Here is a 72,089-nt window from a genome sequence, read left to right as displayed (position 1 = left end):
AAGATTGTGTAGGAAAAAATAAGATAACTAAACAGAAAAACTCTACAATTTTCTAACTTTGGGGGGCTATGAACGCAAACTGGGAAAAAATCTTTCTTTGGGCTTTACAAGTGGTAAAAAAAGCTCTTCTCTGAGTTATGGGGAAGAAAAAGTTTCCTATGGAAGCTTTCGACCTGGGGACAGCTGAAATGCAAAGTCCAAGCAGCAGGAGAAAGTAATTTTTCCCTGAGGCAAAAATGGGGGTGTAAGAAGTCAAAGTTTAAAGTTGGGAAGTTTTGGGAAAAGTTGGCCTTTCTTTCTCCTGGGGGGGAAAATCTTTTTCTTAAACTATAAAGCTTTTCTTGGAAAATTTGGGGGAAAAAATCTCTCTAAAAAGCCTTAATCTTTCTGAAAAGCTCTCTTAAACTTAAAAACTAAAGCCTTTAACTTTCTCAAAAAGGCAAAAATTAGAATTACCTGAAGATATTAGTATGGGGACCACCTGTGATTAGCTCTAAGGGAAAACAACAAACCTCTTAAGACAGCAAAACCTCTCCAAGTTCTCTTTTAAGCTTTAAAAATCCTCCCTGCAATGCAGGAGGCAGGGACAGGTTCCTAAAAACCTCTTCTAAGCTCTGTCTCTTCAAGCTAGTAAAAGACAGCGGGTCAGAGTATCCTGAGGAAAACACTTGGGAGAGTGTGGGTAAAGAGCTACAGAGAGCCCAAAAGAGCAAGAAACTTTACCTGAGAAAAGCAAAAAAGCCAAGCTTTTCAGTTACAGCTGAGCTGAGGCATCAAAGGTATTGTTTGAGCATTTCAGAATGAAAAAAAGGTGCTCTTAATCATCCTAATGCAAAGATCCCCTGAAGCAATGCAAACTGTTAGCATTGTATCCTCACTTCTGACCAAAAATCCAGAGGCGACTGGCCAGCATCTCTGAGTTGGGGTGCATTTCGGGGATACTAGGGTTCCTGCAGTTGTAAACTTCCTGGAGCACAGAGCTGAGGCAGGAAGGTGCAGGACCCAGGGAAGATTGCTAATGAACAACCAAAGCTAAAGCCAGTGGGAACAGCACAGTTGTCCACTTTCCTACAAGTCCCGGGTTGATAGATCCACAGCTGCAAAAAGACATCTGAGAAAAAGCTTTCTTATCAGAGTAAGGACCTTTCTGGGAAAACAGTAAAGCTGAACTGTGTCTGAAGCAGTTGTGCTGCTGAGTCAGAACGCTGTCTGGGGAAAAAGCCCAGCCAGGGCAGAACAGAACTATCCAGGAGTAAAGCTTTCTTTTCTGTCAGAAAAAGTACCTCTTTGAGAAAAGCTTTGTTTCAACTGACACCCAATGAGGTGAGGGAGTGTAGCCCTGAGGGGTGATTGCCTCTGGCATAAGCTCTGTCCTTGATCACCCAGACAAGCAAATGCAACCCACTGGGGGACTGGGACAGGTGAAGGTTAGATTTTCAGTCTGTACGCAAAACACACAGACCCCAAAAACAAACGGACAAAAAAACCCTACCTTCAGTAGCAGGGAAAGCCACCACTGTAGTGTTGGAAACTGTTTCTGGGGTAGCAGGATAAGCTGAGACCAAACTGGGAACTGTCTGGGAGAAAGACTCTGAAGAAACAGAAGGGCAGATTCCTCCACAGAAAATGCATGACCTGTGAAAAGCTGCTAGAATCTGAGGCAGATTTTGGGGGGGGGGGTGGGGGGGAGAGAAAAAAAGCCCCTACCTCCAAAGGCAGCTAGCAGAGGAACAGAGCTGCAGACAGATACCTGAAGCTCTGCTTCTGGGGAAGGAAGGAACAAGCAAAATGAAACAGATCAGTGGGAGAAAATCTCTATGAAAGAGCTATGGAAAGTCTGTTGTACATGATTTTGTTTTTCACTGACTGGCTAAAACAAACACAAGCCCCGAGGTAAGTTGCTATCAGAAATGCCAGCCTCAATGCCGTCTAAGGAGGCAGGTGTGGTTCTGATTTGGGGCCAGTGTCAAATGAAGGAATTTGACACTGTTCTGTTGAAGCCAGCTGAGGAGAGAATAGACATCTCCCAATGTGCGATAGCTGAAAACGTAAAATGCTTGTTCAAATCTCCCATTGCAAAAGCAAAAAACTTTGTTCAAACCTCCCGGGGAAGAATTTGTAAGCAAGTCTGGTAAAAGAACCAGTTGACCTCAGACCCGAAAAGAACTATGGGAAATGACTGCTTTATAGATGGGAAACAAACTTCAGAAAATCTAGCAGTCTTAAAAAAGAGTTGCTTCACCTGAAAGTTCCTTATAAAAAATCAATGCTAAATATTACAGCTGCTAATAACATCAGGAGTTAAAGCTAATGAAGTAAAAATACTAAATACAGTTCGGAGCTGTGCCACTTGTGGCTTTACTAGCTCCTTTAGAAAAATACTTTATATCACCTAATAGCTGTGCAGTCTTTGGCGAAGAGCTTTACAGCAGCTAAATATGGTAATTTCGCCCTCAGCGTGAAGTGAAGTTTTTTGGTAGAACAAACCAAAAATACTGCTGAAATAGAAACGTTTGTCTGAATTGAAGCACTTAGGGGAGCTATTATGAATTTGGGTGAAGGGACAGCCTCTAGTTAAAAACTGTCTACCGCTGACTGCATCTCTGCCGGTTCCAGAACGGCTGAGAGAACTGGCAACTTTGGAGTGTGGCTTCATCCCGAGAATGTTACAGTTCCCTAGCAACAACTATCACAATTCTATAACAGCACTCACTAAATCCCAGTGTTTTATAGCAAAGCTGACTATAAACTTTAAACTTTAGAAATGATGTACGTACTTCCTGTCTAGTTAAGAGAATCTTTCTAATAGAGATAGTAATAATAATTAAGAGTAAGAAAAAGATGAAAATAAGATATGTGAGTTTGTAAAAATTCTCTTGTTAGATCTGTGTTAAGAAATCTTTAGGTGTTTGCTAAGTTAAATATATGCTAATGGTAGCCCTATATAAGTTTGTATAATAGATCTATAGAGTTCCTTTAAGAATATATATAAACTTGCAAGAAGTATCTAAGGTAGTCTTAAGACATGTAGTAATAAGCTTGTAAGAAGTAAAGATACTAGTTGTAAATGTAAGTTTAAATAAGAAATAAGATAAGAAGTATATAAGAAGTAATAAGAAATATATTTGCTAAAGTACTTCTATAGTTCCCTTAAAGAGCATAAATAAGTAGATGCTAATGTTATATGTGAATTTGTAAAAAAAAAGTGTAAATATTAAATATGAATCTATTCCTAATGTATATGGTGAAAGAACCTGAGACACAGAAGGTTAGTGCCCTAGTAGACGGCAAAGTAGGCAGTCTGAATGGTTTCAAAAGCTCCAGAAGCCGCTAAGAAGCTAAGAATGGCGGATGCCAGAACCAGCACAAGGCATCCGCAGCTGTGATCCGTGGAAAATCGACGCAACACAGAAAAACCTGAGCTAACATCAAAAATGATGTGGTTTAGAATACTACTGTACCTAAAAAGGTCGGTCTGTGAGAACAAAAGTTGCAGAGACGCTTGTTTGAACTAAAATTGTTAACTATAAAAAGTTTTTTTTGTAAAACGTCTCTTCATATTTGGAAGTGAAAGCCTGATACCAGAATTTACTTTTTTGAACTTTTTGAACTTAAAAGAATGAGATAAAATTACAAAAAGAATTTGGTTATGGATTTCTCATATTTGGAAGGCTAGTACCAGAATTTATCATTTGAATTTTGGGACTTAAGAAATGAAATGAACAATAGAGATTTCATTGCAATGGGACAATTTTGAGTTTACTTATAGTAATGACCAAGGAACTCTTTTCTGGAATTGGGTTAAAAATGGAACTGTTTAAATGAAGAAATTTACTGTTTCTACCTTGACTCAAGATGCAGTTTTGTGTATGCATATATGCTGGTGATTCATATATTTTGTGTTAAAAATGCAATTGTTTTGTGGAACTGTTTATGTAAAAATGAAATTTCTTACAGAACTGATTTTGTGTTACAAATGCAACTGTTTAAATGGAAAAGTTTGGATTTTCTAACTAGGCTTGAGATTTTGCTTAAATTATAGAGAAAAAAGGGAGAGTTAATATTCCTTAGTCTAATTTCTAAATTAGTCTAAGTTGTTTGAGGGATTAGTGTCATGTTTTTGTTAGTAAGAAATGCAAATGGGGTATATTAAGAGACTACTTTTAAAGTGTAAAGAGTTTTATTAAACTGCTTTTGGATGTTTTGCTAAGTTTTCAAGGTGTTAATGGTTAGATTGAGCAGATTGTTTTTCAATATGGGTTTGTAGGAATTGTATGAGTTTGGGTTCTTCTAAGTAGGTTTAGATTTTGCTTAAAAAATTATAAAGAAAAGGAGGAGTTATGAGGTTGAATTATGCTTGCAGAAATTATGTTTACCTTATTGATATTGATGCACCCTGGTTTTGTGGAGTTAAGGAAATATTTAAGTTTGATGTGAATACATCGAAGCTTTTCCTATGTTCTGTAAGCAAGAAAATTCAAATGAGTTAAAGTTGTAAGATGGAGAAAATTGTTAACTATATATAGCACCGTATATGCTAATTCAAATGGTTCTGTTAAGAGTTTGCTTTGAGTTGTAAGATTGAGAGAATTGTGACTATGTATAACAATATTTATGTAAACCTGTTAATGGTAATGATGAAGCTAAGGGATTCTTTAAGTTTGTAGTCACCTTAAGAGTTTTTGGTTTAGAAAGGGCTTGAGGGAGCTAAGACTGCTATAGTCACCTTGGACCTAATTCAAAAGAGAAATGCCATCTTTATCATCTTTTACTCCCATATTGGGAGGTGTAACAGCTATGGAGATTGCTGTAAGCCATTAATAGTTATTTTTTATATATTAAGAAAGGGGGAACTGTGGGAGCCCATTCTCCGGTTCCTCATGACTTTACCCAGCAGGTCCGCATAGAGGATGATTAGGACCACGGGCAGGTGTCTGAGATGGTCTGCACTTGGCTGTGTTGGGGGAGGAGGTCTTTTGCTCCCCCACTTGGTGTCTCTATAAAACCCTGGGGCAGAGACAGTCGGGGGCCGTTGGAAAAGGTTCCAGGCCCTCTCGAGGCTATCCTTTCCTTTCTATCTATTTATCTCCACAAGATTCTCCGCAATAAATCCTTCTATCTAATATTTCCTGCTGCTTGCACTCAAGAAAACTCTGGGGAACTGTGGGGGTGGTGGGTAAATGCCCCACAAAGGAGGAAGCTTGGTGGAGGGGCATGTTTGAGGGGGGGGGGCAATCAGGATTATGATACTTGGCAACTTCCTCCTCTAGAGTTAAATCATCATCAAAATTTTTGAGGGAAGGGTATATTTACTGTGAGGGAAAGTGCAGGAGGGTGGTTGTTCTCAGTGGGTGACAGGGCAGCCCCAAAAATTTTAGACGTGGGGGGTTCAGGAATATTAATACTGACAGAGGGTGGATAGGAGGACACTTTTAGGGCTTTTTCTCCATTCCTTAATTAACATCAGGGGAATGATTATAAGTTTTTAAGACATTATTAAGTAAATTCCAATAGGAAAAGGTTTGAATGGGGACCTTTCCAGGACCAAAGGTCTGGTAAAAATCATTTAAACAGTCACCAACCCATCTCCAGTGCTTTTCATCTGTGGTCCCTTCTTGGGGAAACCAAGGACAGACATCTCCAATATAGTAAAGAAGATTTTTTAAGTCTTTCTTTTTGACCCTAGTTCCTCATGTGTTGAGAGACATTTTCAGTCCCAAATAAACAAATCCCATTCACTAAATGCTTGTCCCATGGTAAACTAACCTTTTGTTGTCATGTTGCAATTCCTCCGGATCTGTCTCATGGCCAGGCATTTCCGTGGCGATCACTGACTGGACCTTCTCTCGTGGAGCCGTCTTCCACAGTGAACCAACTCTTAGGCAGGCCTGCCCTGGTGTGTGATGACATTCACCAAACCTCCATGCCCTCAAGCCTCACACTGAGTGCCAGCTGGAACTTCAAAAGAGACCCTAGAAGGGGAAATGGCAAATGAAAGGGACAAGAGAACCAAAGTATTAACAACAAGACAGTATTCTGATCAAGGTGCACAATTTTATTTTTCTCAGGCAGATTTTATAGTTAGCAGACCAGGAAGCTTTCTTAGGGAAAAGATCAGGGGACTGTTGGGTTGCTAAGTAACCCAACCACAAAACATTGTTACTAATGGTCAATGTAGAAGAAAGATAAGGAAATGTTATTTTCTAATAACTCAGAACTTGTCCAGGCATGACAAATGTTTCTGGTAAGTGGATCAATGCAGGACAACAGAAACTTAACTCGGGCAGGCACTATGGCATGGCTCTTGCAATTGTCCCCGGTAATGTACCATCAGTCCTTCTTTGTAAAGGAGACCCCTGAAGTTCACTGCCTTAATTATCACCCCCTGAGCTAGGTATTTTCAAGTTTGTTTCCCCCTGAAGTGTACACAGTACACTGTTGCTACTTTTCTGATCTAAAGGAGAAGCCATGCTGCACACACAAATATTTTTGTTGTTACTGTAATGGACAGCCCACTATGTGACTCAAACTGGTAATTTTAGAACACTGCGGTGTTGCAGGCCTATGATCTGAGAATTTAGGGTAATTAGTCAGGAGAATAACAAGGGTAGTGCCCTATGGGGCTACAGACAGGGTTCAAATCCACCTCTACCAATATAGGAGCCCTTGACCCAACACTCCTTTCTGAAAAGGCTGAAAATGCAGCTGTTGTAGACTTCTGATACCTTCATGGCACACCAGGACTCAATGTAGGTTGTGACCCTGTAATGGACCCTTGAGCAGCATGTTAGAGGTCTTTCTGGGACACCAGTAAAGGAATTCCTTTCTTATCTACAATTGAGACTTTGGTCTTGACAAGTGGCCCTCTGGAAGGGTATCCTAATACTTCCACCTGACAACTCAAATTCAGTTGGAAGAAAACAGATCAGTTGCTGACCCCATCCCATGATGGCAGTCAGGCTTAAACCTTCAGAGGGAGTTCTGATAAAACTGGAGGTAAAAATCAACTAGACAGTTAAGGGTAAAAAGAAAACAAAAGCCAAAGATGCCAAAAGTGTTTTGGGAGCTCTGATCTCTGCTGATGAGTGATTCTATGCTGCAGGCCACAGGAATATATCATAAGAACTCAGCTGGTTATGGCAAAGTCACTACCTGGAGGAATCAGGGAATTCCTCCAGAGGAAGCCAAATCCCAAGGAGTTTTTGGTGTTACTTGGCTTGTTATATATCAGCTGTCTTCTGTTATGAAAATCATGTGTGCCTTCATAGTTTTCCCAATTGACTTTTCCCTAAGAAGGGCTAACAGTGTGGACTGATCACTCTGGACATACACATTCCAGGCATTTGGAGAACAGCCTCAGGAAAGGCTTTCTCTGGAATCAGATATCTCCCTTGGCCACTTTCAAGGATTAGCAGTAATAAGAGTCCACATGCAAGTCTCCTGATTTAAGGTAAATTCCACAAGGAGACACCACCTAGGTCAGGTGGACGTTAAGTAATAGCTTTACACAATTCAGCTTGGACCCTCCTTTCTTACAGTCTTACTAACTTTATAGACCGCTAACTCCTTACCTAACCACTTCTAGAAATATTTAGATAACCTTCTGCACTGACAGCTATGCTCAACCAGAACCCCATTTCAAGCCTCCCTATAATTATCATCATTGGCAGCATCCAGCCAGGTCCATCCCCAGTTGGAGAAAAGCACCTTATCAGAGATACCTCCGTACTCTCTAAGAACAGACTTAAGCATCCAGGCTACCTGTTTGAGAAGGCCTGGCGGATGTGCCAATTAAGCCTTACTTCCTCTTTTCCCAAATCTTACCTGTAGTTCCAGATCTCCCTTTCACTATCACCAGAGGCATCTAGCTGTACACAGGTTGCCTAGTTACTGAGCACACTTTCCCCCACCCTGCAGAAAAAGGCAGATAGCTTGGACAGATAGGAGCCACAGGAAAAAAGAAGACAGTTTTATTTTCTCCCATTGACCTAGCAACTTATAGATTCTTAACATTTTCTACTAATCACATTTAAGAGTTTAATAGTTGAGCACATAAGATCCCTCTTCCTAGACATTACCTGAATTTAGACTTTAGTTAATTCATTTCCCCATTGGTCACTTCCTTTGGGGTTGCAAATGATAATTAATGGTTATTGCCTCCCTATGTGATTCTTATCACCCCTCTGTTTGACCCTAGATGCCTGGTTTTGCACTGTTAGGAAATACTGCTTGTAATTGTATATATACCAGGACTTCCAGGGCACAGAGAAACAGAAAAGAGAATGGAAGAACTAGATGGATAAGAACTTGAGAGGAACAAACTGAGATGGGGAAGAACTAGATTGAAGGGCTAAAAGAGAGTACTAGAGGAACGAGATGAAAGATGAGGAAGAGCCAGATGGGGAAGAACAAGATGAGGAAGAGCCAGATGAGAGAGAAGGAGACAGGAGGGGAGTTGATAGGGGAAAGAACTAGATAGATGAGAACCTAGAAGGGACAGAACTAGATGAAGGAATTAAGATAGAACCTAGAGGGGACAGTAGGTAAATATAGAGAAATCAGGCAAGAAAGGAGCTAGACATGAGAGAAGAATAGAAGCTGTGTAGAGAGAGAACTATCACAAAATAATAAAGTGTATGAAATCCTGGACAAGGGACCTAGTCAGTAGATTCCAAGAAATGATCACTCAGGACATTTATTGATCACTGATAATTGATTAATTGATTGCACATTGACAACCCAAACTACAGAGAAAACTGGAAAATTTTATGGCTCCTTTCCACCCCTCCCTTTCTGTACTGTGAACCCCACTGGTTGTAATATGTGGACAATGAATTCCTATCCTTACAGAAGCACCTCTGCAATGCTACTTCACATTAAAAACCATGGATTGAACTAAAACATGGATTGCCCTGTTCCTTTTGCCTTCTCACTGAGCAGGAAAGGTCCAGCCTAGAATGCCTGACACATTTGTGCTTAGAGGCAGGAAATAGATGGTGAAGATGATGAAATGATCATCCGCAAAATTATGTTAAGAAATTGAAACAGGGGCTCAGCATTTAAGAACATTGGCTGGTCTTCCAGAGGTCCTGAGTTCCATTCCCAGAAACCACATAGTGGTTCACAACCATCTGTAATGAAATCTGTTGCCCTCCTCTGGCCTGCAGGCAAACACACAGCCAGAACATTGTATACATAATAAATAAATAAATATTAAAAAAATAAAAAGAAACTGAAACAGGCTTTATGGCCATGTGCTCCAGAGACTAGAGATTTGTATTAGAGCACAAGGACTACTCATAGCTTTTCTCTCAGGCTAAACATCTTTTTTTAAAGATTTATTTATTTATTATGTATACAGCATGTATGACAGTAGTCCAGAAGAAGGCACCAGATCTCATGTGAGCCACCATGTGGTTGCTGGGAATGGACTCAGGACCTCTGGAAGAGCAGTCAGTGTTTTTAACCTCTGATCCATCTCTCCAGCCCATAGGCTAAACATCTTAAATCTGGAAAATAACAGTCTTGTTAGTCAGGATCACACCTTTATATTCAGATATTCTATTTTGGTTCAACTAGAGTTAAAAACAGTAATTTGGTTTCATGTTTTTCAGCTATATTTTTGATTGCTTTTTCTTGGGCAGTCAGGACAGTTATTGATCATCTAACATTGATTACTTCAGTATTCATTACTAATGTCATCTACTGTCACAGCAGGAAAAGTTTCACCAACTTTCTTACTCATCTTTTTCATTACTGTGTCTAAACCTGATTAAAGTTGGCCTGTGAACTCAATTATTGCACAGTTCCCTCTTCCCTTGTAAGTTCCCAAAAAATGCCAGGTACTTTCAAGGATACTCATTCACTGGTCTGTTTTTCTTTCTGACTGACCAGCCATGACCCAAAATAGAAGGAGTGGCAGGACTGTCTTCCCAGCCCTCAACAGCACAGTCAGGATTAAACAATCAAAGCAATTCTCCATTACATTGTGTGAGGAAAGCCTGAGTGAGAGAAGAAAGTGCTCTAAATAGAAAAATAAAAATAACCAATACCTGAGAAAAATTCAAGGAAATCCTTATTGACTGGGAAATACATAGAATAAAACAAACAGATTAGAGGAGTGATACAATTAAAGAAAATCAAGTTTAAAAAGTGAAAATAATAATTGACATTTAAAAATATAGATATAATTGAAAAACAGATAGCTAACCCAACTTTGATTAGGAGCAGGCCATTCCCTGGTACAGGACTGGCATTAAAACCAACTGTTTGACTTTGTACTTTGTTTTATGTTTGCTGCTGAGCTTAGTCACCTGACACACACATCTGCAATCAATGACCTGTGTCTCAACTCTTTGAGCTGACTTAAAAGTACAAAACAGGATTAAATATATCTGCAAAAGAGAGCCCAATAGTTAGAAATTCAGTACTCATTGGCTCAAAAGAACCTTTCCAAATTGTATGCCCACTAATCTGGTCTGCCTTCACTAACATGATATGAAGTAATACATGATGAGAAATTACAAATCAGTAGCCCTACCACAATCAGGTCCTATCTCATAATTGTAACTCCAGAAGTTAATTGCCTATCTTCTTTCCCCCTGCAGTGGACACATAAGTTATTCTTCCTATTCTGTTCTGAAGGCAGAAACCATGCTTCACATGTATATCTTTTACCAGTTACTGCAATAGACAGTTGACTACATGACTCAAATGGATAAATCTAAAACTCACTGGTGGTAGAGCCTTTTAAGAATTTAGTTTATTTAATCAAGAGGACAGCAAGGTCATTTCCCTGAGAAGCAACCGACTGGGATCATGGTCACTATAATTAACATAAGGAGAGCTTGATTCAGAATCAATTTCTTTTTTTTTTTTTTTTTTTTTTTGGTTTTTCGAGACAGGGTTTCTCTGTGTAGCTTTGCGCCTTTCCTGGAATTCACTTGGTAGCCCAGGCTGGCCTCGAACTCACAGAGATCCGCCTGGCTCTGCCTCCCGAGTGCTGGGATTAAAGGCGTGCGCCACCACCGCCCAGCCAGAATCATTTTCTTAATGACTGGGTGTACAGCTGTTTTACAATTAATGTCTTCCTAGAACCGAATCACTCCATATACTTGAATTATTAATCAACAAAACTCTATTTAGTAACATTGTGCATCCATCTCTGGCTAATGCTGCAAGAGGAGCATGACTAGAACAGATTTTGCATTATATATGTGATATCTTCCTTATATCTCTCTTAAGACCAGACCACAACCCATACTTTGAAAAATCTAAAGATGGCAAGTGTAGCTATTAGGCAGATGAAGATATACAGAAAAATCTCTGTGTTTTAGATCAGATTATAATCTACAATTAAAATATGTATCAATACATTAAAAAGATGTGTCATTATCTCTAATTCTCACACATACAAAAGGCAGAGAACACAAATACAAAAACACCAAAGAAAGTCAAATATCAGTACCGTGGATGATGTTTTTAGATGAACTGTCCTACTGAGCTATGCAAAACTCAGAATAAGGCTGCTCTTTGCTCTAAGCATGCTGCCTCAGAGGAAGCACACAATTTTTTCCATGCAAGATGGGAAGGAGTTCATTTTAAATAGCCTTGCCTGCTGTCTGTCTCAGGGCTGTGACATCACTGTAAAGAATTACATATATATATAATTATTTTTTCAAGACAGGGTTTCTCTCTGTAGCTTTCTGCCTTTCCTGGAACTCACTCTGTAGCCCACAAAGGCCTCGAACTCACAGAGATCCGCCTGCCTCTGCCTCCCAAGTGCTGGGATTAAAGGCGTGCACCACCAACGCCCAGCCAGAATTCTTTGTTTTTAAGCTTTATTTTCAGTTTATGAATATGGCTGTTTGCCTGCAAATGTCTGTGTGCAGTACCCACAGAGGCCAAAAGAGGACATCAGACCCCGTGAACCTGGTGATAAAAAAGTTAGTTAGCTACCAGTTGGTTTCTGGGAATGGAACCTCTGTCCTCTGTAAAAGCACCTAGTGCTCTTAATTTCTAAGCCATCTCTCTTGCTGCTTTTTTATTTAAAATTTGTTTTCACACATTTTAACTAAAATGTGTTTTATCACTTTCCCCTTGTTTGTCCTCTCTCCATTCTTTTTCTCAAATTCTTCCCTAGTTTCTTCCTTGTTAAGCATTCACAAATTAAGTATGTACAAATAGATGAATGAAACCTAATGAGTCCATTTCTGTTCGTTGTGTGTATATGGTTACAGTACTGAACACACAGCATTAGATAAGCAGTTAGGGAGTTTATCCTTACCCAAGGCTAATTCCATCACCTACAGGAGTATTCTACTTTTTAATGAGCATCAGGAATCTACCTCCAAAGTGATCTAGGCTGCAGTAGTCAGGAAACATTACCAAGAATAGAAAACCTGGGTTATCAATACCTCAGCAGACACTTGCTGGAGCTATGGTCCCATAGCTCTAGAACTGTAGAGAAGACTAAGGACACAGCCTTGGACCAGTCACAGTTCCCTTGGTTCCATGGTCTTCACACCATACTCAATTTACCATGTTCACCTTGGATGATTTGAAATCCTGAAATTTCTGCCTCAAATTCTAAATACCATGATTACTGGTCTGAGCCATTATATCTGACCCAGGAGGCTTCAACTGTATTTAATGAGGCATTAGAATAACAGGATACATGAGATGAGCAGAAACACTTAACCATATACAAAATCAAATATTTTTTTGAACATGGGTTTCATCATCTGGAAAATATAGCCAGAACCCACTCCTACTGTCTTGATGAATTTTAAGAGAATCAATGATAAAGTAAGACAATAGTGGTCATAGTTGTACACAGTAGACTTGAAAGCAAGAGGGATCAATCTTATGGGAGACATATTCTGTTATTGAAGTAAGGGCCAGAGCTTTTAACCTTGACACCAGGCTCAGACATTCATCTGAGTAAAATGATGTAAACCAAGTTATCCACTTGTGATGTGCCCATTTATAATACATTCACTCTGGAAGCAAGTTGGGCAGATCTCCCTGGTATCCTAGGACAATTTAGTCTGTACAGAGAGACACACAAGGATATTTACTAATATTATACTTTAAAACAAAAAGGAGAAAAAAAGAAAGAAGAAAAGAATCAAGAAGAAAAAAAAGCACATTACTAATGAACAATGAAAACATATTTATTCAGTTATACTAATTTGGCTATAGATATATAAGGTACCCAATCCATTCTTGAGTTCTTAAAAGGTTTAAATGGCAAAAGATAAACAAAAATGAGTAATCTAATGAAGTCATATAATGAATTTTCCCATCTCTAAAACCTTCCCCCATCTTCAGGTCCTGTCTCACTAGCCATGTGGTCAGATAAGTAGTAAATGTTTCGAGAAACATTTTCATCCTGAAGACTCAGTCTTTTCCCACAATGGGATTCCCAAAGAAATTCAAAGTTCATGGTGTCCACTGTCTCACTAGTTGTTAGTCAAAAAAAGTGATATAAATGACTATAGAACATGCTTATTTCTGCCATGCAGGCAGATTACAGAGATATCAGGGAGGATAATGAAGCATTTTAAGGTCTGAGGAGAGATTCAAAGTGGGGAGAGCAGGTTATTGTCATTGATGGGTACAGGTAGTTGCCAAAAAAAAGGAAAAAAGTAGAAGAACTGGATATGGCTAACCCATCACAGGTGATTGGATAAACAGGGCACAGTTTGAGTCAGCTTGTCCTCAGGTACACACCAAGCATTGTTTTCTGAGCATTTGATATTTTGGCTTTTATACCCAAAATTCCCTGCTTAACAATACCTCCATACTTTGTAGCTCTTTGTAAATGTCTGAGTGTCCAACTCTTAGTGTGACTTCTGATTAAGTCTCAGGATCTCCTGACAACCTGGATGTCATCTGAAGTCACAAAAAAAAAAAGTTTCCTAGCTGAAGGGTTTTTTTGGCAATCAGGGAAGCAGTGTATGATCTCCTTCAGACAGATCAGTTTTTATACCTGCAAGTTCTTTTTGTCTATATAGGAGGTATAAATTCCAGCAAGAGTACACATGACATATACTCTTGTCTGCTTGCATTACTGCTCATTTAAGACCCTGGTGATAAACTCAGTCTTGTGGCTTTGATCAAGCTGTCAGCTACTTTCAAGACTTGGATTGTGAATTCCACTCCTGATCATTTTCTAGTCCTCTCTTAGTTTGTGGATATTTAGGTATGGAAACTTATTTAAGCATGCAATCTAAATGAGTTAATGATGCTATCAGCTTGTATCTCTTTTGGATTATCAGGGCTGTGGTAAAATGAATTTAGGATTATCGATTTACGTTTACTGCTTTAATGAAATGTTCATGTGGCTAAATAGTTTGCTCAACACTTATGAGTACTGACTGCTCATCCACAGGGACCTGACTTTTATTCCCAAACACCAAAAAGACAGCTCACAACTGTCTGTAACTACAGGCTATGAGAAACAGACACTCTTGTGACCTCTATTGATACCTGACATGAAACTGATATATACACTGGCTAAACTTACATGCCTAAATTAAATGTAATCCTTTTTGAAAATAACATATACATAAAGAAAACATTTTTTAAAATATGGACACACAAAAATATCTGTCTTTTCACCTTTTGCATATCTGGTGCTCTAGGAGGCAAGAAGAATGCATCATATCTGTTTGATCTGCATATACAGATAGTTCTGAGCCATTTGAGGTAGATGCTATGAACCAAACTGAGGTACCTAAGAACAGTAATATTGAGAAAACTCTCCAGCTTACAAATACACCATTAAAATACCAAAGATGAAAATGCCCCATTGCTCCTTTTGTCTTTTCTCATTTAAATGTGATGAAAGTCCCCAGATGGTTTTCAAAGCTTTCAATGGCTTTCTATACTTCTGTAAAAGGACTCTCCACATAGTGTCATATTTTCATTGTTAACAAAGTTCCCTTAAAGTGAGTAAATATAACAAAACTTTTGGTTGAAACAAGTCAAAGTCCAGTCAGATTATATTAGGAAAACTTCCATAATTTGATATTTCTATTCATTTTTGGAAGTTTTTGGAGTTAGATTATGTCTACATATCCCTGGGTGTCCTGGAACTCACTATATGGACCAAGCTGACCTCAAACTAAGAGAAATTGGCATGCTACCCTCTTCTAAATGCTGGAATTACAGCCATGCAAATCTAATCCCAAATGAAATCATGAATTCATAAGTAACAATGACTACTTACTTACATTCAAGCTATTCTCTCACATTCACATGTTGGTCTGAGAAAGTGCTATGAACAAATGTTTGGTCCTCAGAATAAACTAAATAATTTAACAAGCAATAAAAAGAAAAACAAAAGAGATGCCAGTATATCATTTTCATTTACGAATAGGATTTATCATTCAATTTCCCCTACTTTACATAATCTTTCAATGAAAATATGTTTATAATCTGAAAAGATGCTATTTTATTGATTTAACATTAAAACTAATTCTATTTGAGCATCAGTAAGAGTGCTGTGTTGGAAATGTATTTCTTGTGCATGTCTGTAATGTTATGTTGATCACCACATGAAGTTGGACAAAAGTAGACCCCACAAAATATATCTCCCTGCTATTACATTTTCTGGCATTTCTGGATAATTGTCTTAGAAGACAATACTTTGGGATGAAGTGCCAAATACATAACAGATGAGGACATGAAGATGCATGGAACTTTAAATAATGTATACATATTCATAGCACATCAATTTTATTGTGAAATATACAGTTGATTACTGACTCACTTAAATTATTACATCTCTTCCAGATAGATGAAAATGTTTCTTTGGATACATACATGAAGTATTTAATAATTTTCATATTTTCTATTGAGTATTTTAAAATTAACATCATTAAAATGTATTTGTAAGTAAATTGGTTGCAACAACTCTGGGGTTGGTCCCAGATTTTGTTACCAAAACGTGAGTTTTGCAACTCTAAGGAAAGTTGGACTGACTCCTTGAGAGTCAGAAAACACCTTGAGCTGCTTACAACAACTCTGACAGCTGGAACTAAAAGGAGACAGTTCAGCCCTGGAGGGCAAGGTATCCTGGACACTTCAAACTGCTCAGAACAATAGGTCTGCCCTGAAGGTGTTCTAGACACCTGGAGCTGTTTAGCACAGCTCTGATGGTTGGGACTGCAAGGAGATAGTTCAGCCCTGGAGGGATGGTTTTTCTCATTTCTCAGAAAAGGCAGGCCTGGAACTACTTCAGCAGCAAAATGTATCCTGACTGTTCAGGAAAGTAAGGGTATCCTGACTGTTGAGGAAAGTCAGGCTATACCTGATATGATGGGAGATGGTCTCCCTGCAGGATAAAGCAATCCTGCTACTCTCATGGAGAGCCACTACAGCTGAGTTTCCACTCAGCCCCCACTTAAGAGGGCTTCCTAGCAAAGTTCTGTTTCTCCTGCCTAAGAAATTGCAAAAGTGTAGCCATCTCCTCCTGCTCAGGAGAAAAATGTTACTTTTAAGCTCTCTCTTGCTCTGTCTACTGACAGACATCTCAGCAAGGATCTTCTGTTCAGCCCCTCCTCTTGCTCAATCTACTATGGGATATCTCAGTAAGGTTCTTCTGTGCACAAGCGAATGAAGGTTTTCACACCCAAAACTCTTTTTGAGAACATGATTTATTTGGGAAGGATGAATACAGAAAGTAGCTGCCTCTACCAGGGTGGAGAGAACAGCTCACAACTGACAAGGCAGGATGGTTACAAAGGATGTCCTGGGGGCAGAGTCAAACCATGATGGGTTAGTTGTTTGTTTGTTTGTTTTTTCTGCACAGGGATTAGCCAGTTTTGTGGGTGAGGGACAGAGATGGTCCCAATTTCAGGGCCAAACTGTGTTTATTTCACTATCCTTTCTTGGGTTTTTGATGCTACCTCTTAAGACCAGGGCTCATTTCTTTGACTGACTCTGATTCTAGGAACCAAGAGTGTTATTTTGACACTAGATTCAGAGTCAGAACATATGTTTTCAGTTCTGGGTTTGGAGATGAGGTGTTAATTTCTCTGGCTCATATCTCAAACATAGGCTGTAATTCTTTTCCTAGTAATGAGCCCTAGGGCCAGGATTCTACTGTCCTACTCTGTGATTGGTTGGTTTCACAAGTCAGTTCACCAGGGTCAGAAATGGCTCTGATTTGATCCAAACTGTGTTTCTTTCACGAGCTTTATCTGAGCCAACTTTTCCTTGTTCTGGGCTTCAGGGTGAAGGTGGGTTTCTTTAGCTAGCTTTTATCCCCTACATTCTCCCCTTTTTTGTTTAGAAATAAGCCACTGGGGGTTGCAAAGGGCAATAAGCAACTGGGATTTGAAAAGGGTAATAAGGAATTAGGAGTTGGAAAGTGTAAATAAGCAGCTCGGGGCTGGTTAAAGTGGGGGTTATCATTAAACTGTTTCCTACTGATTTGGGGCATCGAGGTTCTTGGAACAATCTTGATCTTCCTTCTCAGGTTGTAAACAGGTTCATCAGATCTGGCTTTGTCAATAGGGACCAGTAATCCTGTAATATTAAGTGGCTCAGAGTTCGGTTACAAATATTTTGAATCTGTTGTTGAAGCAATCTAACCAAGATGCTTATGAGGCAGGGTGCAATTAGTATGGCTAGGCAAAAAAAGAAAAGAGGGAATAAGAAAGGCAGAATCCATTTCCATATCTGACTGTTAGTGCTCCACTGTCTGGGAGCATCAAGCTGTTTTTTTTGTTTGAAGATTCATCTGGTGTTGTTGGATCTTATCTTTGACTATCCCTGATTGATTGTCATAAAAGCATCACTCTTCCCCAAGAAAGAGACAAAGACCACCTCTTTCTGCTGTTAATAAATCTAATCCTCTCTAATTTTGTAATACTACAGTGGCCAGTGAGTTTATTAGTTCCTGAAGAGTAAGGATGATCTGAGCTACTCATTGGAAATCCTGGATGAATTATGAGGAAAGCTGGTGGTAAATATCTAGGGGAGTAGTCAGTCCTGCTATTCCAGTGGCTATACCTGCACTTATGCAAAGGGCTGCTAGAAAGAGTATTATTTGAATGGCTCATTTGTCATGCCTTGCTGCTATAAACTTGGTGTTGGGAATTGGCAAGGGCTCTTCAACAGGTACCACCTCTAATTTACAAAACAGTATTACCAGGGTACGATTCCTAGACCACCTAGCAGGTAAACAGTGATAAAGATGAGTACCACAAAGAATAGAGGCATTGTGAATGTTTGGACATAGGGGCTTGGTGTTAGTAGCAAGGGTAATAGTATTACTGCCGTCTGCGGAATCCAGAATACACACAAAGTGTATTCCTGAGGACTTAGAGTAGTCTGTAATGCAAAAAAGAGGAATGTGAGAGAGACAAGTGGTAGTAGAGACATTGCGCTTGAAGCAATAACAAATTGTAAGGTGAGAGAATCTAATAGGACAATGGGGTGAGGCCACAAATGGTGAATGAGCATTTGACCCTGAAGGGACACATAACCAATGTTCTCCAAAGCTGTCAGGCTGAGCATCATTGTACAACTGATATACGGTAGTTAGGATCTGAAAAAAGAGATGGTGTGACAAGGAGGTTGAATAAGCATCCTCAAATAAGGGTGACATTCGGGATGTGAGAGGGTTTGAGGAGCTTTGGACCACTTCTACTGTTTCTATACCTAGGGGTTGAGAAAGTCACATGTATACCCTCTGTATTTTGAGTGTTAACAATGGCATCCATTCACTATGGGATATCTCAGCAAGGATCTTCTGTTCAGCTCCCCCTTGCTCAATCCACTACATGACATCCCAGCATGGTTTTTCTGTGTACCAGTGAATGAAGATCTTCACATTCAAAATTCTTTTGAGATTTATTTGAGAAGGAAGAGTCCAGGAGAGTATCTGCCTCTATCAGAATGGAAAGAACAGCTCACAACTGACCAGGCAGGGTGGTTTATATAGGAAATCCTGGGAGCAGAGTCAACCTGTGATTGGTTAGTTTTTTTTTTTTTCTTGCCCAGGGATTGGCCAGTTATGTGGGCTAGGGACAGAGATGGCCCTGATTTCAGGGCCAAACTGTATTTTTTTCCACTGGCCTTTCTTGGCTTTTTGACACTAGCTCTAAGATCAGGGCTCATTTCTTTTACTGACTCTGATTCTAGGGACCAAGAGTGTTATTTTGGCACTAGATTCAGAGTCAGGGCCTATTTCTTTGGTTCATTTTTCTGGCTCAGGTTCCAAACATAGGCTGTGTTTCTTTCCCTGGTCCTGAGCCCTAGTGCAAAAATTCTACTGTCCTGCTCTGTGATTGGTTGGTTTCAAAAGTCAGTTCACCAGGGGCAGAGATGGCTCCGATTTTGAACCAAACAGTGTTTCTTTCACTGGCCATATCTGAGCCATCTTTTCGTAGTTCTGGGCTCCAGGGTCAGAGTGGGTTTCTTTAGTCAACCCCATTCCCCTACAGTTATGACAAAACAACAGTCATAGATAGTACATAATCTACCCTTAGAATTGTACTCAAGAGACTGACACACAAGGATCATGAATTCTAATGCATCCCTGGCTAATTACTGACATTCAAGCCAGGCTAGATAACAAACATTTCAAGCACATTTGTGAATATTAAATATTAAAAATACAACCATGAATATTAAAAAATAAAAAAACAACCATGAACAAAAATACATCACCCTTTCACAGAAACCCTTACTTGAAAGTGTGATCACATACTGCCTGAGAGTTAAATAAAAATGAACCTCTTAGATGATAGCCATCACATTCTATACAAGGCAGCAGATAAATACCTCTGAATAAGTGAAAGTGCAAAAGAAGATGAACAAATGCCACAGAAGGAATATAAGGACCACAAAATAAACTTTACTAATTGAATTTGCCACACATATCCCACACTTCAATATCTTTCTCACATGTTGCAAAATAGAAGCCACACCTCTGAATAAGTGAAAGTGCAAAAGAAGATGAACAAACACCACAGAAAAAATATAAGGACCACAAAATAAACTTTACTAAATAAATTTTCAACACATATCCCACACTTTAATATCTTTCTCACATGTTGCAAAATAGAAGTCACAATGGGGATCTTCACATCAGTCTTTGGTGAACCTGGTTAGTAATTTATTTACTTCAAATCTACAATAAAAAACTTAAAACAAGTTTTTTTCCTTGAAATTGAAAACCACTATGATGTCTAAAATCTTAACCAAATTGTTTACATAAATGGGGTTTTCTTTCATATGAGTACCTATCTATTTCCTGACATCAAGATGATATAAAAAGCTTTAAAATATTGACAGGGATAGCGACATGGCCAAGACTTTAACACATGTTCATTCCCTGGACCAAGATCTGGTTTTGGACTTCCAGTAATTCTTACAACAAGAAGCTCCAAACAGTCTAACCTTCTCTGGAACCAAAATGCACATACATGTACCCAGAGGAAGACACTCACATATAGCATAATTAAAATAAAAACAAATATTTAACTAATTTTTAATCATGAATTTTTTTTTATATTATAATTCTGGTAATATGGGTTTTGAAGCATCTAAATGATTACAGAAATTTTCTCCATAATGACTTAGTCCATTTAACAGAAAACAAGCATGCAGTCTTGAAGTTGGAGTAATCTCTCATTTTCAGTCTGTGACATCATTTGAGAAAATTTAGAAAATGATACCATGCGGGAAGAATTCAGTCGTGAGGGTTGGCCTGAGCATTTATATCTGCACACCATTTCTAATTTACACTTTCTGCTTTATACTGCAGGGTAAGAATGTGAATTCTTAGCTGCCTGCTTTAGCTGCCATGTGTAACACTTGTTTCCATGCCCCTTTTATGGGGTACTTGTACTGCTCTGGAACAAGGGCCAAATTAAAACCTTTTCTAAGTTCACTTAGATATGGTCTATTATCAAAGCAACAGAAAAGGAATGATACACATCTGTGAAAATTTACACCAGAATTCATTATTTCATGTATTTGAAGAGAAGTATGAAATCTAAAAGAGTTACATTATCAATTAACTTTATAGGTCTTTTGTCCATATTATTTTTAGAGCTGAGGATCGAACCCAGGGACTTGTGCCTGCTAGGCAAGCGCTCTACCACTGAGCTGAATCCCTAATCCCTCTTTTGTCCATATTATTTGACAGGTGTAAACAAAATAAAAAGAGATATTATAATGCTTGAACATATTATTGACACATTTTAATTTTTTCCAAAATAATTAATCTTGTGTAATTGAATATAAGTATGTTGGATGAAGATCATACCAATTCATATATATTCAGATTTCCTTTGATATGAGTTCTTTTCAGATCCTCCAAAGTCTAATGTTATATTCAAAGGCTTAAAGATACCAATTACACACTAAAAGTTTTACAGTTACAGGGTTGCTCTGTGTTGTGACTAGGCATTACCACATTGATTATATTCATAGGATTTCTCCTCAATATGTGTCTTTAATACACTTCAAGATGACTGGGCTGTGCAAAGGCATTACCACACTGTTTATATTCATAGGGTTTCCCTCAGTTATGAATTCTTTCATGCAAATAAAGAGCACTATGACGAACAAAGGCTTTCCCACACTGATTACATTCATAAGGTTTCTCTCCAGTATGTGTTCTTTCATGCCCTTGAAGAACAGTGTTTTGAGCAAAGGCTTTACCACACTGATTACATTCATAGGGCATCTCTCCTGTATGTGTTCTTCTAAGTACTTGAATATTATGGGGGCTGAGCAAAAGGCTCTATCACATAGATTAAATTCATAGGGTTTCTCTCCAGTAGGTGTTCTTTTATGCCTTTGGAAGATCACTATAACATGCAAAAGCTTTACCACATTGTTTTCATTCATAGGGCTTTTCTCCTATATGCATTCTTTCATGCAATTGAAGAGCATTGTGATGAACATGAGGCTTTACCACACTGATTACATTAATAGGGTTTCTCTCCATGTATGTTTTCTTTTATGTACTTGAAGATGACTGGACTGTGCAAAGGTTTTACCACATTGTTTACATTTCATAGGGTTTCTCTCCAGTATGTGTTCTTTCATGCTTTTGAAGAGTATTGTTTTGAGCAAAGGCTTTACCACACTGATTACATTCATATGGTTTTCTCTCCAGTATGTGTTCTTTCATGCAATCGAAGAACACTATTACAAGCAAAGGCCTTCCCACACTGATGACATTCATAGGGTTTCTCTCCAGTATGTATTCTTTTCATGTACTTGAAGATTGTGGGGCTGTGTAAAGGCTTTACCACATTGATTACATTCATAGGGTTTCTCTCCAGTATGTGTTCTTTTATGTACTTGAAGATGACTGGACTGTACAAAAGCTTTACCACATTGTTTACATTCATAAGGTTTTTCTCCAGTATGTGTTCTTTCATGCAATTGAAGAGCACTATGTCGTGCAAAGGCTTTACCACACTGATGACATTCATAGGGTTTCTCTCCAGTATGTATTCTTTTATGTGCTTGAAGATTGTGGGGCTGTGTAAAGGCTTTACCACATTGATTACATTCATAGGGTTTCTCTCCAGTATGTGTTCTTTTATGTACTTGAAGATGACTGGACTGTACAAAAGCTTTACCACATTGTTTACATTCATAAGGTTTTTCTCCAGTATGTGTTCTTTCATGCAATTGAAGAGCACTATGTCGTGCAAAGGCTTTACCACACTGATTACATTCATAGTGTTTCTCTCCAGTATGTGTTCTTTTATGTACTTTAAGATGACTGGGCTGTGTAAAGGTTTTATCACATTGATTACATTCATAGGGTTTCTCTCCCGGATGTGTTATTCTATGTAATTGAAGAACTTTCCAGTGAGCAAAGTCTTTTGCACGTTGATTATATCCATAAGGTTGTTTAACAGTATGTGTAGTTTCATGCCTTTGAAGATGACTGTATTGTGTAAATGTTTTACCACATTGATTATATTCATAGGATTTCTCTCCAGTATGTGTTTTTTCATGCCTTTGAGGAAGACTACATGCAAAAGCTTTACCACTCTCAGTATATTCATATGATTTCTCTCTAGTATGACTTCTTTCATGCCTGCAAGAATAATTGAAAAATTTAAAAGCTTTACCACATTCATTACATTGTTGAGTCTTTATATCTGCATGAATTAATTTTACAATTGGTCTAAATATATAGAGAACTGAGATCTTATCATTTTAGCATGTTGCTTACACTCATGTTGTTCCCCTGCATTAAGGATGGCTTTGCATATTTGAACATGCCTGTCATGGTAAGGACCTTTATGACCTGGCTCATATTTATGGCATCATATTTCTCTGAGGTTTTTCACATATTTGAAGAGAACTGGGAGAATTTGGACATTTACCTCACTTATTCTATTGATAAATTTTCCTATACTGTGAGTCATGCTACATGTTCAAAGTTAACCAGGACAAACAGAAGCATGTACACAGACAGTCCTATTACCCATAGGGCTTTTCTGTGGTGTATTTGTTGATCTATTCTTTTTTTTTAAAGAGGGACACAAGTCTCTTTATTTTTTTTTATTTTTTAAGATTTATTTATTATGTGTACAGTATTCTGTCTGCATGTGTCCCTATAGGTTGATCTATTCTTAATGAACCTGGAAAACCAATTGTTTGTAAACTTGAATCACATTCAACAAGTTTACTCAACATGGGACTACTACATATATTCTATGTTCTGAAATTGAGAGATGGGCATTGTTTCTTCCCATATCCTTATGTTCATAGAACTGGTATCCAGAGTGACATATGATATAACTATTAAAGAAAGAATAAAAACAAGAATATTTCCACATTTCCTTTACAGTTGGACTTTCTGTTCTTCATCAATATGTGGTATAGGGAATAATGTTTCTCTACAACGACTCCCCCCTCCCCTTAACTCTTGGCTCTATCTACCCATCTAACTTAAATTAGAAAAGACAGAACACCTGTATGAGTAAATATTCTATGGACTATTTCTTTATTACAAGGTTGTGTATATATTCTTATTACATATTCAGTGAGTATATCTTTTGTAATATGAAACTAAATGGATTGCCAGTTGTACAGCATAATTTGATGAAGTTATATTTCAAATGGTGATTTCTGCTAAGGCATTTTTTTTCCTTCCTTAAAAGAATGACTTGCAAACATAATTCACTTACCTACCATTGAGGTACATGTGTTTATGAACATTTAATTATCATCGATGCACTTTAAACTATGATTATTTACACTGCTTCATTTCACTAAAGCTTCCAGATAAATTATATATATATATATCTACAGGCCCATTTCTATCAGTTTTTACATGAAAATTACCTTCGTTGTTTTTGAGAACTTTGGCAATGTTCTTCAACTTCAAGATCTTCCCAATTGTAGTCTAAAATACAGGACAAGAAAAATGTATGAAATATTACAGGAAACTGAAAAATTTACATTACTATATTCACTGATCCTTACAACCAACTGTGATTTATTCACCTCACACTTCCTCATTCTCAATCAGAATTGCAGAAGAGCATCAATAACCAAGAAACAGTTGTCCCCTTATTTAAAATGTGAAGGAAAATTTATAGTATTACCAATAGCTGTGAGGTTCACATAGGTCTCCACCATCACATCTTTGTAGAGATTCTTCTGTGAAGGATCCATCAATGCCCACTCTTCCTGACTGATGTTGACATTCACATCATTATAGGTCACTGCATTCTAAAATATGTCATACATAAATATGTCATCCATATGAATAAAACAAAAGGCATGATACATCATTGTAAATGTATGCTTCTTTGACAAATAGCCACATAATTCTGGTGACTGCTACACATATTCTATAACTCAGACATTACAGTGAAATCATCAAGTTACTTCACAAAGAAACTGAATAGGAAATTTACATCTATTATTTCTGAATGCTTTGAATTGAATATCATCTTGCAAGAGAAATGTTTTTAACAAAGATAGAGAAACAAGCAAACACTTTACCAGTAACCGAACACACATCAGAGAAATTGCATGAACCATTACTAACAACAAAGAAGATTTTTAAGCTGGGTGTAATGGCTCATGCCTTTAATCCTAGAACTTAGAAGGTAGAGGAAAGTATGTGTGCTTCTGAGTTGAAAGTTAGCCTAGTCTATGTAGTCAGTTATAGGACAGCAAGAAGTAAATATTAAAGACCCATCTGCACTGTAAACTTCCAACAAATAAACAAAAAGATAAGATGAACTCAGAGATTGTTTTACTGAAGTTCCTACAAAGAGTTAAGCATTCACTCTAGTTCTGTATTCATCTTCCAGAAATTTGAATTACTCCATTTTAAACTGTTAATAAACTTTACTAAAAGGAACTGTGCATTTAAGCATTCACAAATAGAAAGATGATAATATTAGAAATATCAATATTGTTCATAAATAATCAACACAGGGAAGAAGAGAAGGCTCAGAAGTTAAGAGCTCTTACTGTTCTTGTATATAGAAAGATTCAATTGCCAGTACTTATAGGGGGAATCACACAACTGTTCATTATTCCAAGCTTGTGGGTTTTTAGACTCTCTTGGGTCTACTGTGAGGACCAGGCATACATGTAGTGGATATTCGTTTATACAGAAAAACGAATCATATTCATTAACAAACATCAAAACAAATACAATAAGCAAAAAGAATGCCACACAGAATGACTCAGAAGGCCCAGGCACTATTTCTGTCATGAATACTGCATCCTAGAAATGAATGATATCCTCTGCAAATTTCAAAATTCAAGATGGTGGGTAAAGCGCAGCAAAACAACATATGATTGACATGTACAAAAACATATACTCTACGCCCATCACACAAAATATGTATATAAAAATCCTTGAATGTTGGCCAATCTTTAATCTCAGTATGTGGGAGAAAGAGTCAGGTGAATCTCTGAGGTGGAGGCCAACCTGGTCTAGAGAGCTACATTTAGAATATTCAGGGCTACTCAGACAAAGTTTGTCTTCAGGAACAAAAATAAAAACTACAGAATTAAAAAAAAATCAGGGTAGTAAAAATGGCTTAGCATTGAATATCAATTCCTTCAGTTGTATCTTATCTAATTTAGTGACAGTATATATACTGGTGATGAAGTCATGACAGCACAAGAAGGAAGCTCCGTGATTCATTTCAACCACAACTTAGTAGAAACAGAAAAGGAAATTGGTTGAGGCTATCACAACCACCAATGAGATATTTCATCCAGAGAGATTCCTCCTACTAAAGGTTCCAATGGCAACCCAAAGAAAGTCACCAAGGAGAGACACATGTTCACATTCCTCATCCTATCTGGGAACTTATCATTCAATTGATTAGATCCTGACCCAGGTCACTATTGGCTCAGGGTCATCCATGGAAAAAAAGCATTTAGTCACTTCAATGATGCTCATAGTCTGCAACAGCCCTTACACTGTTCAAATAACCAAAATCTCTTTCAACACTCAAGACCAATTCTTGACTGTGTCATTGTATAAAAACAAAGAACATGTTAAATCTTTCCAACATACAAATGAAACAGAAAACCCATTCTCATTTCAAAGAGGAATTGAGACATAGTGAAGAAAGATAAAGGGAAGACTGAAACCCAGCAGGACAACAATCAAATCTAGTAGTTCTGTGTCAGACACATGCTTTATTTTCAAAGGGCTTAGATTTCTATCTCCCCACAACTTCCCATTCATCTCTCTCTTTGCAGCTAGTTCTCCATGAAAGATGCCTCATAGCTTAAGAATCTCAACATCTTATGGTCTCCAAATACAATCAAGATAATAGACGTCCTTGAAAAGAAAATGAATAAATCTCAAGTAAATTTATGAAATCACAATTAAACTATTGGAGTAAACAAATAAAAAAAATAAAGCCAATATAAAATAGACAAATAGTTGAAGGAAACAAATACAACTGTTTAAGACCTCAAATGGAAATAGAAAGAGTAAAGAAAACAGAAACTGAGGCTACTCCAGAAATGAAAAATGTAGGACTAAAAATAAGAAGTACAGAGGCAAGTTTCACCAATAAAATAGAGAAATGGAAGAAAGAATATCAGGCACTAAGGATACAATAGAAGAAATGGACACATCAGTCAAAGAAAATGTTCAATATAAAAATTTCTTGACACAAAACGACCAGGTAATCTGGGACATCATGTTTCAGGGACTATGTGGGTCCAGCTCCTCAAATAGTCTCACTCCAGGGTCCAGGAAGAATCTATAGCCAGTGGGTAACTTAATCTTTGATGACAGGAAATGAATCCATGTATACAAAACTTTTCATTCCATACACTTTATTCTTCTGAGTCAACTTTTGTTTGTACCGCTTCTATTCTGCTCTCTCATCTAGCATTTTTCTTGACTGATTTATATCTACATTTATGTGCCATCACCTCTAAATTCTATCTTAATTCTCTCATCTTAGTTCTGCCCCATCTAGGTTCTCATTCACCTAGTTCTTTTCTTTTTTTTATGCAAAGACGATAAAAGTTCAAAGGGACGCCAGGTACCGACATACTTTTATTAAGCAAACTTTACAACACTTGTAAACCACAGATAGTCTTGGTTTTTCCCATTCACCCTGCCTTGATAAATACACAAGCTCTCTTACAAAAATAATGCAAAAATGTTGACACCAATCTACTATGCCCCAGAAATCTGATCAACTCTTACCCAAAGTCAAGATAAAAAAAAAAAGCAGGCGGTTAACTTACTCCTGATTCTGATCACATTATTTCTCAAAATATGCCCTTAATTTCCAGCCAATGTCTCTGTTGTGGAGAAAAGATTATTTGTAGTCTAGCACTGATTCTCCTGAGGGGAGGCAAACCGGTCCCTTTAATCTCGAGCTCAGTGGGGGCAGCAGCCTCCCCCTGCACCAGCCTGCGGTGCGCACAACTTAACCCTTAGTTCAGACAGTCCTCGCGTTGCAGAACAGGTCCAGTGGAGAGAATACTACTTCCTCCTCTTCCCACCTTGGTGCGGCACACCTTTCTTCTTGCCACCGAAAGGGGGAGGCCTGGAATGCTTCTTGCGTCCCAAGCCTCCTTTCCTCTTCTCTCCCTGGCCCGGCGGACCACCTTTCCTCTTGTTCGAAGGTCCCTGCCGGCCCCCTTTCTCTTGCCCTTCTGGCTCATTTTCCTCCTCTTAGCGGCTCTTCTTGGTCCTCCTCCCTCATCTGCTTGTTGGTGGCCCTCGTCATGTCCAGCTGAGGCTTCTTGCTGTTCATGACTCGAAGTAGCTCCAACTGGTTCTTCTTCTCGGCTGCAAAGTCCCCAAATAGGAGCTGAAACTTCCTCTTCTTGCCGGTGCCCCGGGGCGCCTTCTCCTTGGGGAGGAGTTCCTGGAAGCGCCCCAGGAAGCAGTGAAGACCTTGGCCACCTGCATGGCATGACCCAGCTCCTCCTTACTCTGGTGTCCCATGGGGTGCAGTCCGGATGAGCTGGGCATCTGCGTCTTGTGCGCTCGGGCCAGGTTCCACAGCCGGTTCAGCTCCTTCTTGGCCACGCGCTCCTTCTTGGCCTGAACCCACTTGGCGAACTGGTCTTCCATGGGGCCAGCGCCCCAGGCACTTCCATCAGCCATTCCTTGGTGTCGTCCCAAGCTCGCTTGTAGCCCCAGCGGCGCCGCCACTGGCCACTCACCTCGTCTCCCAGGAGGTTGGTCTTCTTCTTGGGACGGATGCCCTTCAGGCGCGAACTGCTGCCAGCCGGTGAGTGGCCGTGGCAGGGGCAGTGGCTTCTCGCGGGGCAGGCGTGTGCCGGCTCCGGCAAGCGCCCTACCACCGCCTCCTCCACGCGCTGGGTCGGCAGCTGCCACAGCTGGTTGATGAGCAGCTGCGTGTTGTCCCGTGCCAGGGCCCGCTGCTCGGCCTCGGCGAGGGTCCTACCTGGCGCAGCACTGTCAGGGGTTGCGGTCCGAAACCAGCAGGTTGCCCAGATCAAACTCCAGCTCCAGCTCCTTGTGCACCGTGATGCGCACCTAAGTTACCGGACCACCTAGTTCTTTTCTATATTAGCTCCTCTCCCATCTCTTTCATCTTGTTCTTCCCCATCTGGTTCTTCCTCACCTTCCATCTTGTTCCTCTATTATTCCCTTCTAGCCCTTCAATCTAGTTCTTTCACATTTCAGTTCATTCCTCTCCAGTTCTTAAACATCTAGTTCTTCTATTCTCTTTTCTCTTCTCTGTCTCATCCCACTCTGGAAATAAAACTGTCCTTTTATCCCTTTGACCCTTGTCTCTCCAAGATATTGCTGCTCCTGCTGTTTCTGACAAGTGTGCTCAGACATTAGAAAACTTGGCTTGGCAACTTCCATCACAGCTAGATGTCCCTTAAGTAGGAAACCTTCAGTTCTGAGTTAATTGTGAAGGGTGGATCTAAAACTAGAGATAAGACCTTAGAAAGGAGAAAGTTAAACTTAATCAGCACATCCACCTGGTCTCCTCAAACAGATACTCTGCATGCTTAAGTCTGTTCTTAGAAAGTACAGAGCAGGCCGGGTGGTGGTGGCGCACGCCTTTAATCCCAGCACTCGGGAAGCAGAGCCAGGCGGATCTCTGTGAGTTCGAGGCCAGCCTGGGCTACCAAGTGAGTCCCAGGAAAGGCGCAAAGCTACACAGAGAGACCCTGTCTCGAAAAACCAAAAAAAAAAAAAAAAAAAAGAAAGTACAGAGCTATCCTGATAAGATGCTTTTGTGCTTCTGGGGATGGTCCTGGCTGGATTCTGCTAATGATGATAATGACAGAGGGCCTAAAATTCAGGATGCTGGCTAAGTTGCTGCACAGAAAGTTATCTAAATATTCCTTTAGTAGAGAGAAAATTGTACCTAGTGAATAGTGAAAAAACTGCAAGAGCACATGATAAATTCATAGCAGGAAACAGCTAATAATAAAAGACAATATTAACAAGACTCCTTGAGCCTCAGCCTGATCTTGTTCCAGGTATTAGCCTGCCATAATCAGCTGAAATCCTGCCTCATATATTTTGAAGGCTTGCAGCAATTATGCCAAGATCAAACCTATGAATGATAAAAATAGAGGAAAGAGATAAAACCCAGCTCCAATGTCCTCTAAATACTTTTAATAAAATTGTCTTAAAATTTTTTTTCCTAATTTAAAGAAGGTGTTGATGAAGGTATAAAGAAGCATTCAAAACACCAAATAGATTGGACCAGAAGAAAAAGTCCACTTGTCACATAATATAACCAAATCACTAATCATACAGAACAAAGAAAAAATTTTAAAACCTGAAAAAAAAACAAAAAAGATTAGCCTATAAAGGAAGACCTATGAGAATTACACCTCCCTTGTCAGTGGAGATTCTAAAATTCCTAAGGCCTTAGACACATGTAATGCAGGCTCTAAGTAACCACAGAAGCCATCCCAGATTACTATATTTAGAAAATTTTCAATCATTGTAAATGAAGAAAGTAAGATATTTCATAATAAAGTCAAATTTAAACAACATCTTTGTACAAATCCAGCCTTACAGGAGGTTTTTAGAAGAAAATACCCAACCTAAGGAAGATAACTACACACATGAAAACACAGTAAATAAATAATATCAAATAAGCAAAATCAAAAGAAGAGAAACACACAACATTAACACAAACACAAACTAACATACTCTCATACACATACCATCATCATCATAAGTAACAACAACAAAAACAACCAATTAAAAAGTATAAATAATAATTATTCCTGATATCTCTCAATATCAAATGGCTCAGTTCCTCAGTGAAGACACAGATTAACAGTATAGATTCACAAACAATCCATCCTTCCACTGCATAAAAGAAACACTTCAGCATCAAAGATGGATTACTAAAAGGTAAAGGCTGGGAAAAAAACATATTTAAAGAAATTGAAACTAAAGAGCAGGCTAGTGTACCCATTTACTATGTACCAAAATAGACTTCACACAAAAATTCATCAAAAGCGGTGTGGATTAATACTCCTTAGTCATCAAATATGACATTTCAACTATTAATATCTATGCCCCAAACACAAGGTGACCCACTTTTGTTAAAGAAATACTTCTACAAATTAAATGACACATTGACTCTCACACAGTTTTTGATAGTGGTAGACTACAATACCCACCCTCACCAATGGACAGATCATCCAGACAAAAACCAAATGGAGAAATATTGGAGATTATAGATTTTATAAACCAAATGACTCTTACATACTACAGAACATTCTACCCAAAGAAAAAGAATACACCTTCTTCTCAGTACGACATGGAATTTCTCCATAGTTGATGACACATTTGGACATAATTCAAGTCTCAACAGATGCAAGAAAATTGAAATAACTCCTTGCATTTTATCAGACTACCATGGATTACAGGTGGATTAAAAAAATAAAGAGAAAGCTTAAAAATTTATAAAAACTGAACAACACTCTACTGAAGAAAATGGATCAAGACAGAAATAAAGAATGAAATTAAAAAGTATAGAATTCAATAAAAATAATTACACAAGCTATCCAAATTTAGAGGACACAATGAAATTGATAATGAGGAAACTGTATAGAACTGAGTTTCTCCATAAAAAAAGAAAAATACTTCACACTATCAACTTAACAGCACACATGAAAGTACAAGAACAAAAAGAATAAGTATACCCGAGGAGTAGACATGAAGAAAGTATCAAATAAGTGTTAAAAATAAACATATAGAAAGAAAGAAAAATACAAGGATTCAATGAAACACGGAATTGGTTCTTTGAGGAAATCAATAAGACGGACAAACACTTATCCAAACTACCTAAGAGAAAATTAGTCCTAATTAATAAAATCAAAAGTGAAAGGGGGCCCATAACAACAGACAATGGGGAAAGCCAGGGACTAGTTCAAGGGCTGCAAATGATCGGGACAGGTGACACTCTTTGAAGAACTCTTTCAGCTCCACAGATATTTGAGATAGGCAACACAAGAGCTGGGTTGATGCAAAGGTCCTGTGAACTTGTGCAGCCCCACCTTGTTGCCTCTCTGGGCCAAGCCAACAGATCACCTACTAAACACATCCTCTCCCTGAGGATGGAAATTCCTCCAGTCCTCTCCTAACAAGCACAGCAAGCTCCAGATGTAACACCAGGCAAGTCCCTTTCAGACACACTCATAGAACATGCTCTAGGACATTCCCCATCTCTGGATATGCCCTTCCAGACATTATTTTTAGCCTCATGCAGAGGAACTGGAACTCCTATGAGGACTTCAGTTTTAAAGAAAGAGGAAGAAGCTGGGGGATGGTGGCACTTGCCTTTAATTCCAGCACTCAGGAGGCTGAGGCAGGTGGATATCTGTGAATTCAAAGCCTGCCTGGTGTAGAGAGAGTGAGATGCAGGAAAGACACAAAGCTACACAGAGAAACCCTGTCTCAGAAAAAAGGCAGAATGGAGAGTGTGTGGCCGCTAAACTGGAGAGCTGCTCTAAGATCAAGGCCAGTGCAGACAGAAGGACAGCTCATTTACTGCATCCATAGGCTGTGGAAGAGGAGAACTGGACCTCCAGAGCAGGAATAATACAGGAGCTAGGAACCCAAAGCCAAATCTGGCAAGGTAGACAGACCCCGAGCCCTTCAAAGAGATCTCAGGTGAAGGAGAAAACATGGCCAGTACACATACTAACTTAGAAGGTTTGGGTGGACCTAATGAAACCCTCTCCCTAGACCAAATACTCCAGGAAACTAATGACTGTTGAGGCGGGGAATTTTTTCCCCAAGGATAATTCCCCTAGTTGGTTATTCAAAAAAAAAGTGGTCTGCCATGGAATCATATAAAGAGAAGAAATACCCAGTGAACTCAGTATCTCATATATATTTACGTGCATATATATATATATATATATATATATATATATATATATATGCAATAGTAATAGCAAAAGATAAACAACTAATTTAATACAGAGTAAGTGAGGGTATGTAGCAGACTTTCTTTTGAGCAACCAACCTGCTCCCAAATCATGGCTCAGAGACTTTTCATTAGTTATGAATATTTCCTATTGGGCTGGAGAGATGGCTCAGAGGTTAAGAGCACTGGCTGCTCTTCCAGATCCTGAGTTCAATTCCCAGCAACCACATGGTGGCTCACAATCATCTATAATGGCATCTGGTGCCCTCCTCTGGCCTGCAGGCAAACATGAAGGCAGAACACTGTATGCATAATACATGAATTATAAAAAAGAACGAATGAATGTTTCCTGTCACACGGATTATGACACAATATGTGTATTCTGTCCTATCTATCCACCCAAAACATGCACACCTGAGAAATCTCTGCAGATCAGAAATTCCCTTTGTCCCCTGGAAATAAACTTCACCATATCACACTATTGTGGCTGATGGTAGCAGAAAAATAGAAGCATTCAAATCACATATTGCTGAAAGATGATCCACATCACCATCTTTACTACCAGTTTCTAAATCATTTGTAACATTTGTAAGACAAACGAGAAAATGGAGTGCAATGTTCAGAACTTCTAGAAACTGGAATTTTCCAATATGTTTTCCTACTACACACAAAAGGCTTGCCTGTGTGTGCAACTAGACAGTGATATTTCAAGCATAATATTCTCCTTCAGAGTCTCCCCATACCCAGGAAATCCATACACCGGGAGGCTCAGAAGACAAGGAGTACTGCTCAGATCACTACATGGATGAACAGAACCACAGTCTGGCTCATGGACCATCCAAGTCCCAGCAGAAATGACAGCTCAGCAGACCTGTTCTGAACATGCTACACTCACCATGGCATGGCTTATGGATTTCGTTACAGCTCCCTAGAGCAGAAGCAGAGGAGAATCCTGGGAAGAACCTGGAAGCTACATCCTGCTGATACTTCTGATATTTAACCCTTCCTGGAGTCCCTCATCAGCTAGCACAACTCAGCGAGGCCGCAAGGACATTAACAGTTTCCCTACCAGACGAGAAGAGATCAAAGGACTCAGAGAGAAAAAATCCTTCCAGGTAGTTCCTTCCACACTATGGTTGGATAGGACACCAGGGGATTTGGTAGTTTAGCAAAATCCTCCAATCTCCCAGAGCATTTCCTGTTCCTCTTCCAAGGCTCAGGGTCCTATGTGTGCACATTCCATTACACACTCAATGTCCAGTGCAGACAACCTTTTGCTTCATAGCTAGGAAGTCCTGCAACCAAACACAGGAAAAATTCAACCAGGAACTTGTTAAACAAAAAGAGGCAATGGATTAGAAAACAATGAAGGGTCTATGGGAGGGGTTGGAGGCAGGGCAGTGATAGATAATAATGTAAATATAATCTCAATTAATTCTGTTAAAAAGTTGAAACAGGCTTTATGGCCATGTGCTCCAGTGACTAGTGATTTGTATTAAAGCACACCAAGTACTACTCACACCATTTCTCTTGGGGTATACTTTTTAAACCGGGAAAACACAGTCATGATAGACCGGGACACACCATTTTTATCCAATTCTACTACTTAGGTTCAACTGGTGTAACTACTCTAATTTGGTTTCACAAACATTCAGTTCTTTATCCATACTGCTGATTGCCTGGGCATGGACCCAAGAAATGGCCAGTCAGAACATTTATTGATCCTGTAACATTGATTACTGCACTACTCACTACTAAGGACAACTACTATCACAGCAGGAAAGTTTTCACTCCTTCTTGCTCATCCCTCTTTCTGCTCTGACTACACCTGCTTGACAGCTGGTCAGTGAACTCAATTCTTACACAAGCCCTACTTCATTTGTAAATTCACAATAAAATCTAGAGAAGTTGGAGGATACTCATTCACTGGTCTATTTTTCCTTCCCACCAACCAGTCAAGGTCCAACCTGGAAGGAGTTGCAGGACTGTCTTAACAGCACTGGAAAACAGAGACAGGATTAAGTGTCCAAAGCAATCTCAATTATATAATGTAAGGCAAGCCTGAGCTACAGGAGATATTGACCTGAACCAATGGTTCACAACCTTTCTAATGCTGTGACTCTTTAATATAGTTTCTCATGATGTGGTGACACCCAAACTAAAAAATTATTTTCACTGTTACTTCATAACTGTATTTTTGTTCCTATTATGAATTATAATATAAATATCTGCACTTCCTGACAGTCTTTGGCCAGTCCTGTGATAGGGTCATTTGATCCCTTAAAGGGATCCATGACCTCCAAAGTTGAGAAGCATTGATATAAATAAATTCATAAACAAACATTAGGTAAAAAAATTTAAACTTGGAAAAACAGAAAAAAACTATTAGTAATGCACTAAAAGAAAATGAATATTAAAAATAATACTGATAATTGATGTTTTAAAATGATAAAAACAATTGAAAGCATATGTGGCTATACTGACTTTGAAATGAAGTAGGCACCTCCATGGTAGAGTGAATATCATTAATATGAGACTGTATGATTTTGTTCCATGTAAAATGTTAGCCACTGACTGCTATAAGCTAACAGAAAATGGCCTGGATCTCAATCCTCTCAGCTGACTTAACTGTGTCAACCAGAATTGAATATATCTGCATAGGAGAGTTCCCTAATTGGAAACTGAATACTTAGTACTTCAAGCTATCCTTCATAAACTGTACACCAGCCAATAGTGTGTGACTTCATTCACATGGAAGGAATTAATACATGCAGGGAAATTACAGAGAAAGTCACTCACCACACCCCATCAACCCTTCTTTGTAATGGAGACGCTGCAGCTTACTGCACTCTACTTGAGTCTGTGATCAATCTATTGCCTAGTCTAATGCCCCCTGCTGTGTACTCAGTGTCCCATTCCCCTGCCTGCAGGCCCCACCCCTGTCTGCAGGCCAATTCCACTCTTCCTCCTCTTCTGGTCTGAAGGAAGAAGCCATTTTCCACACACATTTCCTTTCCCTGTTGTGCAGTGGACAATTCACTATGTGACTCAAACTGGTAATTTTAGAACTCTGTGGTGGTGCAGACATGTAAACCAAAATTTAGGGTGATGAGTCAGGAGATAATAAAGACAATGCTCTGTGGGACTACAGACAGGGTTCAAGTCTACCTCAACCAATGTAGGAGACCTTGACTTAAAACTGCTTTTCAAAAAGACTGGAAATGCCTCTGTTCTAGAATTAATATAACTCCATGGCATACCAGGACTTAATGTTGGTTGTAACCCTGTAATGGTCTCTTGAGGTGCATGTTAGAGGCCAGTTTTTCAATGGAAGGATGGGCCTTTCTACTGGTTGTAAACCAGGGTTGTCTCCCATGTTATGGAATATAGCTGGTTAACCTTGGGGGAAAAACATTTACATCTTATCATACTAAGGTCTAACAAGCATGGTTAGCATACTACTTATCTTTGGGGTATTTGTGATGCAGCCCTATCTTACCTAAATTCTACTTTGTGACTTAATGTCCCCTGAGAACTGTAAAGACCACATACCATCAATTTTGCTACCATCAATTCTACTCTTCTACATCACAGTTTAGCACGGGAGTGCAACTTTTCACAGGAAATACTGTTTACAAGCTCCTAAAATTAATTCCGGTTGGATTCTAATTCTTAATGTTAAATGTTCAAAGTATAGAACTTCTGGAAGATAATGGAGAAACCAGGCCTCTTTGACTTTGGAAATCTGTGTTCCGTAGAAACAATACACGTGTGGTGCCAGCATTTCGCATTTATGTCAAAAAGGACATTTCAAAGCATAGTACTGCTCCCAGTGCTTTTCACAGATGCAGCCAGCAGAGTGAATTTATTCAGTGGCAGCCAGCCGGCCTCAAGAATTGCAAAGACTATGCAAAACCATGCAGGACAACAAATATCTACACTGGAGCATGCAGGATGAGTGGGACCATGCTGGACAATGCATGACGAGGCAAGAATAAGCTGAACTCTACATTTGACCACTTGCTCCCACCCAGCAAGAAGAGGACCCAACACACTGACTCCCATGACTCAAAGGAGCATTCCTTTGAGTCCAGGGATGGCAGCCCCTCACTCACCATGTTGTGGTTTTCCAGCTTGGCCATGCTCTCTGCTCCGTTTCCTGCAGCAACACTCGAGCTGCACAGCAAACAAAACTAATGGAGACAGATTCTCTTCAAAGCCAATACTGAGGCTGGTAGCTGGAAGGACACTGCACAACTTCTGACTGGCAGGTAGTCTGGGGAGCCTAATTGTCTAGTGGGGCCTGACTGACTAGAGCATCCCCCACATTGTTACATTATGCTTAAAGACACAGCACAAACATTCCTTATCCTACCTTCCACCCTAGGCCCAGACCTTTTCTGAACCAGCAGAGATTTGCATTTCAATAGCACTTGCCCCTGGCTCCAATAGCCAACTATGTGATCTTCCTGCTCTCCATAGGCACTTCCTCTTCATTCTCATGGACACAATGTGGCTAGCTAGTTTGTGCAGCCCACTCTACTGTGTGAGGAGGAGTGATTTCCTGCCATTCATATGGAAGGGCACCCAGAACATTTACAACTAAAGAGAGATTTAAGCCCACAAAATGAGAAGTTTGTTAGTTGGCTTGGGCCCAAGCAGGTCTTGAAGGTACAAGAAAGCTACATGAAGAATTTGCCCAAATGCCTATGGTCCCTATTCCTGTTACAATGCCTTCTGCTGTCAAGTATGCACCTATAGGATCATGGGGTATTCACTGTGATTGGGTGACAGATGAAGAGAAGACCTGGGTCAGTTGATGGTCCTGTACATTATGCAGGTACAACCCAGAAGTAGACAGTAGCAGCATTTCATCCCCATTTTTGGAAAGCCTAAAAGATATTGGTGAAGGGTGTAGGGGGCCCAAAAGAGCTTGACTACACAGCTGCCATGAAAGGATTAGGGAACCAGGTAATGCTGCCATGACAGGCTTACTGGTAAACAACAACTGGATCCATAAACTGACAGCATTCAAGGATCTACACAAAGACAGGCCAGCAACTAATGGAAAATACCTGACATTCCAAACATTACAAAAGAATATACCAGTATTGCCAGATGTCTGTGTGAGGGTGTCTGAACCCATAGACCTTGAGCTACCGACAGTTGTGATCTACCATTAGGGTGCTAAGAATTAAATCCAGATATTCTAGAAGAGTAGTCAGTGTTCTTTAACCACTGAGCCATCTTCCCAGCACTATCATTCAGTCCATTAACTACAGTTCTAAATGGTGGCTTTAGAACTTGAGTTTACTTTCTCCTTCCTTGGTGATTGGAACATTGATATTTGTGTTTCCCTGTTAATCATCAATTTATTTAATATTGGAATTTAATAGATTAAAGAATGAATGCATACTAGATTGAATAAATAGGTAGCATTCCACTAAGTAACAAGTACCTATCAACTTGATCCAACCAAATAACCTAATCTTGCCATGTATCTAAGGGCTATTAATATTTCATAAATTTTTCATCAGAAATAACATCCAACCTGATGTTTTACTGTTCCCATGTTCTTTAGCTTTATACAATATTAAAAATATTTTCTGCAAATGTATATGACCTGGTACTGAAGTATTTGCTAAGAATATTTCAGATGTGTAGAATATAAATTGAAAATTAGAACTTAAAAGTATAGAAATTGAATTGACTTGGAACCACAGTGTATTAGTCAGTGTTCTCCAGAGTAACAGAACTTATGGAATGAATCTCTCTGTCTCTCTGTCTCTCTGTCTCTCTCTCTGTATCTTTTCTCCCTACCTGCCTATCTATCCATGTATCATTCTATCAATATCTCTGTGTGCATATATATGTATACATATATATGTACATACATACACACATAGATATTCATATGGGGATTAATTGGAATGCCTTACAAGATACAGCTCAAAAATTGCAAGGTATGAATGGAAAGTTGATAAATCTAGCAGATGTTCAATCTCATGAGACTGGGTATCTCAGTATTTTTTTTTTTGCTGGACTCCTAAGGAAGTAGGCTTCAATGCTAGTTAAATAATGGATGTGCTGTCAAGGTGAGTTAAAACAGACAAAGAATTAATACATATCTTTCCTTTTTTATCTGTCCAGCAGAAGGTGTGATCCAGATTAAAGGTGTGTCTTCCAGCCTCAAATTCTGGGCTAAAGGTGTGTGTCATCTAGCCTCAGGATCTGGGTCAAACACACAGTTTTCTTCTTGCCTCAAGGTCCAGATCACAATTGTGCCTTGTATTTCTGAATCATAGTTCATTGCAGGTATAGTCAATTGAGTTGACAACTAAGAATAATAATCACATTCCACAACTTATCAACTTGACACAATCATATCTCCTTATGTCATGATTAGTTTCCAAATGAAAAACAATAACAAGGTCATAATTATGCCTAAACATACACAACTGTCCCACATAAAATCAGAACTGGGTTATATATTTAGCATAGTAGCAATGACTCTTGTGGACAACTCTCTAGTATCTCAAACTTACATCTGATAACTGTAGAGGCAATACAGACTCCATCTTAGGAAAAGGCCACCACCTAAGACTACCTGCTGTACTCAGTTCCAGGAAGGATCTCAGGAATGTGCCATGACAATTTGAACAGATACTGGGCAATTTACTTCTGTAGACATTCTGTCTGTGATTTATGGTGCTTGAATCTATCTTGATAATCCTACTGAGTAGGCCAGATAATCCTGCTTAGCAAGTTGTGGTTCCCCACCAAAAATCCAACCCAATGGTTTCAAATGTGCTTTCATGCTCAAAATCTAAACCAATAGTTTCAAAAAATCACCTTGCCCCATATCCCTTCTACCCAATCCCAAGTTGCCAAAGCATGTATTTCCCAGATTTTAATTTTCCCCTAGGAAAACTCTCTACCTCTGGGCTCACTGCTGCTGCCACATTTCCCTTCAGCAGGAGTGTGAAAGCACCAGATTCAAACCTGATAATACAAGGACCCTTATGTGTTTGTAAGGTGGTCTCTGTTTGTTTGTTTGTTTGTTTGTTTGTTTGGTTGGTTGGTTGGTTCTTTTGTGGTTTTTTGAGACAGGGTTTCTCTCTGTATAGTTTTTGTGCCTGTCCTGGATCTCACTCTGTAGAGCCTCAAACTCACTGAGATCCACCTGACTCTGCCCCGCAAGTACTGGGATCAAAGCCATGCACCACAACTGCCTGGCCATGATATTCTCTTAATTGATGTTGCAACATATTATAAGTATACTAAAAGAATATACAATTATCTGTACAAAGGCATTATTAACAAAATAAAACACATACACTCATTTAGTTATAATCCTCATTTCTGCAACTGGTCACATGACCTTAGATGGTATTTAGAACTATCTTCCTCTAGCACCCATTCTGTATTTCTTCCACCCTCTGCAAGCACTTCAGCACATCTGGTTCTTTTCCTGGAAGAGTGACCCATATCTTCATTCCTGAGGCATCTGTGCCCTTTGTCATCCTTCCTGGATTAGATTGTTGTAGTTTCCCAATGCCTTTAATCACAGGGCACAGTAGCACCAGGGGATGCCCCAAAGGATCTCCTGCACTCCAGACATAATCCTTCTTTCCTTCATTGTGGAGAGACAGTCCAATTTCTCTATGGTAATATGGATATATCGCCCATCATGATGATGTTATTCCTTTCTCAGTCTGTTGTTTTAAGGGCATTTGAAACTCAAAATAACCAGGGGTCAGTCTGAGTTTCCAGCTCAATGAAAATTTGTTGGGCCTCCTGGCAAGAGCACAACAGCCTCTGAACAAAAACTTCTGGGGCAGCAAAACTTAGTGTTGCAGAAACAGGCAGCAAAACTGTCCTAGTCAGTCACTAGGGGCAATAGTGAGTTGAACTATCCCCTTTACCAGTCCTTGATTACTGGACACATGGATCCTGGCTATAGGAGAAAATGTACCATATATTGGATACTGATTCAGAGCATACACTGCCTCCTGGAGAACCTTGCCCCAGCCCTCAAGATGCTGCCACCTAATTGGTACTGTAAGAGTATCTTCAACAGACCAAATTTCACTCCATCTTTCTATCTGGCCAGCTTCTTCAGGATGCTGGGGAATAAGGTAAAAACTGTGGATTGCATGTGTATGGGCCCACTGTAGTGCTTCTCTGGGAGTGTAGTGAGTTCCTTGGTCTGAAACAGGACTCTGGAATAACATGTTGGTGGGTAAGACATTCTGTAAATCCATTGAAGGCATTTTGTGAAGCATTACATGTAGGAAAGGCAAATCCATAATCAGAATAAGTTTCTACTCCAGTAAGGACAAAGAGTTGTCCTTTCTACAGAGGAAGTGGTCCAAGGTACTCAACCTGCCACAAGGTTGCTGACTGATCACCCCAGGGAATGGTGCCATATCTGGGGCTCAGTGTTGATCTTTGATGTATTGTTGTTGGATGATCTGGCACTCAGCAGCAGGTATACCCAGGACACCCTTGGTGAGTGGAAGACCATGTTGTTGAGCCCATGCATAGTTCCCATTTGTACCATCATGGCCACTTTGGTCATGATCCCATTGGGCATTGACAGGAATGGCTGAGGAGAGAGGCTGACTGTCCACAGAAAGTCATCCTATCTATTTGATAACTAAACTTCTTCTCAGCTGAAATCACCTTTTGGTGAACATTTACATGGGACACAAGTGTCCTCACATCCTTTGCCATGTGTAGAGATCTATGCACATACTTCTTCCTCACATGTCTTTCTCTTTTTAACCTTGCTCTTTCCAAGTCACTGACCACCCAGCCAATCCATTGAGTATGGCCCATCAATCAATGAATAGTTGTACATTAGGCCATGTCTCCTTCCAAACAAACTGTATGTTCCTGTGTACTGTCTGAACTTCTGCTTACAGTGAAGATTTCCCCATCACCAGTATCTTTAAGGTTTGTCCTAGAATGGAGTTGAAATGCTGCAGCTGTCCACTTCTGAATGGGGCCTGCATGATGTAGAGAACCATCAGTAAACCAAGCCCTAGTCTTCTCTTCCTCAGTCAACTAATCATAGGGACACAACCCATGAGGCTGGAGGTGCATGCTTGGAAGCAGAAGGCATTGTAACAAAAGTAGAAACCAAAAGCATTTGGTCAGCATGTCCTTTTTTATGACTAGGTGTGTACAATAACACCTAGGTCATGATGGGCAGTTCAGGTTTCATGGTAAGGTGGTGGCCCACTATGAAATATTCACTTTTTCCGAGTTGGTGGTATTAATGGCTTGTGCTCACATGCATGGCCATGTTTATTTTTGAAAATGATTCTATGGGCCCCAGAGGCAGAGACCTAAAATACAATACAATATCTACTAAAAAAGACTTTAGTAGATATTGTATTGTCTCAATTCTTTAATGTTCCTTTTCTTGTATGTTATTCAGTTTTGTTCTTTTCCTCTGTGTGTGTATGCATGTGTTTTTTTGTGTGTGTGTGTATGTAGACTATGTAGTGCAGGGTTTATGACTCACAGTGATCTTCCTGCCTCTGTGTCTGGAATGCTGGTACTAAAAGAAGGCACTACCACACACAGCTTTAAAAATCATTTTTATGGTCTAGTCTCCTCTTATCCTGGCTAGGGAGGCCAGGAGATGGTGTCAGAACCCCTGATGCTGGAATTACAGATAGTAGTGTGCTTTTTTGTGAACTAGGAATGGAACCTGGATGCTCTGAAAGAATTTTCAGTGCCCTTAGCTGCTAAGGTATTTTTCCACACTAAGTTTTATGTTCTTGATTAGGTTTTCTGTCCAAGTCATCATAGTCAGTCTGATGATGATTTAAAATTAAATTTTCAGCCATTTGAGAGAATTAGCCTCAGGCAGGGATGAATTCCCTGACTGTTTATCCCATACAATGTGGTCAGCCCATTATCAATATATATACAGCCAGCAAAAATGGATGCAGCAGGTGGTATTCATGTATTCTGCAAACTTATTTACCTATACCTAACAAGGAAGAAGTTGGAAGGGATTTGGGAAGGCATGAAATGAAGAGATAAGAGGGGAATGTGATGTCATATTTTTTAATTAACAATTTATAGAAATAAATTTTAAATAAAAAGAGGGACTTGATAGATGGCTCAGCAATTAAGAGCACTGGGTTTTTTACAGAGGACCCATGTTCCATTCCCAGGATCCGTATGGTAGTTAACCTTTGCTACAACTCTAGAGAGACATCCCCTGACCTCTTATGGCCTCTGTAGGTATTTTCCGCAGACATATACAGGAAAAACACCTGTATAAATATTTTTTTAAAAAGAAGTAGAAAAATGAAAGAATGGAATTCTCTACAGAGATACCATAGCCATGAGACTAACAGAAGCCAGGGCTAATTAAAATGAAATCTTCTGGTCTTGCTTGGAAGCACCTGTGGCCTTGTAGAGAGCCAGCCTGCAGAGAGGCAAAGTCAGCTTTCTTCTGACTATAATAAAAGTCATCATAATCATTCATCTAGGAGCAGAGTACACAGTGCTGTTAGGTGACTTTTCTTTGATGTTTTCTGTATTTGTATTCTCCATCTTATATATCTGTGAGAATTGTCACATTGGTAGTTATCTTTTAGAACAAAAATCAAGATTAACAGGTAGTCTCCAAAGGAATCTACATGCAGAGTGTCATTTCCTTGACTTTCAGGTAAGACCTTGTGGTGTAAGATGAACATGCCAGAGGCATGTCAAGCCAAAATTTTAAGTAATTATATATGTTTCTGCATGACGTTCAGGCAAGAATGTTGCTTAATTTCTCTGCTTTTACATTGTGATCATGAATAGAAATGTATTTGTTTAATTGAGCATAACTAGGAAGAGGGAGAACTCTACATGAACATGTCCAGACTCCCTCAGGAAAATCAACATGCTTCCTTTTTTTATGAAAAGTGTTGTTTTGGAAATAACTTTCATGCTGTCTTGCCTCTAGTAGATAAGAAATTCTTCTCATTTCATTTGTCTTGTCTCTTGTGATGGATATCTTCAATAGTCAAACTGACTACCTTTGTAACTAATTAAAACCCCAAGATTTGTATACATGTGTGAGGGATTATCCTTAAAGGTTTTAAAGTTAACGACCTATCTTTAATCCAGATAATTTGAGGTAATCAATCCACATTTAGCTGCGTGGTGGCAGTACACACCTTTCACCCCAGCACTCAGGAAGCTGAGCCAGTTGGATTTCTGAGTTTGAAGCCAGGTCGATCTACAGAATGAGTTCGAGGGATACACAGACAAACCCTTTCAGAAAACTCAAAAGAACCAATAAACAAGAGTAAGGAGCCAGGTGTTCATGGTGCATGCCTTTATTCCCAGCACTTGGGAGGCAGAGCCAGGCAGATATCTGTGAGTTCAAGGCCAGCCTTGTCTACAGAGTGAAATTCAGGACAGACACTGAAACTACAGGGAGCAACCCTATCTGAAAACAAAACAAAGCAAAACAAAAACAAACAAACAAACAAAAAACATGGAATAAGGTCCACCTTTATTCTGGGTAGCAACTCTTGGTGACAGCCTACATATATGAAAGACATTGAAGGAGGAAGCTCTCTGTCTGCTTCTGCTTGCTCTAGCTACCAAGTTTATTCCTTTACTAACATTGGAGCCTACTTCCTTAGAATTTTGGTGTATCCTGAAGACCAGGTGAGACATGGACTGAGGAGCTACTGGACTTTTCAAATTTCCATTGGTAGACAGCCATTGTTGGACTAGCTCAATCACAGCATGTGAGACATTGTAATAATTCTACTTTCTCCACACATAGAGAGATTCTTCTCCCAGTTCTATTGTTAATATTCTAATCCTGCCCCTTGGCACCATGCTATGTCCTGACATAGAAGCTTATTCTTAAGGGAAAATTCCACCCATTTCCCGCCTCTCTCTCCTGCTCTCCTCCCAGGAAGTGTGCACACCCTCAGACTTCTCACTCTTTCTCCCCCTCTCTCTTTCCCTCTTTCTCTTCCCCCACCAAATAAACCTCCTCACTGAGTTTGTCTGTATGTCGCCTTTGTCTGTCCACAGCTTTGGGGCACCTTGGCTCTCTACCTGCCAGAGCCTTCTTTATACAATTCATAACACTATTCAAGTACAGAAGCTTGAATAATGCAGTGTTTGTTTGTTTTTCCCACTGCCCTAGGAGAAAGATGTACTGAATAATAATAGTGCTTATAAACACATTCTTACTTACTCTATCATGTTTTAAACATTCATCTTTCCCCGAAGCTTACTCTTTATTATTATTTAATTTGCCAACAGTTTGCTCTCCATTTCAGAAATAAAACTCCTAAAGCAATGGAGCCATCATCCCACTTTCTGATGGGAGGAAGACCTATTATCTTGTTTGTGATCTACTTCCTGCTTTTCTTTCCTGCTTGTCTGAAGTTCTTGTGACAGCTAGGTAAAATGTACCTTCAGTTCACCTGACATTAATGTGAAATCACAAAAAAAAATATTTTATGTCTTTATATTTCACTTTAGTTGTTAAAATTCTGGGCACCCTTCCACCTGAGGGACAGGGAATCACTCCACCCCACATAGTCTAGTGGGCTGTACAAGCTAGCCACACAGTGTCCAGGAGGAAGAAGGGGAAGTGCCTACTGAGAGCAGAAAGATACCAGGGTCTGCTATTGGAGCCAGGGGCAAGTGCTATTGAAATGCAAAGCTCTGCAGTTTCAGAAAAGGTCTGGGTCTGTGGTGGAAGGCAGGATCAGGAACCATTGTGCTGTGAATTAAAGCACAGTGTAACCCAATGGGAGGTGCTCTTGTCACTCAGGCCTCAGTAGCCAATCAGGCCCTCCAGGGGACCTGCCATTCAGAAGTTGTGCTGGGTCCTTCCAGTGGCCAGCTTTAAGCTTGGCTTTGAAGAGAAACTGGTGCCAGCAGTTTTGTGAGCAGTGCTGTGAGAGTTTATGCAGGGAGCTGAGCAGAGAACATGGCCGAGCTGGAAAACCACAACATGGGGAGTGAGGTGCAGGAGCCAGTGTGGTGGGTCCTTCTCAGACCTGGGTGAGATCCTTCAGCCAGAATCCCTATCCTGTGAGGTCCCTGTGGTCCTTGAAACTTCCTATTTACAGGGCAGGCCTCTGGATATCTCTTCTGTGTGGGCCCCATCTGTTCACAGAATTGGGAACAGGGAGCTGTGTGTAGAAACATCCTAGTAGTCAGCTTAAACATGCTTTTACTGCACCTATGGAAAGCAGGTTGCCAAACTTGGAGAGGCCTAGTTTCTGCAGTACCTTCTAGAGCTTCAGCACTGTGTGTTTAACTTTCATGTGTAAGATCCATTTATAGTTAATTTTGTGAAGGTTGTAAAAGGCATCTCATTTGTTGGGTAGCACTCCACCCCTAAGGTGTGAGAGAGAAGAGTTGAACTCATGATATAAAGGATTTACTAATTCTTAGGAGATAGTGAGTCTCCCAAAATGAATTTAGCTGAGGAAGGACTACAAAAAACAAACAAGCAAACAAACAGCCAGGTGGTGGTGGTGCATGCCTTTAATCCCAGCACTCAGGAGGCAGAGCCAGTCAGATCTCTGTGAGTTTGAGGCCAGCCTTGTCTAGAGAACAAGATGCAGGACAGGCACCAAAACTACACAGAGAAACCCTGTCTCAGAAACAAACAAACAAACAAACAAATGAATAAATAAAAGAAAATAAAATAAAAACTCAAACATAAGAGTATAGTAGGCAGCCCTGTTGGAGAGTAGGACAGAAGGATACACCTTTGTTCACCAGGATCATCCAGACATTTGGCTTCAAACCATTACAAAGGAGCCATCACTGATTTACAACCAGCCAAGAGGCATAACCAGCCTAGATGCCATATCAAAGAAGGGAACTCTAACAAGCTGCTCATTGAGGCATTACAGAGTCATAACTAACCTTAAATCCTGGTATGCCATAACATTCCAGTTTTCTCCTTGAGAGCAGCATAGTTCTGCCAGATGGGCAATATGATACCAGGTGACAGCTATTTGAAAAGTAAAACACTAGCTGACCAGTGGGGGTACACACCTTTAGTCCCAGCACTCACTCAGGAAGTAGAGGCAGGTTGATCTCTGTGTGTTTGAGGTCAGCTTGATCTACAGAGGTATGTCTAGGACAGACTCAAAAGTTATACAGTGAAAATATGTCTCAATAAACAACAACAAAAATGCATAAAGCAAACAGAAAAATAAAACACTGTTGTGTAAAAGACTGCCCTGATCCAGCAAGGTTTTCCTTTGGGCCCTCAGGCAGGGATTAGGAAAATTCTTGGGAGATCTAGTAACAGCCTGGGGCCTAGGCCTTTGGAGCTCTCCCTAAGGGTCTTATGTATTGATGATTAAACCGAGCTCCTTCCCTAACCTGGGAATAGACTTTGGAGAAATGGCAATGGTCTGGAACCTGGGTGTTTGTGGTGGGGTTGCTTCAGATCCTGAGAAACCAACTCTTTCTACTATGTGGGTCTATGGTTTTCCTTCCACAGAGTGCTGTGGGCTTAGTCAGTAATATTCTTGAGATACCCTGTTTTCCCTTGTGCAGCATGGTTTAATTAGCCTCATCTCTGAGTCTGTTCCATTGTATGATACTTTCTGCTGACTTCCTAGAATTTTACCATTTCCTTCCATGTTTCCCCTGGAAGTAGTACAAAGGTGCTATTCTTCTTAAGAAGCTTAGTTGACCCAAGACATAGCTTGTGCAAGACCTCCCCATACCAGCTTTTATCTTTTCTACATTATACTTTTCCTCCATTTCTCATCCCTTGTGATAATCTCGCAGAACCACATCACTGAAGAAGATTCTGCTGTTTCACATCACTGGGGTACTTAAGAAACAATTTTGGAAATATTTTTGCTGTGTAAGTCTCCCATCTGTCTAAGAAGGTAGACTTGCAGTCTTCTGTCCCTAATTAAATTGTTCAGTGTATACCCTGGAACCTGAATCTAAATGTCCCAAGGTTGATAGAATATGTGGAATCCAAAATCACTTCTAGTCTGGCTCCTCTTTTAGCATTAGCTGGAGATGGATACAGGCTATCATTAAAGAGATTTTTTCATTTTTAATCTCTGAAGTTTATGAAGTGATTTCTCCTTGGGAAGGCATGTTAATTCTAGAACACAAGTATTTTGATCCTGCTAGAAAAATGTTTCTGAAACAAGCTCTCTTATGTTGACACAAGTGGCCTTGGTCCCAATTTGTTGCTCTCTATGGCAATGACTTTTCCTCTCCTCAATATTACACATTAAAAATCTTAAATTCAATGAGTGTATCACCTCAGAGTTTCAAACTTATCCTTTTGAGTCATGCATTTGAATATCCATTGCAGTAAAAGGAAAAGGATTTGCATGTGGAGCATGGTTTCTCCCTTCAGACCAGAATAGAAGGAATAGTTTGTTGTGTACACTGCTGGAGGAAGCAGGGTAGGCAGTCAGCTTCTGGAGTCACCATTATTTAAGAGGATCTAATTGTAGCAGGGGGAGAGATTTTGTAATTTCCCAGTATGTACTAATTGATGTCTTGTGAATGAAGACAGACCAGATTGATTGGTGTACAATTTGGCAAGATCAACTTTCACCAAAGGATATTGAATTTTTCATTATGCAATGCTCCTGTGCAGATAGTTTCAGTCCTGCTTGGCACAGTTATGTCTGCTCAGAGGTATGAGAAAAAGGCCATTGACTGTAACTATGTGTATCAGGTTACAGATCTCAGCAGTCAACAGGTGCTTATTAATGACATTCCCTCTACTAGAGAAGGTCCCACTCTTCTTTCAAGTCAATATACCTAAGTGTTTTATCTTTAAAAAATACATTACTTTATTATTTCAAAATTTAGCTTACTGTTATGATTTTTAACATTTTTTAAAGTGTATTACTGTCCTTATCTATTTGTTTCTGTTCTTTAATGTTTCTAGGTCAATAATTATTTCATTTCTGTCTCTCAAGAGCTGTTGACTATTGATTTCTGTGTGGTGCAGTGTCCCCTGTAGCCCAGGCTTGCTTCATGGTATGTAATGGTGATTTGCTTTGAATACCTATTCCTGTCTCATGCCCAGTGATGGGAAGAGAGTTCTGCAACACCTTCCAAGCTGGGTATAGTGAGAAGGGAAAATGGACCAGTTAATTAGTGTCCACCAGTCTCTCTGGTTTTTGTGGGTGACAAACAAATCAACAGAGACATGTCCTAAAATTGATTTAGCTGATATAGTGACTGCAGAAAGGTGGGGCCAGGAAGGAGGGTGAGAGCTTACCTGCTTCAACAGTAGTTGAGATTAGCAACATGGAGTCATGTAATCAATTTTAGATTCTCCATATATGTCCTGACTGCCCATTTCTTGGGGTCCATAGACCAGATCATTCAGTAATCTGGATAAAGGACTTACCTTGTAGCACAATGAAATTACTGTCGTTACACTTGTTCAACCAATATAGAAGATCTGGGTAAAATGGTATGGCCTTGTCTAACAGGACTGCTATTTTCCTTGTTTATGATGTATAGCCTCAGGAAAAAAATGCATGTGAGTAATCTTTGGTTTTGTCACACAAAAACCTCTAGTATCTGAAATATGTGGTCAAATATTCTATCCCAATTTTTCAAAATATTTATTTGAGATTATGACTATGTCATGTCCATGGTCTCTTTCCTACCCACAAGCCTTACAATTGACCACTAGTTGTTTTCTAATTCATGGTCTATTTTTCTTTAACAGTTACTCAGTAGCAACAGTTACTGTTTGAATGTGACCTGTGTTTGGCTGGAGGACTTCCCAGCTATGAAGTAAAGAGTTGCCTGTACTGGACAGTCAGCGTGTATTTGTACAAAAAGGACTATGTATCTTGGAAGGGGAACAGAAATTGCTTTGGGAGACAGGGAGTTTTTCTACTACAATACAAATATCCCAAATTAGTGCCCTGTCTCCCCTTAGTATGGAAGGGCAGAGCTGAGAAGGCCTCTGCTTTTTATGTCATTTGATCTCTGATCACTCAGAAGGGGGCTGCTACTTTCCTGAGTCCTGGTTCAGTAGCTTTAGCTAATGTGAGGCTTTGGGAAGGCTTAGTAATTGGGTGTACCAATGGGACATAGCTGGTAGGTTCTTTTCCAGATGTTCCTCTGGGTCTGTTATAGGGAGCTGTGAGGGAGAATACAAGCCATGCTATGATGAGTGTGGGGACCACTGACCCCAGATCAAGAGGAACAGTTCTGCTGCGCTGTCAGAGCTTCTGTGACTTTGAGGGACCATGAGCCAGACTAGTTCTGTTGGTCCCTGTGGTGATCTGGGAAATGGCCCTTCTTCTCTGAGACACCTGAGTGTGGATTCTGTGAGGAGGGGGAGACTCTGCTGTCCTGGCTATGGGAGGCTGTGATATATGTAATATATTTGCATGTTGTTAGGCAGGTGGATAGAGCTGATTCCAGATCATGTGCCATAACCCATGTGGCAGGAAATAGTCATTAAATTATTCTGCCTTTTTTGTGATTGGGCATCAGTTTGGCTGGATTTACCTGGAACCACAAGAGTACATGAGACTTTGCAGAGCCATAGCAGGAGATTACCTCCACTTGACAAGAGAACCTGGAGTTTGAAGTCTCTCTGTTTAAAAGAAATGTCAGTAGTAGCTGGAAGGTCAGAAGCTTTAAAGGTAAGTTTGAGATGATTTTGTGGAATCTGTCAAGTCTGTGTTAATTTCTATACACATAGAATTGTAGGCAGCTGTAACACTGGTCAAGATCACACTTTTCCTGGATGAGTTTCCTTTGGTCTTTTAATTAATTATAATTTGACTATATTTTCCTGCTTTTGTTCTTGTCTCTCTAGCTCCTTTATTCTTTCACAAATATTGTACATATTCTTGATTGTTGGAGCTTTGTGGTAAATAAAGAAGTCACATGGTGTCAATATTACTTTTTCATGATACTGTTGAGCATTCTGAGTGTTTCCACTTTGCATAGAGAATTAGAACCAGGAATCCTGTCATAAATTGTTGAGGCATTTCTTTGTATTACATTCAATTCATGATGCAAATTTACCATATAAAAACCTCTTAATATTGATGCATTATGTTCCCATCGATCATTTGTTTACTTCCATGTTATCAGAATTTTCCCTGGGTCCTGCCATGAGCAAATCCTTCCAAGAGTCTAGGGGAAGATGCTATGTCTGGTGTGGGGTTATCTGAGGTCAAGGAATCTATGTACACCAATTTATTATGTCTGTTTACTTTATTTCTCTATAACAAACCTCTTTTTTGAGACAGGTCTTTCCAGTGTAGTTTTGGTCCCGGTCTTGGATCTCTCTCTGTAGACCAGGCTGGCCTCAAACTCACAGAGATCTGCCTGCTTCTGCCTCCCAAGTGCTGGGACTAAATGTATGTGCCACCACTGCCCAGCCATAACCAACTTCTAACTATATAGCTTCAGTTCTGTTCTGACACTCAGTTCTTCTCTATCACTTCCTATTCTGTCCTCTCCTAGCCATAGTAATAGATAAGTACATATGCTGTGAACCTCACTTTCATCTTCCATTCCTCTGTCCTCCATCTTACATTCATCTTCCCATCTCCTGATCTGATTCAGATCCATCTACAGTCTTCAGAACTTTTTCTTGCTCCTTACCCTCAGCCTGACCTAGTCTTCCTTATCATCTACAGAAACTCTACCTTCTTCTCCTCTCCCTGGCCACATGACTCTGCCTGGATCAGAAATTCTGCTAGTCTTTACTTCACCTGGGTATGCAAAAAATCTCTTTTGTTTTCAGCCAATAGCTTTGCCATGCCACTAGGCCTGAAGGAAAGCAATGGTCTGAGCCTCATATGTGCAAGAAACAAAGCTATGAATCTACAGTCTGCCTGTCTCCTAGGCTCTGTAGGGGTGCTACCTAGAAGATCAGCAGTAGGTATAAGATTGTATTGTTTGCCATATGTCCTAGTAGTACATGAGTACACAAGAAATTCATAGTAAAAGACAGCTGATATACTAAAAGCTAAATAACACCAAATATTCACTGATAAATGGTATCCCTCTAGAAAAAAATTCCTTGAACTTTCTAGGTATAGCTTTATTATATACAGCTGGAGGTCTATAATATATTCTTGTGGCTTGCAACATAAATTTCGGTTTTATTGTTGTTAATCTGTAGAAGTCTTATTTTATTGGATAAAAAGTAATATACGGCTGGGAATGTGATAAGCATGTATTCTTCTGGGGGATAACCTGAGTTCATAGCCCAATATCTAAGTTGGGAGGCTCATAACCACCTGCTACTCCAGAATCAGTGGATGTGACACACTCTTTTCTTATATGTCACCTGCATATACATAGAGGACATTCTTCCTCATACAAACATACACAAAATATGGAGATAAAATTTTCAAAAGTTCTTGTGACTCATAAAGCAATCAGAGCAAAACAATTTGCTTTAGGTGTGCAATGCAAATCATACACTGTTTCTTTAAAAATCTGTTATCTTGCCGGGCGGTGGTGGCGCACGCCTTTAATCCCAGCACTCGGGAGGCAGAGCCAGGCGGATCTCTGTGAGTTCGAGGCCAGCCTGGGCTACCAAGTGAGTTCCAGGAGAGGCACAAAGCTACACAAAGAAACCCTGTCTCGAAAAAACCAAAAAAAAAAAATCTGTTATCTTGTATTTGGTTTGGAGAAGTTTTCATTTTCTCACTCTGATGGAGACTTACAGATAGTCATCAGTCATAGGAAACAAAATGGTGCCTAAGTTATCCTAAAATTTACCTCATTTTTATTATAAGATAATTAGATCCTTTTAGTAATTAGAACTATTTTCTAAAAAGTTAAAACATCAGAAAGCTTCATTCAAATCTCTCCAGCTTTGACAGAAAAGCTCTCCTCTCTCAACCCATTTTCTATTATTTCCAAAGACAAAACTAGAGTGCATTGTGGCTAATTTTGTTAAGAATATGTTCCTGTTTAAGGGACAGTGACATGTATTTGTAGATAAGTTTTTATGTCAAGTTTGATCGGTAGTGCCATCTATGTTGTTGATTTTATTTATTGTCATCTAGATGTATTGTTTCTCTGGAAATTGATGGAACTTCACCAATATTTTTGCAGAATATTTGCTATATGATGTTATGGGTGTTTTGAGTTTTTGTTACTTCAAAAGTTTCTGTGCAGAGACAGTTTTAGTTTTCTTTTGTTGATCTTAGAAACTCACTTTTCATTTCTAGACAAATCTGTATTTTCCAGTTGTTGCCACCTTCATGTTTAGGTTTCTGTTGCTTAAGTGATTGACGTGGTTAATGTTTGGGGTTTGTGTGGGTTTTTGTTTTGTTTTGTTTTGTTTTTCAGAACAGGGTTTCTCTGTGTAGCTTTGTGCCTTTCCTGGAACTCACTTGGTAGCCCAGGCTGGCCTCGAACTCAGAGATCTGACTGGATCTGCCTCCCAAGTGCTGGGATTAAAGGCATGCGCCACCACCGCCTGGCTGGGGTTTGTTTATTTAAAACCTTCTAATGTTATTGTCTCTGCCTTAATTGGCTTCAACTGTCAATGTTATATAGCCTTGAATCATCTGAGGAAACATCAATCGAGGCTCTACCCAGATCAGAATTAATAGTTACTATGTTTGTGAGAAATTGTGTTCATTGGTGTGGGAAAGCTCTTCCACTAAGGTTTCCATGTCCTAAGTAAGTGGTCCTGAGATGCTTGAGAGATCTAGCTTAGGACATGACAGTGACCAAGCAAGAGAGAATTCCAGTAAATGCAATTTCCCCATGGTTTTGCCTTCATTTCTTAGCTTCTCTCCTAAGCTTCTACAATTGTTGATTAGATCTGGCAATATCAGTCAAATAAACCTGCTCATTACCTGAGATGCTTTTGATTAGAGAATTTAACCACAGCAAGAAACAAGTAAGTTGAATCAAAATGTGATACACCAAAAATAATTTTGTTGCCAAGTAGAATGTGGCAATGTGGTCTTTTGGAGGAATGTGGAAGACAGTAGGACTTTAGATGGCAAAGCCATAGAAAGCAGCATGCAGAGTTTAATTGGCTATATTTTTATAGAGGGGATATGGAAGTTTTTAAAGTATTGCAGACCGTGGAGCTTGAGGTTATAGGATTTAAGTGGGAAATAGATTCCATGAATAATTTAGCTAGAGGTTATTTGTACAATACTATGTTCCCAAATCCTTCCTATTTTCTTCATTCTCTGAGAAATCGAGTAAGGCAGAATTAAAAAGTGATTGGCTGATTTTTTGGACAAAGCATTGATTCTGTTGGGTGTATATTACTGGTGACTGAATCTGGTTTCCAGTGGAAAAGAAACAAGTGGTGCAGAAACAAATAAAAACTCAGTGTTCACATCCCTTTTTTTCTTTTTAAAAAACTGTATTCTTCTCTAATCCAACACATAGAGAAAAACAGCATGAGATAGTATCCAATGGCAGTTGGATGGTGAAGCAGAGGCAGGAAATTTCAAGGTGTTTAACACTATTAAAGAGAAGGCCCACCAACAGTGGAAGAACATTCTACTTGCTCTGCATTCTCTCCAACATAAGCTGTTATTAGAGTGTTTTAATCATAGCCATTCTAGCAGGTGCAAGATGGTGTCTCAGAGTCATTTTGATTTACATTTCCCTGAGGACTAAGGATGCTGAGCAATTCTTTAAAAGTTTTTCAGGTCATTTGAGATTCTTCTGTTGAGAATTCACTGTTTAATTTTGTCACCCATTTTTTAACTGAATTGTTCAGTATTTTGATGTATAGTTTCTTGAATACTTTATATATTTTAGAGATCAACCCTCTGTCAGATGTGGGGATGGTGATGATCTTTTCCCATTGTGTAGGCTGTTATTTTGTCTTATTGATGGTATCTTTGCCCTACAAAAGGTTCCTGAGTTTCAGGAAGTCCCATTTATTAATTGTTGCTCTCACTGTCTATGCTACTGTTTTTTGTATTTAGGAAGTGATCTCCTCTGCCCCTGCTTTCAAGATTACTTCCTACTTTCTCATCTATAAAGTTCAATGTAACTGGTTTGATGTTGTGGTCTTTTATCCACTTGGGCTTGAATTTTGAGTAAGGTAACATATATGGATCTATTTGAAATCTCCCACACGTTGACATCCAATTATGCTAGCACCATAAAGAAGATGCTTTCTTTTTTCCATTTTAGAGTTTGGACTTACTTGTCAAAAATCAGATGTTCACAGGTGTGCAGATTAATATCAGGAACTTCAATTAGACTCCTGTGGTCCACCCACATGTCAGTTTTTATGCCAATACCACCAAGCTGTTTATATTACTATATCTCTAGAGGGAAGGGAGATGAGATAGGGATGAGGATGAGGGATGGGGTAGGAGATGGAGGATGAAAACATAAGAAAACAGGATCATCAAGCTGGAAGAGGTACAGAGTGGGAGAGAAAAGAAAGAGATACCATGAAAGAGGGAGACAGGGTCCTAGGTAATTTCCCAGGAATCCCCAAGGATGACCCAACCTTAGAGTACTAGCAATAGTGGAGAGGGTGCCTGAACTGGCCTACTCCAGGAATCAGATTGTGGAATAACCTAACTGTCATCATAGAGCCTTTATCCAGTAATTGATGGATGCAGATGCAGAAATCCACAGCCAAGCTTCAGGATTGCCATCAAAGAGAGAGAAAAGAGGGATTCTATGAGCATGGGGCATCAAGATCATGATGGGGACATGGAGAGAAACAACCAAACCAAACTAGTGGCAACTCATGAACTGTGGATCAATAGCTGTGGATCATCCATAGGACTGGACTAGGACATCTGCATAGGCAAGAGACTTGCTTGGCTTGAACTATTTAAGGGGATACCAGGCAGTGTGGTCAGGATCCATCCCTGTTGCATGAATGCCTTTTTAGAGCCCAGTACCTATGGTAGGACACCTTGCACAGCCTTGATGAAGGGGGGAGAGGCTTAGACCTGCCTCAACTGAGTATACCAGGCTCTGCTGACTCCCCATGGGAGGCCTTGCCTTGAACAAGATGGGAATGGGGAGTGGGTTGGGGGAAGAGCTGAAGGGTGAGAAAACGGAGGACAGTGGGATCAATGGGTGGTATGTAAAATTAATAGAAAATTTCTTAATAATAAACAAAGGAAAATAAAGAGAAGCCCTTCTCAGCATTTAAAGCCTAGGAAGGTAAGCTAAGTATGAGATTCCATATTTCTAAGTCTTCTATTTATGGAACTTGCTAACTTGATTCTTAATTCAAAGAAGCAACTTCATACAGAATTTGTTGTATCTCTTATCCGAGCATGATAGCATCCTTTACAACTTAGAAGCCTAATGTGGGGGGATAATCCATGTTGTACTGGTTCTGTGAACAAGAAAGATGTAGATGAAAAAGATGTAATACTAACAGGTTATGGATTTTTTCTCTGTGATTTCAGTTCAGCAGTGTTGCACAATCTGGGTTTGGCAGAGGCAAAAACCAAGTGAGGAGACTGTGAGAGTCCATTGCATGAAGCTGTGAAGATGAAGCCATTGTTGGATTTTGAGATGATAGAATATTGAGATACCCAGCCTATGAGAAATCTGTCACTGAGCTGCATACAGTGAGTGGAAGTAGCAAAGGAGAAACATGTATGAAAGTTTTCAGGGACAGAGTTATTTAAGCCCTTTGAGAATGAAGACCCACCTGTCTGAGACAAAGATAACAGTAGTTGTTGTTTACCCTGCTGAGTTTTAGTCTTGCTTTGTTCCAAACTTTTCTCACTTTGCCCATATCCTTTACTTTCTTTTTTTAAAAAAATGTATTCTCTCATGAAATGTATCTAAACTGGAGTTTCCTAGAATTGCTCCCAAGGTCCAGCCTTTACAACAGCACTCAAGAGTCAAAGAGAAATCCACAGGCTGGTGAAACTGTGACTTTTCTATCTGAGGGGTATTATGGAATGTCAGGACACTCATGTGCTTTCTTGATGGTTTCATTTCTTATTTCTCTCATGTTGTTCTTATCATGCTGTTCTCTCTCATTGCGCTATCCTATAAGTTTTTTTTTTCAGTTTATATATTCCAGCAAACTCTTTCAGGGAATAAAAGTCACAAAAAAAAACTTGCATTCATAGATAAAGACATGGCTAAAAACAGAGACATCCAGACAACTCTCATGAAATATATCCAAGTAGCCTTTCATGAGCAAGCAAGGGGTCTGTGTGTAAGCTTCTGATTATTCAAGAATATGTGTAGCCTCTCACAGCTTGGGCTACAATTTACACAAGTCATTTGTTGTCCACTATAGAATCTCTCTGAGCCACCAGTGCCCCAGCATATCTTGCAGGCAGGACAAGTGTGGTTCTAAGGTTTTGTGGCTGGCATGTTGCGCCATTTCTAACATTGGAGCCTTATGTGATTACAGAAGAGGGCTGGTTCAGCCTCTGTGTTCTTGATTACTAGGAGTCCTCACTGAGACCACCCTTATAGGTTCCAGAAAGTTTGCATTGCACTATTTCCATGATCCCTGCTAAAATCATCCCTATTCCAGTCATCTCCCCTTGCCTTCTCCTCCTCTTTCTCTTTCTTACCTTCCCCTTCCTGTTTCCATCCCTACCTGATTCCAGTGGACCCACAAAACTATTCTATTTCCTTTTCTCATGAAGATCCATACATCTCTCTCAGAGCCATTTTTGTTATTTAGCCTCTGTGCACCATGGATTATAATGTGATTAATTGTGTTCACAGCGATTGTACTTTACTTAACTGCTAATTTCCACTTATAAGTGAGTACATACCATGATTGCCAATGTGTTTCTGAGTTGCCTCACTCAGGATAATAAAGAACTCAACAAACTAGACAACAAGAACCCAAATAATGCTATTATGATTAGGTGTACCTCTAAACAGAATTCTCAGGAGAGGAATCTAAAGTGACTGAGAAACACTTGAAGAAATGTTCAACATCCTTAGTCTTCAGGGAAAAACATATTGAAACTACTTTGAGATTTTATCTTACACCTGTCAGAATGGTTAAGATCAATAACACAAGTGACAGCTAACACTGGCAAAGACATGGAGCATGGGAATCATTACTATTGCAAGTGCAAACTTGTACAGCCATTGTGGAAATTAATATGCAATCCTCAGAAAATTTGGTATCAATCTACTTCAAGACCCAGCTATAAAACTCTTGGGTATATATGTAAATGATAATTTTTCATCCTACCAAAAGGATATTTGTTGAACTATGTTCATAGTGGCTTTATTTGTAAAAGTCAGAAGCTGTTATGTCTGTGAAAGTTTGTATTGATTGATGATTGATGTGGGAAGGATCCTCCACCAAGAGGCAATATTCCTAAAAAAGTTGTCCTGGGCTAGAAAAGGGAGCTAACTGATCAAGACACAGTAACTAGGCAAGAGAGAAAGCCAGGAAACAATCTTTTCCCATGGGTTTCATCTTTTTTTTTCCTCAGGGGAGAGCGCAAACGCAGTCCCCCACTACCACAAATTATGCAGTCAAGTTTCCCGCATTTGGGGAAATTGCAGGGGTCAGCACATTCAGAGTGCAATGGATAAGCCTCGCCCTGGGAAAACCACCTTCATGATCATGGTATCTCCCCTGCCAGGTAAGTATTTTTGGGGGGGGGGTTTCATCTTTAAATGTTACCTTGAGATTCTTTCCTAAGCCCCCAAAATGATGGAGTGTGATCTGACTCAATCAGTCAAATAAAAACATTCATTGCCTGAGATGTTTTGGTAAGAAAATTTAATCACAGCTGGCTAAAAAAAAGTTAGAACCACAAAGAAACACCAAAGGTGAATTTGTTGCAAGGTAGAACCTGGGAATGTTGTCTTTTGGAAGAATGTGGAAGATATCAGGACTTTAGGTGGCAAAATTCATAGAAACTTGTACACAGAATTTAACTGACTGTTCTTGTAGAACCAGGAAGATGGGAGAGAATATTAAGAGTAATTGCAGAGAATGAAGAAAGAGATCACAGGATTTTAGTCAGAAATAGACTGCATAAAAATTAAGCTAGAGGTCATTTGTGTGATAATTTCACTCCAAAATCTTATTCTACCCATAATTTGGAAATTTAGTGTTAGGTTTAGGGTTATGGCTGAATTAAAAATAATTGATTGGTTTCTAAAGTGGAATATTGAATCTGTTGGATGGTTATTACTGATGACTCATTATGGTCTCTAGTGGAAAAAAGGGGGGGCAGAAATAAATGAAAATAAAATGGTAGATTCAGAGGGCACTCAAGTGTTGAAATAGGCAGGAATTTTCTAGGAGTTTAATCACCATTATAGAGGAGGCCCTTGCCATATAATGGAAGCCTAGCAAAGTACCCAAAGTATGAAACTCCATCCAGTTAAGCATTCAATATGTGGAAGGAGTAAGCAAAGTGATTCCTAGTCCCAGAAAGCATTTTCATACAAAAACCTCTGTACCTGTTGTCCAAGCACGTTAGTGTCCATCCCAATTAAAAAGTCAAACTTTACAGGATTCCCCATCATGTATTGGTCCTGGAAACAAGAATGAATCAAGATTTATGGTCATAAATTCTTAGTCTGTGGTTGCAGTTTAGCACTGCTGCAGGCATTTATTTATGTTTGGCAGAGGCAGAAATCCTGTGAGGGCACAGTGAGAGTTCACTGCATGATGCTGTGAGGATTGAAGGTGGTGGTGGTGGTTTTGGGTTTTTGTTGCTTTTGGTTTGCTCTTTATTCTTTTGGTGGGTCAGCCACCAACTCTCAAATACATCACACACAGGGAGGTTTATTCTTTCTTATAAGTGCGTGGCCTTAGTTGCCTTGTTTATAGTCAGTTTTTCTTTACATAAATTATTCCTTCTACCTTTTGCCTCTGTGCTTTTATCTTTAATTTTTACTGTTTTTAACTTTACTTAGGTGGCAGTTTTGCCTACATGTCTCTCTGCACAGCATCTAAAGAGTCCAGAAGAAGGCAGGAGATGACCAGGACTGGAGCTAGAGCAAATGCTTAGCTGGTGGGTTCTAGGAATAGAACTTAGGTATTCTGTAACAACCCCCAATGCTACCAATTGCTGAGCCATCTCTTGAGCCCTTCCTTTTAATTAAAATGTACCGCTATAATTTTACTTAAAAGATATTACACCACTTTCTCCTTTTTTCTCTTCACTCCATCCCTTCTCAAATACTTCCATTCCAACTTCTTCCTTGAAAACTATGTGTGAATAAGTATGCTGATATACATGAAGACAGTCTACTAAGTCTTTTTTTTTTTGGAGATTTTATGTACATGTTTGCGGGTATGAGAGCCTTAAGAAATTATACATTAGTGACACAGAAAAATACTCAAGCTTGTATGTCAAAGATCACTATTAAAAGTGTTTCAAGTAGGAGGCCTGGTAGATGTCCATAAATTCATAATCTGGGTTCTGTTCATCTTGTGCAGCAAACTGGGTGGTGGAGCAGTCTCATTTCTATTAAGTGGATTAAATAACCAGACCCAAAATAACTTTGGTGGAAAATATTCGCTTGACTCAAAATTTTATTGTACATCCCTACCAAAGAAAATGTTACCTTTTATGGTCCCCAGAGTTTCATGTTAATCATAACATTAGACATTTCCCATAGTCTTTAAAAATTCCAACATTTAAAGAGTCTACAGTTTCCTAAAGTTATATTCTGTGAAAAAAAAAATGAGTAACAGCCTAGTCCACTGTTTTCACAAAGGGAAGAATAGTATCCTGCATCACATTGTGCAAATTCTGAGACTCTTAATAGTATTCTGGGATCTCATGGACTAGACAAGCTTCATGTTTCAGGCTTTGCCATCCTTAGCACACACAGCTTTCCTACAGTGCCGATACTATTGCATACTTGCACCTCTCCTTGGTTATCCTATGGTTCTAGAATCTACCATAGCTTCAGGTTCCTGCTGTAAGCAGTGTTTTCTCAAGCCCTCTCTGCAGGTATTTCAAATCTGTGACATAGTCATCAGCTCTCCATGAGCCCTTCAACCTTGGATTGGCAGTCAAGACACCAAGGAAGAAGAATCTCAGCAAATGCCCAAACATCTGGGCTCTACCCAGATTGCAAACAAGGGTTGTCTCTATTCCTTCAATCTACTGTATGTTGATTCTACTATTAATCTGATTACACTCTATCCATAGTCTGGAGTCAGAGAATGATAAAAGTTGGTTCTTATTACATAATCCAGTACCAAGACCATGCAATGGAATGGTGCTATCACTTCTGGAAGAGAGAAAAGACCTCTCCTATCAATGAACTTCATATACAAGACAATCTCTCATAAGCACACCCCAGAGAATAACATGATCTAGATAATCCTTCCCAGGTGTGCCTGGAGGAGTGTCCCTTAGCTGATTCTAAATCTTATCAAGTTGAAATTCAATATTAACCATCACACAAAATTAATAAAATTTACTGTGTAGACAGAAAACTTTTCTTTTTTTAGTGATATCTCAAATATGAATGAGCCATGTTTGAGGCCAAAGCATGTAAAACCTTTTAAACATGGATTTACTCCATTCTCAGATATAAGCAGCAATTTTCTGAAGATTGCAGGACCAAATTATGAACCTCATGTAGAGTAAGGCACAGTGTAGAACTCTTCTGATCCACATTTTTACCTCATTAACGCAGAGTCCCATCCAAGCATCCTCAGGAACTGACCTATGATCTTGTTACCAAAGAAAAGGAGAGAGAGACAGACAGACACACAGAAAGACACTGAGAAGAGAGAGACACACACACAGAGAGAGACTCCCTAAGAACCCATTGAAATGGATCTTACAATGTCACCAAACCTGTAAGATGGCTTCCTATCAATTAAGTGGGGCTCTCCCTCATAAGGCTACACTTTCCCAAACTTCTTTCTACTAATATCTGCCAAATTCCATAATAAAAATTTCTTTTTACCCAGGTATCATCACATGTGATAGAGGCTGGTGGACATCTTCAAGTTCCATGCCTAGCATATCTACTACATAGAGAGTTCCAGGCCAGACAAGGTTAGAATGTGAGTCTCAAAAGACTCACTCCAAAATTCTCTGCTTCATAAACTTGAGGGCTGAGAAAATGGTTTAACACATAAAGTGTTCACCTTGCAACTATCACTTTACTTCTGCATTAAAGAAAGTTTCAAGAGTGCATGCCTGTAATCCAGTGTTTTTAAGGCAAGAGAAAAGGCAGACAGGAGAAATCCTGCAAGCCTATTGACATGAGATAGCAAATTACTGACCCTGTCTCAAACATGCTAAAGGGAAAGGACCACCATCCAAAATTGTCCTCTGACTCTTACACCCAAAACATGACATATATGCACACCTGTCCACACATAAATGAGCACATACATACAAATAATCATAAGTACATGAATAATAAAATTATAATCTGAGGATGGGGCACACATATTTTATTCCAATACTTGGATGGTAAAGACAGGCAAAGTTTGGGGAGTTTGGGACCAATGTTGCCTACATTCTGAGTTCAGGGACAACTAGAGATATATAGAGAAAACCTGTCTTAAAATAAAATTCCAACTCTGATTTATATTGACTCATCCTGGAAATGTTTTACAAAATGCACTGAAGTGTCCCAGCTTAACTGCTGCAGTGGTCTCATGGTTCAGGACAATAACTCTTAAAGTCATTTTAGCTGTCTGCCACTAGTCTTTGATAAATCATTCTCAGAAATGAATAGAGCTGAGTATGGTAGCAGAGTCAGGTAGATAGATCTCTTTGAATGTGGCCTATATAGTGCACACACACACACACACACAAATAGTTGAATATAATTTTGCTTTGTTGTTTGAGACAAGATCTCATTAGAAAGTTCCAGCTAGCCTAAAAATCACCCTGTACAGTTTAATGAATAATATATATTGAAAATATGGAATATACAAAACAAATATAAAATAATATACTTTGAATATATAAGATAAAATTGCCAGGCCGTGATGGTGCATACCTTTAATCCCAGCACTCAGAAGGCAGAGGCCAGCAGGGCTCTGTGAGTTCGAGGACAGCCTGGTCTACAGAGTGAATTCCAGAATAGCCAGGACTGTTTCAATGAAAAACCCTCTCCCAAAACAAAACAAAACAAATAAACAAAAAAATTTCAGTAAACATTTCATTCTATACCATGGGCTCATTATTCAAAACATGACAGTTTTCTGTATAAAAGAGAGCTTCCAAACAATTGTCTAACCCTCACTCATCTAACCAAAATCTATAGGAACAGCAACAACTTATAATTTCAACAAGCTCTGTAATTCTGATGATAACCTATATAACTAAATTTTTAAATAGAAAACAGAAAATGCCACAAAGCAACAGTTATAAGTTTCTTTGCCTTATGACATTTCCAGTTTTACCAACTAGCTCACCTATGAGGATCACTATGCTGTCTCAGGAACTTCCAAGACTCTAGCAGTATCTGAAGTCTCAGAAGGCAATGGTGGCCCCCTGAAAAGCTCTGGGAAGAAGCTGGGCACCAGGAAATATTTGGAAAGAATTTGCACTCAAGGAAGGGTCTAGAGAGTGGCTGAGAGACTAAGAAATCAGAAGACAACCTGGTGGCAGGAAGATTCTTAGAAAGGGTAGGTGGATTCCTGGCTCACATTTCCTGCATCAGGTTCTCACGTCTATGATCATATTCCATCATCCTGCTACTTCTAACAATAACAACAGCAGTACTGTGACCTCCACATCTCTGAATTTCATCATCAGCCTTGTTTGACTCCTTGTCTAGGGCCTGGGGGTTTCCAGGGACTAGTTCCAGGGCTGCAAATAATCAGGCCAGATGACACTCCATGAACACCTCCTTCAGCTCCATAGATAACTGAGAGAGGCAAGAATAGAGCTGGGTTGGTGCACAGGGTCTGTGAGCTTTTGCAGCCCCACCTTCCTGCCTCCCTGGGCCAAGCCCATAAATCACCTCCTAAACACACCTCCCTGAGACAAACTCCACAGAAATTCCTTACTTCTTTCCTCACAAGCACAGCAATCTCCAGATGCACCCCCAGGCAAGTCCCTCACAGACACACCCAAACACAACATGCTCACAGACATTTTCCCTCCCTGGAAATGCCCTTCCAGACATTATTCCTAGCCTTACTCAGAAGACTTGGGTCTCCTGTGGTGACATCAGTTTGGGGGAAAGAGTCAGAATGGGGAGTGATTGGCAGCTAAAATGAAGAGCTGCTCTAAGATCAAGGACAGTGGATATAGCAAGGCAGTCCATCCACTGCAAACCACAGGGTCCTGGAGGAGGAGACCTGGACCTCTAGAGCAGAAAGCTGGGAAGACAAAGCCACAGCTAGCATGGAAGACAGACACTAAGATCTACAAAAAGATCTCAGGTAGAGAAGCAAACATGGCCAGTACACATACTAACATAGAAGGTCTAGGGAGATCTAATGAGACCCTCTTTCTAGAAAAAGTACTGGAGGAAACTAATGACTATTGAGAGGGAGAATTGTTTTTTCCCAGATGTCAGCATCCTAGTTAGTTATCCTAAACAAAGTGTTCTGCTCTGAAATCATATAAATATAGAAATATCAAATGGACCCAGTAGTTCACATTTATTTATGAGCATAGATATGTAAATAACAAAAGAGAAACAACCAATTTGAAATGGAGTAAGTGGAGGCATGTAGCAGATTTGCTTTTGTGCCAGGATACAGCTCCAAAATCATGACACAGAGACGTCATTTTAGTTACGAATGCTTCCTGACACATGGATTATGGCACAAGATGTGGAGTCTGCCCTTTCTGCCCATCCAACATCATGCACACACAAGAAAGCTCAGAAGATTAGAAACTCCTTTTGTCCCCTGGAACTAAACTTTGCAGAATCACACTACTGTGGCTGGTAGTAGCAGAAACCTAGAGCATTCTAACCATATATTGCTGAAAAACAATCCCCATCAGCATCTTTCTACCAATTTCTAAAGTATTTGAAACATCTGGAGACAACCTAAAAGTGGAATGCAATATTCAAACTTACAGAAATTAGACCTTCAATTTTCCAAACTGTCTTCCAACTGCACACCAAAAGCATTCCCATGTGTGCACACTGGGCAGTGTCACTACAAGCATCTTATGCTCCCATGCCAGGACTGCAGAGTCTCTCCCTACCGAAGAAATCCACACACAGTGAGGCTCAGAGAACAAGGGCCAATGCCCAGGTCCCACATGAACCAACAGAACCACAGTCTGATACATGGTTGATCCAAATCCCAACAGAAATGACAGCTCAGAAGACCTGCTATGAACACTCTACACTCACCATGGTATATCTTGTGGTCATCTTTACAACACACTACAGCAGAAGCAGAGGAGAATCCTGGAAGGAACCTGCAAGCCACCTTCCATTAGTTCTCCTAATTGCTAAGACTTCCCAGAGTTCCTTGTTGGCTAGGGCCACCAAGCTAGGCCTACCCTGCTAGGCCTCACAATATTAACAGCTCCCCTACTGGGTAAGCACAGATCAAATTACACAGAGAGCAAAAAACCTTCCCAGGTTGATCCTTCCACACTGTGGTCAGACAGGATCCTATTCCAGGAAATTTGTAGTTTAGTAAAATCCTCCATTCTTCCAGAGCACTTCCTGTTCCTCTTCTAAAGGTCCTATTTGTACACATTCCATTACACAGTAAATGTTCAGAGTAGACAGCCCTGTATTTCATAGCTGCAACCAAACACAAGTCTCATTCAAACCATATCTGTTATTAAACAAAAAGTGACCATGAATTACCACCGGGCGGTGGTGGCGCAAGCCTTTAATCCCAGCACTCGGGAGGCAGAGGCAGGCGGATCTTTGTGAGTTTGAGGCCAGCCTGGTCTCCAAAGCGAGTTCCAGGAAAGGCGCAAAGCTACACAGAGAAACCCTGTCTCGAAAAACCAAAAAAAAAAAAAAAAGTGACCATGAATTAAAACACAGTGGTCTATGGGAACGATTGGAGGTAGGAAATAATACAGTGGAAATAATTTAATCATAATCCCAAAAAATTCTGTTAAAAAGTTGAAACAGGCTTTATGGCCATGTGCTACAGAGACAAGGGATTTGTATTAGAGCACACCAAGTACTAACATTATTTCTCTCTGGGTATACATCTTTTTTTGTTTCTTTGTTTGTTTTGTTTTGTTTTTCGAGAAAGGGTTTCTCTGTGTAGCTTTACGCCTTTCCTAGAACTCACTTGGTAGACCAGGCTGCCCTTGAACTCACAGAGATCCACCTGCCTCTGCCTCCTGAGTGCTGGGATTAAAGGCATGCGCCACCACCGCCCAGCTTGAATTACTTTCATCTGCAACTACTCCACAGCTACTGTTTGCTTTAATCAACTACCTCACAGTAAGAGAATGTGAGGGTTCTTAATGCATCTCGATTTCAGCTGTGCTCAGCATCAATTTGAAATGCCCACCTGACTCTGCTAGCTCTAGCAAGTCAATTTAACCATGCTGCCAGGTCTGTGCTAAAGTCATAAATGCTGGCCAAACAGTCTACCTACATGAATGCAGGAAAGTAGAACATTGAGTTTTGTCTGCCTCTGGGAGCTCATGTTTTTCTACATCACTGCTCCAATAAAGTACAGAGAGTGAGGTTTTTGATCCTCCTTCCAGTCTCTTAGTGTGGTAGAAAGCATACAAGGGTTTTCTTGTTTTGAAACCCCAAATATTATCAGGAAGGTGAAATTTTGAGATAAAGTTTCCTGAGAGGATTCAGATGGAAGGGAAAAAAGAGATCGCTTTTTCTCAGGTAAATGTGTGTATGGAGGTGAGATTTGTTGCCTGTTCTCCTACAAATGCTTCTTTTGTGGTGATCCCAAAACATTTACATTATCTCAAAGTTTTTACAAGGATCTTTTTTTCTATTTCTGATGTGGGTTTCAATGTAAAATTTTTTTTGAATGCATGTCACATGAGTGTGTGCTGCTTTCCACTGTTTTCTCACTTTATTTTTCAAAAAAATCCTCTGCACTAATGCATAGTATAAAAATTTGATATACAAAAATACATGCATACCCATGTCTTAAGAAAATGGAATTGAGTCATATCTTATGAATGAGAAAAAAAAACTATGTTCCTTGATCCTTTTACTCAGGTATCTATTTGCTCAGTACAGACTGTTGAAGAAAGAGGCACTATGAAAAAGGATGGAATGTCTTCCTGTCAATGGATAAGGTTTAAATTATTATTTCTATGAAAGACATACTGTGTTATATACAAGGTTGAGGTATTTAAATGTAATATAAACTTCCAAATGGAATTTGCCAGTCATAACGTGATATGAAATTATCTTATCAGGCAAGTTTTCTTCTGCTTATTGTCCTGTTTTGTGGCTGGATTCAGAGAGTCTATTCTATTGTTTCTCTTTGCTATCTATTAACCCTACAGTGAACTTGCAATGCCCTTCTGTTGTGCTGACACATGCTAACAATCACTCACCTGAGAGCTGATGCAATATTACATCCTATGGTTACAGAGTACATTTTTGAACAAATGAACTAATGGAAAATTTGTAGGCATAGTGTATTTATATTCATGTTGATTTCACAAACAATAAGTCTCAACAAGGAAATTTTAGGTGGTAGGAGTTGAAGTGTCTTCATTAACGACCAACAATATTAACCTGGGTGCAAGGATGCCATTATTTAGATACAGTGTTTGCAAGTGAATCCAAAAGAAAGATTTTCACTATTTAAAATAAACTTAAAAGAGAATCTAATCATTGTTTTTCTGCAAAACTGAAAAATAGTGGAATTGTAGAATGAAACATGAAAACTAAAGGGAATGCCTCATTGGAGACACTGTTGAGGTATCAATTTTCTACTGTGCCTTGATGGTAGGGAAGTGTATTACTTAACCCAGGTTGAGAAATACATTCATTTGAGGCTACGGCTCAGATTCCATGCACTATTTCAAATACAGGTGTCTGTTATGTTTTAATAAATAATGTCAGGGAAATGGAATGTGAGGAAAAGATCACTACAATTTCTTACAATTGCATTCAGACTCAATTTAAAATGTCTGTGCACAGTAAAAAGCAGGGTGGTGAGGCCACGTACCCAGGTTATAGAAATTGCCATGATCTGCTGGAATAACAGACCCTCTCAATGCAGAAAAGGAGAAAAGTTTTGATCTCTCTGTAAAAATTCATGATCTCTGCATCTCTGCTATGTCCCAAATCACTGATTGAGGACATTTTTTTACCTGCTTTCTGGTCTCTGAGTGTGGTAGCAGGGAATACAGCTGCTGCTACCTTTGCATACAGAATAGTATCAGAAAAATGAAACTTTAAGATGAACTTCCTGACCAAGCGGTCATGGCACATACCTTTAATCCCAGCACTCTAGAGGCAGAGGCAGGTGAATCTCTGTGAATTCCAGGCCATTCTGGGCTACAGAGTGAGTTCCAGGAATGGCTCCAAAACCACACAGAGAAACCCTGTCTCGATAAACCAAAAAAAATAAAATAAAATAAAAAAATAAAAAGATAAACTTCCTGACAGGATCCATAGGAAAGGGGAAGAACAGATGGCATGTTCTCAGGTAAATGCTTGCACAAGGATGGAACAGATTGACATTGCACACATAAGTGCTTCATTTGCAGAGCTCTCAAAAACTCTTACAAAACTATATTTTTATATTTTCTTATATTTTTGAAATAAATTCTTTATTATCACCGTCATTTCTGTTCTACATCCTGATTTTAATTCTTTCCTGACTCTTTTATTTCCCAATACGACTTTTCTATATGACTTCATGATCTGAAGTATTTATAAATTTTCTAATATTAGAGATGAACACTGTAACTCAATTCATACTGAGGACAACTTCAGACGTTATCACTGAGAAAAGGCACATATTTCATGAAATGTTTAGATGTTGGGCACTTTGATCTCATGAAAGTGTCACAACATCATCCCTCTTAATGCATAACATTTGAAAATTGAAGATTGATTACTGATAATATAGGGATTTATTTAGTTAAATACTCTTTTGTGGGGCAAATAAGGACTCAAACCAACATAACAAAGAAAATTTGAATTTTCACTTCAGAGTCCATTGACTTTCAAAGACGTGGCCATCAGTTTCTCCAAGGAGGAATGGGAATGCCTGGACACTTCTCAGAGGGATTTATACAGAGAGGTCATGTTGGAGAACTACAGCAACCTGGTTTCTGTAGGTGAGAATAAATTCTTTCATGATTGCTGCTTAGCACTAGGAATGTCTAGCAACTTGTATTAGTATTTGAAATGTTTTCTCTCAATGAATTCCAATTATTTCTACATTTTGGTGAGTGTAATAGTGACTGAAATTTTTCTAATTTAAATTTTAAATGGCCTTTTAATTTAGCCTAATAGTTCCTTAAATCCAAGTATTTGCAGTCAGTCAGTCAGTCACAATAATTTGTGAACACAGTTTGATTCCAACAGTTTTGTTTTTGTAATGGGGTAATTAAAGGAAAGGTGAATGTACACAAAATGAACATTAAGTTTTCTTAAAAGTCTACAGCACCTGTCAAGTATATAGTAAAAAGACTCTACTTATGAGTCTTTCTTTATGTAACTTCATATCCACTGAGTATAAGCCTGTGTTAGATCCCAACCCTTTTCCACATCATGTTAAGTAATTTTCATAACTCTCCTCTAATTCACAGGCCTTTCTGTATCAAAACCAGAGCTAGTCACCTCTCTTGAACAGAACAAAGAACCCTGGATCATGAACATAGGGGAAGTAGAAGGTAGAGACTCAGGTAAGTTGGAAGGGAACTGGTTCATTTGTCAAGTACAAAGAAAGAAACAAATAATGACTTCATTTGGATTAGCCTAGATCCTCACTAGAAGTGATGCCTGAGAATTTCATTTAGAATTGTGTACTAGGATCAAGCACACAGAGAATTTTACATGATTTTCCCTCATTTATTCAGAATAGTGAGTAGGTGAAATTTAGAATGCCAATAGTAATTTGACAATGTTTATGGTGCTTTGTTTTCCAATAAATGCCCAGATTTTTTCCTATATGACAGTGATTCTAGTGTTTTTATGTATTTTTTGAAAATTTTTACAATATTTCTGGATCAATTTATTGTTATTTCTTTTACCTCTTGCATACCATCCCTTTACCACACTAACCTAATGTCCTGATTCCCATTTCCCATCTCATTCTCTCTATCAAAGAAATAACAGAAAATACATTAAAATATTGAGGAAGATTTCTGCTGGCCAACTATTTCTGAACACATGACTCTGAATATGATTGATATACCCTGGTGTTACTCAATTGAAAAACTGATTTTCTGACTCATGAAAGCTAAGGAGTGCATATGTTCTTGTCAAAAAGTTGTGACTATTGTTCTACTTTCGACTTTACAAGCTGAGATTTTGTCTGTGTTGAGTTTCTGTGGGTTTTGGCCTTGCTGTCACAGACTTGGTGATTATATGGCCATTACTCTTATACTATTTATAAACTTCTGCCCTAGAGTCATTTACCATTTTTTGTCTTTATGTTCTCTCTGCATCCATTTATTCATATGTATCTGAACCCTGATGCAAGGATTAAGATAAAGGAATCCCAGGTAGGGATTGGTTCTCCAAAATCTTCACATTAAGCTTCTTTTGTTGTTGTTTTTTGTTGTTGTTTTTTGTTTTGTTTTGTTTTTTGGAGACAGGGTTTCTCTGTGTAGCTTTGCGCCTTTCCTGGAATTCACTTGGTAGCCCACATTGGCTTTGAACTCACAGAGAGCCACCTGGCTCTGCCTCATGAGTTCTGGGATTAAAGGTGTGCACCACCACCACCCGGCCACATTAAGCTTCTTTAGTGAAGGATGAGTGATGCACAAATCTAATGGTATAACAATAGAGCATTATTTGTTGGCACATGACTTCAAGTTTGGGTATTGGATACACCATCAAATAGTAAAGACATTTAAATTGTTTTTAGATATGCACATGTTTTAACAAGATTCTACAGAAGTACAGTTGTCTATGTTTCTTCAAAAGATTTCTCCAGTGGTCCAGAGAGATAAAAATACTTTCCTGCAAATCTGAATTGCAGAGTTCAATCGCCAGGACAAAGACAGTAGAACGAGGTTTCAGAAAACTACCATCCAATCATACACATGCCCATATACATAGAGTCAATAAATATATAAATAAATGTTTAAGATTATCAAGAACAGGCCTATAATCATAGTTACCCCTCTTTGTATTTGCTCTTCTACACTACTCTATCATCACTTTCATGACCTAATACTCATTTAATTTCTCCTTTTTTAACAGTGATATTTTTAATTATCCCTTCTGTTGAAAATCCCAATATCCCATTTGGCCCCATACTAGCTAACTGAAACCTCTAGAAAACATAGAGACTAAAATCTTAAAAGCTAGCATCCATAAATTTGAGAAAATATGCAGCATTTGTCTTTCTGGGTTAAGTTACTTAGTATAATTCTTCTCAGTTTTATCCATTTACCTACAATATGCATAATATCAAAAAGAAATGAGTGAATTTCTTAGCATAGAACCTAACAAAGATAAATCAAATGACATAAATACTTTATCATGTCACATGTCCTTCAGTTGAACAGAAGGAACAACAACAACAACAACAACAAACTCAACTTAAGAAAGCCAGATGAATTCAGGAAAGAATCCCTCCAGATAATTAGAGAAAAACTAACACCAATACATTTGCAATTATAAGACAAAATGGAAAATTTCCATTTCAAGAATACATAAAAATAATTGTCTACTAGGATCAAGGTGGCTTCATCAAAGAGATGCTAATGAGAATCAACGTAAGTAAATCAGTACATGTAATACATTAGAAGAACAGTCTATGAGAGCCCAAATGATCTCTTCATCAATTCAGAAAAGGCTTTTGACAAACACACCACTTTATTATAAAATTCAACAGTAGAAGGAACACATCTACATATAATAAAATATGTTTGTTGCAAGTAATTACCAACATAAACATTTTAAATGGAGAAAGCTCAAAACTGTTCTTCTATAAATGGGAAAAGAAAGGATACTCACTCTCCCCATACCTATTATATGTTATGTGTGAAGACTTAAGTGTCAGTCTAAGATGATATGACATTCAAGGGGATACAGGTAGGAACAGATATGTCATAGTATCTATATTACACACAATATGTATTTTATACCAGAAAATTTAAATCAAAATTCTTATGCTTGGTGCTAAGGTTATTGCTAGTC

At 39.2% G+C, this 72,089-nt stretch overlaps 1 protein-coding gene, 1 non-coding gene and 1 pseudogene across 2 annotated transcripts; all 3 read right to left on the bottom strand.

Annotated features, from left to right (window-relative positions):
- Positions 1–22,430: 22,430 nt before the first annotated feature.
- On the bottom strand, positions 22,431–27,546 carry LOC128100325 (zinc finger protein 844-like; the record flags this gene model as incomplete). The annotated part of the gene is made up of 4 exons (XM_052722365.1): positions 27,541–27,546; positions 24,606–24,732; positions 22,956–23,086; positions 22,431–22,613 (listed from the first exon to the last, which is right to left on the bottom strand). Coding segments are annotated over exons 1-4 (447 nt in total), but the record flags the coding sequence as incomplete, so codon positions are not given.
- A 439-nt stretch (positions 27,547–27,985) lies between these two features.
- Positions 27,986–37,033, bottom strand: LOC128100324 (ribosome biogenesis regulatory protein homolog; annotated as a pseudogene).
- Positions 37,034–58,321: 21,288 nt separating this feature from the next.
- LOC128100326 (U1 spliceosomal RNA) lies at positions 58,322–58,485 on the bottom strand. Its single transcript, XR_008214776.1, has one exon. It is a non-coding gene; the product is annotated as a U1 spliceosomal RNA (small nuclear RNA).
- Between the last annotated feature and the right edge of the window lie 13,604 nt (positions 58,486–72,089).

This window comes from Peromyscus californicus, unplaced genomic scaffold, assembly GCF_007827085.1.
Source record: "Peromyscus californicus insignis strain IS unplaced genomic scaffold, ASM782708v3 Scaffold_77__1_contigs__length_188664, whole genome shotgun sequence".
Lineage (NCBI taxonomy): Eukaryota > Metazoa > Chordata > Mammalia > Rodentia > Cricetidae > Peromyscus > Peromyscus californicus.
This window is presented reverse-complemented; position numbering and strand designations above follow the sequence as displayed.